This window comes from Neopsephotus bourkii, unplaced genomic scaffold (assembly GCF_033783945.1).
Source record: "Neopsephotus bourkii isolate Nb327-2 ecotype Australia unplaced genomic scaffold, CSIRO-AGI_Nbou_v1 NB_1036, whole genome shotgun sequence".
NCBI classification, from domain to species: Eukaryota; Metazoa; Chordata; class Aves; order Psittaciformes; family Psittacidae; genus Neopsephotus; species Neopsephotus bourkii.
In genome coordinates, this window is record NW_026901525.1 from 983,602 (window position 1) to 1,055,690 (window position 72,089).

Consider the following 72,089-nt stretch of genomic DNA (forward strand, 5'->3'; position numbering starts at 1 on the left):
TCAAATAGTTCTGCTCTGCAGCTACTGCTCTAGAAATACCTGTGCACTCGCACCCCTGGTAGCTTGTCTGCGTGCTCAGGTTTTACATGATAAAGCAATGCTCCCACATTTCAGGTGGAAAATCGGGATGGCAGTCAGCACACTCAGCTCAGTGGAGCGGATGTGTCCTGGATGCATCAGGCCCCCAGCACACAGCTGATGTGGGTATGAACAGTGATGCTTTGTGCAGGAGTCCTGGCACCAGACAGCCTGGTTTGGGATGCAGGAAATCTCAGACAAAGGTGTCATTTCTCTTTCCATCCAAATAGCTGGCTAAAAGGCTGACCATGTATTGCATTCAAATGTAGGCAGGAGTTTGTGAGATAATTTAATATCCTGATGTGCTAAAGGACCTTTAATAATTTACTCTTCAAGAAACCCGTTTCACTGATTGCAGAGCCGGCATCAATCTGACCTTTTCTTATTCTTCATCCAATAACTGCATCTACAGAGTCTATTCTGGCAGTGTTTAGTAGGTGTCTATTCTTATTTAATCTGTCTTCCAGATCAGAGCTCTTCAAAAGCTGCTTCGTGTTAGTTGGGAGATATTAAAAAATCAAATAAAACAAAACCCTAAAACCTCCAGCTGAAAGAATGTAGATTTTCCAGCCAAGCCTGAAAATCGGCTGCACTTGTGTGCATTTCCAAACTACATTGCTGCAGTGCCAATCATCTTAAAGAAGAGGGGGGAAATGTCAGCAAAATTCAGTAGATGCACAGAGTCACTGAACAGATTCATGGGCAGCCTCTGTAATGGCAAGTGTGCAGGGGCTATCAAAACTCTTTCCACATCAGGCTAAAAAATGACAAAGAAGCTGAAAAGAATGATTTGTGCTCTGCCCCAGAGGATGGGCTGGACCACTGCACCAAAGGCAGGCTGTAATCTTGAGACAGGATGTAGTTAACCCCAGAGTCTTTGTCAGATGGGTGTATCTATAGGAGAGGCACAAACCACCACAGAGATAAATGGATTGAGCTGTAGGATTTTGATAATGTAAATCTTTTTCATTTCAATCTACATTGGACCATTGGACCTGATGACACTCAGAAGAGTAACAAAACTGCCAAATTGAGCTGAAATAAACCCAAATGGCCAAACTCAGTTATGAATTGTCAGGTGGAGACAACCCCGTCCAAATGCATTCTAACTCATGACACATCTTGGTTATGGTCTTGGTTTGCATCAGGAAGCATGGACCTCTGTACAGGATACAGATGTGCTGTGTAACAGGGAGCTGCATGCTGAGTGCTGTGTATTTGCTATTAAGCAATGATAGTCCTTTTGCTTGTCCTGTTTCTGCTGAGAACTGACCTCTACAGTGCATTGGCTGGATTTCTCTAGTTTTGAGAATCTGTGGTTTCCTTTCCCACAGTAGCTAGGACTGGCCCCTCAGCTATAGCACCATGGTATGGAAATGATCTGAAACAGGTGTAGCTGTAACTCCCTCCCCTGGGAGCTTTATTTGTCAACATCTTACAGCTCCATAGTCCTGTTCTAAGCTACAGCCTTCATAGTAGGTGTTCTGTGATACCATGAAGAAAACAGTGTGGGGTCACTTCCCACCAACATCTATTTCCTTGTGAGCAGGTCCTTTAGTCCCTCTGCTTGGGGCTGGTGCACTGGTACATCTCCTCTGCAGGTGCCATTCTCCCTGTCTCACTGGGGTACCATAGCCTCATCTCACCCCAGCCTCCAGCAAATCCTGGTGGCTGTTAGGTTCTCCATACCGGTTAGCTAAGAAGAACAGCATTTTAAGCTGTCATTTTTTGACCCACTGGTTGTAAATACAAGTACAGCTTCATAGAGAGGAGATCTAAAGCTTTGGTAAGTTACGACCTGCTTCACAAAAGTACACTAAAGAGGTTAAAGTGAATAACCTGATAAGAAGAGAAAAATGGTCCTGAGTTTTAAATGGCTAAAGAGGTTTTAAGAACAGTGAAAAGGGAGCATTACTGAATAAAGTGACAAGTAAAGCATTACTGTTAAGGCTCCCTAGTTCACTAGACCACCTCAGCCCTTTGGAGTGACAGAGTCAGTTATTTGGAGAGACCCAAAGGGCTCACATTTACTACTGACACCAAGCAAACAAGAAAAACTAAGCTGGAACATCCTGGAAAGATGGTTTATCAGTGTTAGTGTTGCTGAAGGTAGGATGGAGACCAGACAAATGCAGGGCTTTCCATAAGTAATTATCCCTTCCTCTGGGCTGTTCACTTTAAACCATTTACTGTTAGTTCCGTGTGTGCATCAAACTGTTTTCATGAGTGCCAGGACAACAGAACTTAGTGATCACCTCACCTGTACCCTCAAACTCTTCATGTCTGGATCTGCAGACTGGGGGTATGGCAAGAGGAAGTGATGAGCCATTTACAGAGTTCAGGCCTCGTTCTCAGTACCCTTAACTCCTAAGGACAAGTGGATGACAGTTCTGTTGGCAGCAGCCTTCAAGATTCCCAGATGTGATTGTTTCTTACTAGGTAGGACCAAATCACACAAGTTCAGAATAGTCACAGAATAGGTATAAAAAGAATTAAACATTCAAACAAAATGTGGGTAGGATTATGAAAAGTGAGTAATTTTGAATGACAAAATACACATTTTCTTTTGGAGCTGCAGTGGTGATACCTCGTGAGAGCTGCTCCTTTCGGTACCTCATGTCCTCACTCTGCCTCTTTCACATGCTGCAGAAGCTATCAAAGTCTTGGAAGAGAGGAGATCATATACCTTTGTATATCAAAGGCATCACAGCAGAGCTTCATCAGATGTAGTATACAGTGACAGCAAGGAATGTCACTGACTACCACTGCTCACAGAATAAAAGGTTGGGTGGTACAAAAGACCAAAAGAGGCTGAGACCAGACCCCAGCCTGGCCTGGCTCACGTTAATCCAGGTTTTATGGACCTCAGGCTGTGTGTTTTGTCCTGAAACCAGGACAGTTTGTCATGCAGTCTTTGAAAGCAGCTTCAGATTTTTCCCTCCAGCACCTTGGTCCTTCCACTTGTTCCCATCCTTGGTGACTCAGAGCAGTAAAATGGCCAAGCTTATGTAAAAAATAATGAACAACAAATGCCTTTTGGCAGGGTTTTTCTGTTTTGGTGTCAGATTGGTCTTTTGACCATCAAGCCACCACTCGGAACTGCCACCCCTTGATTAAATCACACACTGCCTGTGATTCCACATGAAAGAATGTATGTCCTTGCTGTACTCCTGAAGCTATGAACTTGCCCTGGAAGGGCCTCTGTCTCAGTGTTCATCAATCCAGAACTGGCAGGATTAATATGAAGCCAAGGATTATCCACTCTGGGATCATGCCTAGACTTAAGTAAATGACTGCAAGTTTTGCTTGTCAGGTTTTGTGCTTGCAACCCCAGGGTGATCTGAAATAAATCATCAGGAATGAACTCATATAAGTCTCTCTCACTTTGCAAATCCATGTCACCCCAGTGAAAGAGGGGCACAACACTGGAGTTGGGTTTGAGAGATGTGCCAGTTCTGTGCCAAGGCTTTGATAGCCAACTTGAGTTCCTGTGTGCCACATAGCAGCTCCTTACCAAGGTAATGTCACTCTGGAATCATCTCATAGATGAGCAAATCTTGTGCCAGTTGTTGTCTGATCTGCTTTGGGTTTATCAGAACTGAAACAGTGATAGAATTGCTTTCATTTGCACCAAGAGGGGCTTGGGATGTAACTATTGCATGGTTTCAAGGAACCTCTTTTCCTTCTTCCCTGCAATTATGCCCAGGAGGGTGAAAGGCATTTGAATTGCTCAAGACATATGGTATTGTACATGCTAATTCATATTTTATAAAGCGTTTCATAACCCCTACAGGGAAATAGTGCTCACTCTGTATTTGTTTGGAAGTTAGTTAAAAGATTCTAAAGGGAGTGAAATACAGAGTTTTGTAGTGAAATGTGGAAAGGAAAAAGCCAGGATCTTCCTTCCCACTTCAAAACCTGGAGAGCTTCAGATTCAAAACTAGACCTGGAAAATTGACTGTGATACATGCAGTGTACAAGAGGGGAGATCCTGCCATGAGATGCCAGGGACACTTGATCCACCTCCAGACTTAACATCTGTGAGCACTTTCTCACCTCTTCATTCTCACAAGAGAGCTGTCTTTGCAGTTAAAAATTGGTGCTGGGGACAGGAGATTTCTAACTTCCTATGTATTCAGCAAGGTGGTTCTCTGGTGTGCCTTTGCTTTGGGTATTTGTTTTGTGGTGTGTTGATAGCTCAGGGAGATGAGGTTTACCTGGTTGCCTGTCACAGATTACTCTGCTGTTTGGGCTGGTCTGCTGGGAGAAAGGAGCTTATGCAGGAACTCAGCTTTGCTCTAACATCACCAGCTGTCTTCAGGCCCAAGTCCCTTTGATGACCTTGGCCTAGCTGTGAGGAAGATGTCTCCAGCCCATCCTCTGGCGGTCAGACCCAGCAGCACAGCACATCTTTCAGGCCCAATGCCTTTGTAAGTACTTTGCTGTAAGCAGCTCTCCCTCTGGGAAGAAGATAATAGATAACGGACAGTAAAAAGTCACTCAAGGAAGGCACAAGCTGAGAAGCTGAGTAGATTAGATCATTAGATGCTCTTCTGCACTGCCCCTTGCTCCTGGAACACCCTTTCTGTCCCTCTTGGTGTTGTCTGTTACATTAGCTCACACAAACCATGTGTGTCAGCAAGCAGCAAACAGCTCCACAAAACAAGTAGCTGCTTCAGGTCACATCTTTTAAAGGTGTTTCTTTAGGGCTGTATTCTTTTTGATTCTGGCTTTTAGTGTTGTCCCACAGGAGAGCAGAAAAATAACCTTCAGATTCAGAAGTCTTTCTCTTCCCTGCTCTTGGCATCGTGTGTTTTCATCTCTCTGGGCTGACTGAAGAGTTCCAGTGTTGAGTATGCAGAGCATTATAGGAGGAGAAAGTGTTTTATTGTTAGTCAGGTTAATACTGTGCAATTAGGGGTGGAACAACCATTGTGGCAGGACAGACGACCTAATAGCTCCTCTGTGATCTGTGCCCCATAATGTGTCAGCTCTTTTCCTTCCAGAAATCTGCTCTTTCAGAAATATTGAAGCAATGGAACTAGTCACAAGAAGGTTGTCAAAGTTTAAGGAATTCTCCCCTCTTTAATAGTGCAAAAGACCTTGGAAATGATGCAGAGACTGTTGAAGTGAAATTTCCTTAGTATTAAAGTACGCATCAAAGAACATATGCTCAACACAGTATCAAATGGTTAAAGTCTGCTCTAAATCACTGCCTATAGTTCTCTTTGTACCAAGGTGCTGTGTGTGCTTAGGGAGAAGGAGCTCCGTATTGTGCAATTTCTGAGTGAGGAAGGAATCCTTACCACCATTGGTGATGGCACTGTACAAAGCTGACGTTTGATCAGCTTCTGGGCAATGTGCTTTTAATATGTAATGGGGCACGATCCTGTTTTCAGAAGAATTAAGCTCCAAAAATGTGTAAGATTGGTTTTTAACACTTCTAAGTCTGTGGCGTAATCAGAGCCTGAGTTAAGTGTGTCTTTTAAAAGTTACATCAGGTAGAAGTTACCATTCTTTGCCCATGTTTCAGTAACTGGTAGTGCATTCCTAGTTCCTTACAAAGTAAACCAGAGTCATACAGACATCTTTATGGCTTCTCTTTGCTGTCGCAGGGAGTTGGAGCCACGTGCACGCGCCCAGGTAGAGGCTTTCTGCTGAGCAGTGGTGGAATCCTGAGTGTAATTTATGTCTAAACCAGGGATTAAACCCATTTTGTAACTTTTTGTGGCATTAAAGAAACACATAACAGGCCTGTGGTCTCTAGGGGGACTAATGAAATAAGATCAGTGTTATCTGCATGGTCAGCTTCTGAAAGATCCTTTGTAAATCTCATCTAACAAACTCAGGGCCGCATATGTTTGGTTCTGAGTGGGATGAGAAAGAAACACAGTTTAAAAGGCAGGTTGTCAGGGCCACTAAAAGGTATTGGGAAGGTCTAGGTTTAGAAGGAGAGGGAGCAATGAGGGGAAAAAAGCTTTTCCATATAAGTAGCGATGGCAAAAATGTTTCCTTTAAATGTCTTTTCTTTTACACTCTTGTGTTGAAAGATGAAATGCTGTAGGTGGAGAATGAAGACACACCCCATTAAAATTGCCCTGCTTATAAAACCTAAATGCTGATGTTAAGCATTAGCCACCCATTATAATTCCCTTGCTTCTAAACCCAAATGCTGATGTTAAGCATTAAAACTCCAAGTGTCTGGCGCAAGCAGGGGTTATCTGTTGTGCCTGGTTAATTGTCCCAGAAATTCTAGTGGCAAAAGGGACTGATGCAATTAGATTTAAGAGTTTAACTTGCACTCTAATCCAAATGATCCAGGTTTAAGCAGATGGATGACAATATGTGCAGGAGACAGGGAAGAATAAAGCAACTTGATGAAATGAAGATCAAATGTTGCAAAACCTATTTGACTGAAACTTAACATCTGCCACCAAAAACTGCCTAAGGAATCAAAGCACGCAATTGGAAACAGTTATGAGAATGCAGGACAAAAATCAGGCACTGGAGGTTATCACATAAGTCCTCACAGGTTTGAGAAGCTGCAGGATTATCTCCTGTGTAGACATGCACATTGAGGTTGTGGTGCTTGGAGCACTGTTGAGCCTGTGAAAGGGAGCGAAAAGGTGTACAGGAGGCTGATTATCACTAGTTCCACTGCAGGTTCAGCAGCAAGCACCTTAGCAGCCTAAAGCCCTCAGAAGGATGCACTTATAGATGCTATAGAGTCATAGAGTGTTTTGGGTTGGAAGGGACTTAAAGCTCATCCAGTTCTAACCCCTGTTGTGGGCAGAGCACCTTCCACTAGGTTGCTCCAAGCCCCATCCAACCTGGTCTTGAACATTCTCCCAGTGATGTTAGCTTCAGTGCTCCCAGCCAGCCCATCAGCTTTGCTCTTCTCTCACCTTTAAAATTCAGAGGACGTTCAGTTTATCTTCTCCACCATGTCTTCTCCTGTGCCCTTTTGATAGCCAGAGTAACCATTCTCTTTCCAAGCATTTTAAATCTCATCCTGAAGATAGAGGTGTGTCTGAGGGCTGTATCTGATGGATCTAATCTGATGGATCACGTGGAGAAGGAATTGCAATGGGTAACTGGAAGTTAATTAATGACACCTTCAGTTGAGTGACACTCACTTTCTAACCTTTCCTTTGTTCCTGCTATTCCCATCCGAGCTGTCTCGGTCTTGTTGTGTTGTTAAGGTTCTCACTTGGAATGGAATTGAAGCCGCTGAAGCCTGTTAAATCCTGCTTGCCAAGAGCTTTCTTATTTAAAGAGAAAAGAAAAAGGACAAGAAAAGGAGGAAGAAAATAACCTTATAAGCTTAAAGGAAGCTTAAGTAAAACAAAGCAGAGAACAAAGAGGGGTGGATAATTGGAATTGGGAGGTGTATGGAAGTCTCTTTTATCAGGGTTATCAGGACTCTGCTAAAGGTTTCACACGTGCCTATGATTTTTCCAGGGTGACAGAATCCCTCACCGTTGCAGATCTCTGTGTGTGTCTTTGGTATTAATGCTGCAGAGCCTGATGTTTTAGGAGCCACGTGTCTGTATCCTGTCACAGTCTTTCAGAGTTATCACTCAGTGCCATACTCACCTGGAACTTGAAAAAACGATCCAAACCCTTCAGCTTAGTAACATCCTGACTGCCAAGGGCATCACATTGTGTCTGACCTCCCAGTGAAGTGCTTCATTCCCAGTATAGGAGTAGGGACAGTGATCCGCGCTCAGCCTCTCTGGCCTGCTTTGATTGTGGACTCCTTGGTACAGGAATGTTAATTGTGAATGCTCAGCACCTCTTGCACTGTGGACCTGAGCTCTTGGATACACCAGCAAACAGCATGTGGGGCCTGACTCTGCATAGGACCTGCTTCTTCTCACATGAGTGATATGATAATGGCAGGGAGAGGATATCACCATTACCACAGTTGACTTTAACTCAGCTGTCCCTTTAATTGCTACTATTATTAGGGAAATCGACCCCTTCCCAGCTTCTTCTGTTCCCTGCCAAAAGAGAAGCTCAGTTTGTGTTGTTTGCCTCTGTCCCCGTTGATTTGACAGGTCTCAAAGGTGCAAAGTGTTTCTGGGAGCCACCTCCACTGCCCCAGAGCCAACTCACAGCTCAGCAGCACTGCGGTGTTGTACAAATTGTGTTTAGCTTTTAATGATTTGCTGTAACATGCTTGATTAAAAACCTGCCTAAATTCCAAACCTAATGAACCTTAAACTTTCACATTAGATACATTAATTATGGTGGTCCCAGCGGCACGTAGCAGAGGAGAGTTCTCCTGCCACATTAATATGAAAATGAAGGCTTGCTGGAAGAACTAAATTAAAAAAATAGACAAATAATAAGACTCTATTGCTGAAGCTCTTGTGCCTCTGAATGAAGTTACTGTCTTTTGTTTTTTCCCTTTAATTAATCAGATGGCTGCAGCAGTAGCAGCATTCCCAAAGGCATTGCTTAAAAAGCCAGGAGCTGATGGGAAGCAACAGGAATAAGCGATGACTTTGCCATTGGTGCTTAGGTGCCAAAGCAGTGGTGAACGTGAGGTGGAAGGATAGATGGATCAATTTGCTCTTCATTAATAGTGCAGTGTGATGTTCTATTTTGATTTGTGTCGTTTCGATTTCTGGGGAAACACTAATCGGTGCGTACAGTCAGCGTGATGCACAGAGAGAAACTCATCCATAGGTGTTGTCGGAGGGGGCTGGATGCTCACAGCTTCTCCAGCAGCAGAACACCTTGGAGAAGTGTCATTCCTGGGTGAACGTTGTCACTGGCAGGCCTTGATCTCTTGTGCCAATAGAATCACCTAGAGGACTGCTGGGAACCAGGCTGCTGAAATAGTGCAAGTTGGAAATGAAGTGTTCTTGTTCCCTCTAACTTTCAGTTTGAATTTCAACCAAAACACTTGTATTGGCACAACTGAAACACTGAGTAAGGGAACATGTGGGGTAGGAAAAGCACATTTAAAGAATATTAGCAGGAAAACCTTTAAATATCCTTTTAGCTGTATGTCACATGGGCTGCTCCTGCAGAGACTCCATCAAAGCAAATTCAGTCCTCACAGAATGAACCCCTGTTTGGACTAAGAGGCAGTTAATGTAGGTAGGGAGGTTTATACCTTCAATTCTGTGTCAACTGCTTCTGCAGCCTCCTTGCTTTCCACTAGTGTGTGCATAGTCTGAGAAGAGGTGTCCTCAGGGCTAAAGGAGATGATTACCCTCACTTGGAACTCAGAGCCTGGCCAGTCTGTGCTGCCTAAGAACCTGGCTCCTGCTGCTTAGAGCCCGTTGACTTCCACACGCACGCTTGTCTGTGCCTAACAAGTGATGGTGGGTGTTTAGAATCCCATTACAGGTTCATTACGGGACATTCCATGTGGCATTGATTACAGATTCCAGTGCAGCCGAGCAGAGGACTGTTAATTAGCTAATTGCAGCCCAGCAGACGTTCGCTCGGCTCGCGCACTCGCCTGAACTTTCACTTCATGTTTCATGCATTTTCTGCTTTCCAATTCAGCAGCATCATGGGGCACGCATTGATTCTGAGCTCTCCCTTTCATCAAGGCTGAGCAGGTGCCCAACTGCCAAGCTAATCTGCTGAAGACAAGGGGCTGGTGCCTCAGCCTTTGCTCTTAAGCCTCCTTCAGTCATCACCAACCTCTTTTCTTTCTTCACCAGTGACAAGTGAGGAACTGAAATTTACATTAGTTTTCCTCTTTCCATCTGTGGCTGCAGCCCTCTTTAGTAAGCAGTTGAATTCACACCAGCCAGTGGAGCTCCTCTTGACTTTTGCCTCCACTCCTCCAAGACCCCAATCCTCAATAGCATTGAATTCCTCCTCCAAGGGGAACACATGCTGCTCGTAAGCCACATTGAGCTGATGTAAATTTGCATTGCTATCAGGTATAGAACAATTTATCCCATCTGAAACCCCTGCCAGACAAGGAGATGCATCACTCAGAAGCCAACTTCAACCTCTAGCATGTCACATTTCCATGGGTTCTTCTTCTTTACATGTTCCTTCAGGTGCCTATGGCCAAGGCTTGGCACAGCTCAGCACTGGTGGCAGATGTGCTGATTCCCATCACCAGCACCTGGAGATTGTTGGGTGGCACCTCCACTTGCAGTCATGTAAGAATCTTCCCCCATCCCAGTGTCCTCAGGGCTTACAGCCTCTGACCCTCCATTTCTGGGTTACTTTCTTTACTGGTGAGGTGTCCTTTAGTTCTGCCACTGACTTGCTGCCAGGGGCCTTTCACAGTACTGCAGTAGCACTCAGGATCACATACACTGAGACCTTGAACTGGAAGATTCCCCCTGGAAGTTTCAATGTGCCAGTCCAAATCCATAAAAGCTCATGAAGTCACTGTGATGCTGTTGAGTTTTCCTGTGAAATATCTGCTGTTCTCTCATTCCTGCTTTGGGGATCCTGTACATAAGGATTCATTGATCAGATTGCTATTCTCTGGCCTAGATGCTGTAAATATTCTCCCATAGCCATGGTGAAGTCTTTTTATGCACAAAGGGTGATTTATTCATTAGATAAATGTGTAATCTTTTTGTTTCTTTGTTGAAAAATACTTCCCTGGTCCCGTCAGAACCCACAGCAATGGAGGAGGTGATTTATCACTCCCATCCCTCTAACTGGGGACAAGCTTATTTCAAAGATTCAGAGAATGAACCCATGCTTCTCCCATTCCCTCTCTAAATGAAACTGAAGCAGAAGCACAGAATTAGCTCGATGAGGCTCTTGAAAGCACAAAAAGAAAGGGGAAAAAAAGGGAAAACAACAAAGACAACATGAGGCAGGTACAGTGAGAGCTCCAGTGAGGGATGGATCCAGCTGGAAGGGGCATTTTCATCATGGTTTCTGCAATAGCTGACTAGTTGTTGAAAGCAGAGGAGTGTTGACCCTCTTGTCTCCTCCCGACCAGTTCAACCTGTGTTGTAGCAGGCAGCAGCCATTCCCACCCAGACATGGAGCACAGGCATGAGCCTGGCTGGGGCTGATCTCACTGAGCAAGTGGAAGTTCCCATTAGAAGCAGGGAGCTGGCAGCTTATTGGGAACAGACACCTCGTGCCCCATGGCCTGTTGAGGGCCAGTCCCTTACCCAGTGCTTGCTGCACAGGCTGTTCCCTCTGCAAAACCTGAGGCAGAAGCTGAGCTGCTCTTTCATTCATAGGGTCAGAGTGATCACTGTGGATAAAGATGGTGCAGAACATCAAAAGCAAGAAGTGTTGGTGATTCCCCATATTCATCCCTATTTAAAAGGACTGTCCTGTTATTGTTTCCTGGCCTTGAGCAGGAGACTGGGGTTTTTCTAACCAGAACCAGTGACCCAATTTGGCAAGAATACGACTGTCACTTCCACCAAATCCCATCTGGGTCCAAAGCACATTATGTCAAATAGGTAACAGTGTTCTTGTGAGGAAATACGGTTTTATCTGATACCTACATCATCTCTGCCACAAAATGAATTCTGTCCAATTCCCTTGAAGCCTTCTGTCAAATTAAAATCTATTTTCCCTACCTGAAGACAGATCTCTTCTTCTGATGGCAAAATTCATTTGATATGAGCCTGTAAGCTTTTCTGCTGGAAAATCATTGTGTTAAAATTCCAGCACCACTTTGCAGAGGAATGTAATTTCAGCCTCTCTCCATCCTCACTGCTATTGTGAAAGAGGTTTTCTTCCAAACAGAAAAAAAGAGAGCATTGAGGCATAATCACAACGATTTTGCTTCTCAGAACAATTTGAATAAAAAAAGACATGAAAAATTACAAGCCCTGTTTTTTTATAGTCTGTGTTCAGAGCAAAAGGGTTAAAGAAGAAGAAAATAGCTGGCAAATAACAGCAGCAATAAGAATGAAGTATAAAATGTATACATATAGAAGAGTGATGAATCGCATCTGCATTATTTAACAGGGGCAACATTTAGAAAGGTAACAAAGAAACAGTAAATTGTTGCAAGAACAGAGTTTGCTTCTTTTCCTACAAATGCAAATGCAATAATGGGCTTCCTACAGAGCCCGCTCCAGTCATTCCCTACCGGTACCTGGTTGGCATATGGATGTCACGGTCAATTATATTTCAAATAATCACTATAAATCCAACTCTGGATAGTGTTGCAGTTCAAATGCACCAGACTGTCAATATTTCGTCCCAATGGGAATCGGAATCCCTGGGGTAGGCAGCGGTTCATGAACTTGTTGGATAAAAATAGGAACTGTGCCACACTGAGAAGACAGGTTCTTCTCTGTGAGGGTGCTGAGGTGCTGGCACAGGGTGCCCAGAGAAGCTGTGGCTGCCCCATCCCTGGCAGTGCTCAAGGCCAGGTTGGACACAGGGGCTTGGAGCAAGCTGCTCCAGTGGAAGGGGTCCCTGCCTGTGGCAGGGTTGGAGCTGGAAAATGAAAATTGACCTATGGTAGATCTGATCTGAAGGAAAAAATCAATCTGCTATTTGTGTTCTCCACAAATGATAACTGATAACGTTCAGGGTCCTCTGAGTCACCCAGCAAGCTTGCAACAGAACTGTGGAAGCTAATCAGAGAATTGTTTGCTTTAGTATCAGGTTTTGGCCTTCCAACCAAACAAACCACTCCCTGCAGGACTGGACAAGAACTCTGCCCTTGACAGTCTGTGGCTGCATTGTGATTCTGTTCATCTTCAGTGCTCATACAGTGGCTTGAAATAGTCTCCCTGCTCTGGATTTAATGATGTCTTAAGCTCTGTCTGTGTGTGTATGCATGTTGGCTTTGCCACTTGCATAAACATCCTTTGGGTAATTGGTGGTGTGGAGCACACAGTTGTGAGTTGAGCAGCACTGGAGCTGTGCCATGAATAGGAAGCTCATGTTCTTCAGCAGGGGGGGGAACAACACACTCGCTCGGATAAGCACACAGTAATTGCAGGTAATGGGGCTCCAGATTTGTAGATGGATCAAAATACATTATTAAAAAAAAAAAATCCTCTCTGCAATTATACACCTACACATGTATCAGAGTTTAATAACTGCAGTGCAGGAGCTTTGCCAACACACACGTGGAGCAAAGCTTGTAGTAAAGTCAGCATACAAATTGCAAACTAAACACAAGTACAACCGTGGCTTTGATAGCAGGAGGGCTAAATACAGTGCTACCCTGGCAAGCACTGCTTTTCCTTCTCAGGGCACCATGGCATTTCATGGGATTCTGGCCCTACAGGCACAGCTTGCCTGGGGATGAAGGTCAGTTTGAGATGAGCCAAGGGCTCAGTTCTGTGATTAAAGACCAATTTCCTTAATTATAGAATTCTGAATCATAGATTCCCAGAGCGGTTTGGGTTGGAAAGGGCTTTAAAGCTCATCCAGTTCCACCTCATCTGAGGCATCTCAGTGGACACAGAAGAACCAGCCCATGTGAAGGGCTGCAGACCTGGAAGGGGTGTTTCTCTGCAGGCTCTGCTGGGTGGCCTGTCACCGTGCTGATGCTCAGACGTAACAGAGGGCTTCAGCACAGCTGGCTCAGCATGAGATTTATCCTGAATGGTTAATACTTTTGTTCCACTTTGTAGGACATGCTGCTACTAAACCATGTAAATCCTGAGAGCTGGATTTTGGGGGACTTAGAACTGAAAGAAAGGGCTTGTCAGATTAGCCATTTTTTTCTGTTTTTCTCCCTGCATCCCATTCTATTACAACAGTAATTAGAATGACAGGAGAAATGGCCTGAATCTGTTTGAATGACTCTATCCTAAGCAGCAGTCACCACCATCCCCATTTGATACTTCACAGACATTGTAAAAAGCATTCTTAATGCTTCAGGAGGGAGGACAAACCTCAAAGAACCTTGTCAGCTTTCCTTTTTCTTACACCATGCTTTCCTGTCAGCCTTGTACCTCTGATCAGCCAGTGTGTGAGCAGTGGGGTTAAGCTCTCTTGTGTGGAGTCTGGGGGCTACCCTGGCAAGTTGCATCTACTCCTTAAGCTCTGTAAGTGACATCAGTGCTTCTTAGATTGGTCCCCCTGTGACTCTGTTCTTGTAACCGTGCACTAACTGGACTAAACATCCACGAGAGTGTGGGGTCAGGTCTGGGCTCTGGCTTTTCCTGCAGGAATGGGGTTGTCAGGAACATGATACAAGAATCAAACACTAAAGAACTTGTATTTCTTCAGAGACACTTTATACCCCATTCATTAGCATCAACAACAAACAGGGGCCCCTTCCCAAGTCACTGCATTATGTGGCAATTACTTAGTGGGTGTTTCTCCTCCCTTTATATATAATCTCATTTTTAATGTGCATGTCATAGTTCTAATAAACCGGAGTTCAAAGGATGAGCAATTACACAAATCTCTCATTTCACACATGAAAAGCATGATTTTAAAGTTGTCAGCAAAAAAAAAGGGGGGCATTTCTTTGATTCACTTCTCAGTGCAATTACCTCGTGTCTGTTGTGGCCTTCAGCAAAGCACAACTTTGTAAATTCGCAGAGTGCCTTTGATGGCAGTGTCTTACACCAGTGGAAGGTTTGGCTTCCAAGGTGAATTGCTGCAACTTGCAAGATAAGAAAGGAGGTTGGAGTTTATCCGCAGCCAAAATGAAAGCAGAGATGGATGGAGGCATGGGTGGATGGATGGTGCCCTGGTTTGGTTCAGTCCTGTGGGATTTTTATCCTTTCTTGAGCATTCTGTTTACACTTAAATGAATGAAGTTCTTGGCAGAGATGCAGGGAAGAAGTCGTACCCCAAAAGATGAAGAGGTGAGAGATGCGATTCTCCAGGACTCTGTGATTTGGTTGTTTCCAAACTTGTAAAATGAGGAAAAAAATACTCTTAATGCAAAAATGAAAGGGAAGGACAGTGTGAGGCATTGAGCTGTATGTTCCAGGGTTCCCTTTACATGATGGAGAGAGAGGAAGACGCTTGTGTGACATTCCCATCCAGGCCTGGGGAAGACATCTCTCACGTTGGGACTGCAGTGCAGGGCATGGCTGACCCTGAGAGGCTGGGCTGCAACTGCAGTATCTTTAATTACAGCACTTCACTGTTGTTGAAATAGAGCACTTCCCTTGACATGAAGGGTGGCTGTTCTTAGAGGGCTTTACTTTAGCTGGGAAAAGTGGGTGGAAACCACCCCAGCAGCATCAGCTATGGGAGGGCAGGAAGGGAGGTACACCATGAGTTTCCCTCTGGGTGGCATCACGCTGAAACTACTCAGTGCAACCTTTAGTTACAAAGTAAATTGGCTGAATGGCTCCACTCACATTATCTCTCTTTAGTAAGCATTGGGGCTGATACTGTAATGGTTCTCTCCTCTTTTTTTTTTGTTTTGTTTAAGGATGCTATCGTAAAGGCATAATTTTCATAAAACCATTCTGGGAAAGGGAAAAAAAAAAAACCCAAGCACAAATACCTGCAGCACCTTTTGTATTGAGCCAAAGAAACAATATTTCAAATTATGTAAAATGATTAGAACCTTGTTCTGCATTAAGGGAAATTACAGCACAATGGAGAAAATTGCAGTCGGTAGCATTGAGATAGAATTAGAAAATAAGAGAACATTGCCTGATGTTCAGTGCTTTTCATTCTCATGTTGCTCTATTTCTTCTCTGTTTGTCTTTGCACTTTGTCCATGCGTAAGCATAGAGAGTATTAGTGTGCTGGAAAGTTCTCTCACAGAGGATGTGTATCCTACATGTTCCAGCCTGCACTTTCAGGATGGAGAGCTGCCAGGATGTGTGTGGTGCTCTTCTAGACTCTCCATCAGTCATGAGCACTAGCATGTAACTAGGGGACAGTCTTCAGCAGAGCCCCTCTGCAGCCTGGCTCTCAGCCTTGAAGCATAGGTTGTTCTTGGAGCATAGGACCCATTTTGTTCTGTCCATGCATCAGGGATGCAAAAGAAATGAACTGAACCCTCCACCTGCTTCTCCATTAGAATTTAGTCTCTTCATTTGAGCCATCAGGTTATCTGCAGGTTTTATTCTCCTGCACAGTAATGAAGACTAGAAATTCAGCAATACAGTAGAATCATGGAATGGTTTGGGTTGGAAGGAACTTTAGAGCTCCTCCAGCTCCAACCCCTAACACGGGCAGGGACCCCTTCCACTGGAGCAGCTTACTCCAAGTCCCTGTGTCCAACCTGGCCTTGAACACTGCCAGGGATGGGGCAGCCACAGCTTCTCTGGGCACCCTGTGCCAGTGCCTCAGCACCCTCACAGGGAAGAGCTTCTGCCTAAGAGCTCAGCTCAGTCTCCCCTCGGGCAGGTTCAAGCCATTCCCCTTGGCGTGTCCCTACAGGCCCTTGTCCCAAGCCCCTCTCCAGCTTTCCTGCAGCCCCTTTAGGCACTGGAGCTGCTCTAAGGTCTCCCCTTCAGGAGCCTTCTCTTCTCAGGCTGAACCAGCCCAGCTCTCTCAGCCTGGCCCTGGAGCAGAGCTGCTCCAGCCCTTGGCTGTCTTTGTGGCCTCTGGCAACAGTCACAGGGCTTCTGGATCTGCAGCCGCAGCTGAAGCCCCAAATGCTGCCTGAGCTGCCAACACATGGGACTACATCCTCTTTTTTGTCTTCTGCTCCTAAGTTTGGCCAGGCAGAAACTCACAAGCTGCTTCTTTAGAGCATTAGTTCCAGTTGTGTGCCCCCCTGTTGCCATGTGCAGGAACAGGTTGCTGACCAGTGTCTATGAGCACTTGGCACTGCCCATGCAGAGATAATCCTGTCTGTGCCTGCTGGGCCTCTGCCTCAGTGCGTTGGTCTGACACTCCATCTTCAGACTGAGGAGATACAGATGGAATGAACAAGTCTTTGAAGGACAGATGGGTTTGAGCAGCATCGTAAATCAGGGCAGACTGGACTGCATGCGTGTTTTCCTTTCCCTAGGCCAAAAGATAATGGATTTAAGTCTAACATTGTCAGCTCTTCTTTCTCCTCTCTTTCACACCATCTCCTTAACTCTTGTATTTATCGATGGCTGTGCTAACACAAGATACACTCTGGTTTTTGAACTGTGTGGATGGGTGGATGACACTTAAATCAATACCATGTGGCAGTTTTATTTTCCCAGGCCTAGACACAATCTGTCCATTGTGCTAACGCTGTTTGTGACTTAAATGAACACAAGAATTTATAGGTGCATCTTGAAAGTGCTGCTTCCTTTAATTATGACAGATAAAGGAATTCCTGCCCTATGCAAAGCAGGAGTGCCATCTGCTTAATGGGAAGATACTTAACAAACGCAGGCTGCATGAATCCTTCAGTTAAATGACTTCATTTACAGCCCTGATCGGACAGAGGAAACTGGACCAGCAAGAAATAAAGGCTGCCAGAAAGAAACAAGAGATATCCTCCACTGGGCCCATTCTGGCAGTGTGAGGGTAATTTTCATAGTCTGTAGTGTAACAGTGGGCTATTTCATTTGTCTCTTCTGCCACTGCTTCCTTTATTGCCACAGCCTGATGCCACGTGGTGGTCTGGCTGCATGGCCACATCATCAGGTGCTGCACAATCATGGTGCCACATCATCCTCTCAAGAAGAGATACCAGAGATGCTGTTTGGATTGCAGCGGGTGTGTGAACATCAGCAATGCAGCCAAGAGATTTGCAGATTAGTGTGTACAATGTGCAGCTCTCCCAGGCTCTGTCGGTGGGGAAGTGTCCTCAGTGCAGGCTGTGCTCACATAAACAGAGCAGTCTCCTGTGCTGAGGTAGTCAGCAGGAGCTGGGAGAGCAGCTTCCTCCCAGGAGAGTCTAACAAGTGCATCAGCAGGGAGGTACTGCGGTACTCAGCCTGTGGCTGTGTAAATAGTCACCCTCTCCTGCTGAAGAGCAATTACTCTTTTGACAGGCTTCCATATTCACTTCTACAAGCCAAGAGAAGGGCTGTTTACAAAACGTGAACAGTGTCAGAAGGAGCATCCAAATTCACAAGCTGCTTCTGTTTCAAAGCATTCCAAATGAACTTACAAAAGAAGCAACATGCTGAAATGTTCTGATGGTCTTTCTAGCCTTAAAGGGAAGGAATGAAGATACGTCAGGTGTGCCAAAACCTGTGTTCCACTTAGTAGAGCCATTCAGGTAATACTTCATTGTATCCAATGGTAGACCCACAGCTACAAAGGCTTTCTGAAATACCTGGGGATAAAAAGTGTTCAATCAGTGTAAACACTCATTAGGATATATTCACTGTTGTGCTGTCTGATCTCCAGATGAGCCACTTTAAAAACACTGAGCCTGTCATCTTCCAGGAAATCAAATCTCATTTAAATCCCAGGATCCACTGAGAGCAGTTCAAACAATACGCATCTCTTGGCAAAAAGAGGCTCACTCATCCAGGGCGAAAGAATGCGGCTTTCCCAACCTGCATGAGAATGAACTCCTCACTGCAGAGCTCATGGGCTCTGTTTGACAAGTGCTAATTAACTGCTGACAATATCATTCCAGTTTTGATGCAAACTTGTTTTTCATTAAAAACTAATCAGGGAACATTTGCATGGGGTGGGACAGCCTCCTGCAAGGCAGGAACGTTCATAGTTCAGTGGCTCTGCTGAGGCATTTGCCTCATGCTGAACATGTATCCTGTGGGGAAATCAAAGGGTCACATCTTCCCAGCAAAGCTGGAGGGTTTTTATCGTCTCCAAGGGCTCTTGATCTGTTGGATGCAGTGCCCCAGGCAATGCCCTGGATGAGGAGGTGCTTCATTAACTATACTGATTTAAAGTATGCAGAATGGGGGACTCAAGATGACCTCCTGGGAGGCAGCGTTTTGCTTCGGATGGGGAGGCTCAGCTCTTTCCAAGAATGATCATGAGTATCTTGCTCTAGGGTGTCTAGGGTAGAGTATTACTGTGCTTGTTTCAGAAAACTCTTCCTGCAGAGTAATGGGGGCAAGATAAGAAGGAAATGAGCTGAGTTTCTTTTGAGAGAGTAGGTTTCCTCTTGTCATGACCAGGTTAACATCTGATGCATAGCTCAGAGCTCCAGCTTCCAGAGGGGGAAGCAGACATCTCAAAGACCACTCTGAACCTTCAAATGACCACAGAGGTCATTATCTTGTGGCTCAGCTTTAACGATGTAACTTCTCATGGGATGGACTCCTCTAATTCTCTGCCTCAGGTAGGGAGCACTGGGTGTAGAGCTGTCCCTCCCTCCCTCCTGAACCCGTTCTTGCTGTTCACAGGGTGTCCTCTGCATCAGGAAGAACTGCTCTGCTCTTCCGAAGGACCAGAACAGACTCATAGCATATAACTCCATTCTACTCATAGCTGCTGGTGCTCATTCAGAAATGCAAATGGTAATGTGGAAAGTTGAATTACCCAGATCAGTTGAATTACCCAGAGAGAGGCTGTGGCAGAGCCCTGAAAAGAATCAAAGACTCATTAACTTGCAGGTTCCACCATTAGACACTGCTCCCACCTTCTGGGTTTCCACACGCAAACGTGTTGCTGTAGTAGATTGTGATTCTCAAAGGTTAATTTTTAATAAGGCAGTTAATGTATGTTATTTAAACAATGGTTATTAAGAACATGTTTGAGGTTTACAATATAATGGGTAATTACCTTCTCCATCACAGTTACATAATGCAGCACATTGTCTTCTTCAGTGATGCTCTGGTATTTGTTTAACCTATACTAACATTCTTATTAAAGTTAAATTAAATAGATGTGAGGAAGGTATCACAGCAGATTTCAAGGAAAACAGCTCTGGCTGAGCTCTCTTTCTTTCCATGGTAAATACAGCTGCCTTTTAGGTTAACATGACTTGACCCAAACCTCTTGAGGTCCACTAGAGACTACTCATCAGCTGCCAAGAGCAGTACTGAGGTTCAATACCTGTTTAGTTTAAAGCTTGGGCCCAAGCCAATGTAAGCACCCAGTGTCTGCTCAGATAACCAGTTCTCTGCAGGAGCCAAGCTGATACTGTCCAGCAGTGCAGGATTTGTCACCAGCTGCAGGTCTGTATGGATCTCTAAAAGATGAAGCCAGGATGGTGCATCATCAGCCCATTGAGAGGCACTTGGAGGGTGCAGTGCTGATGCAGTGAAGCAGTGACAAAACCCTTCTCTCATTGCGTGGTGCAGAGCATCCACCGAACAAGTGGTTCCTAGTGAGGAGAAGTGGTAATTCTTTTTCCTGTCCCACTGTTTGCCCTGTGGTGACTCCCATCTAAAGCTGCCAGTGAACCACATCAGTTTAAACTACCTGATGCTGTGTTGCTTTCTTAGTCTGAAGTCTTTCTAAGGCTTTTTTCCCCCCACAGTAGTATCTCTTTCATGGATGGTTTGTAATAGAAGTTCCATTATAAGATCACAAAACACTGGGGAATATGTTAATATGGTTCAGTGTGTAATCCAGTATAATATCATTGGAAAGAATTGCATTTTTGTCTACTATTGAGGCAGCAAATAGGAGCTTCTTCTTTTTCTGTATGAATAGCCATAGCTGAATTAATACTTCCCTTGCTATAATACTGTGTACATTTACCCAGATGTGCATGCTGATTAATGGAGATACAGTCGCATGTTCTGCAGTCAATGTGCATAGCTTGGTTGTTTCTGTTCCTTAATATATATATTTGGAAGAACTGGGGCTACTGGTGAAGCCCTGGCACAGATCACAGCTCCCTTCTGACCTTGCTGTACATAGGGGTTACTTTAGTGCAGCCCTGGCTCTTTGCAGTTTGGATGCACCCCAGCAACAAGCCTGGACCAGGCAGTTACACCAGTGTCACACAAGGAGACATGATAAAGATGAAGTCGTATGGTGTCCTTCCTGTGTGTGTTAAGTTTAAGATACACACCCACTCCTGTGGCTGTTGGGAGCCTGAGGGGGGTAAATCAGCCCACACTGAGCTCTGACAGAGAGCTAGAACACTATTGATTCGTTAGGCTCTGTGACTGGAGATTGGACATATCCTTTGTCTAGAAATGATGAAACACTTGGAGATTCTCAGCTGGAAAACATCCAAGAAAGACTAAAAGGTTTCTTGGGCATCTTTTGTTGGTACCAGAATTTCCTCCTTCCTAACCTGCTTCTTGTCTCTCTAATGCAAATCCCATCAATCCACAAACTGTCCAAACCAACGCTCATGCAGTTCTTTCTATTGATTCCTCCTGTAAGAAGTCCAGCAATAAATCAGGCAATCAGGAAGACTTTATTCTGCCCTTGCTCTAAAAAAAGCAGAAACATGTTTTTAATTTCTGATACTCTATGGCAAAACCAGTTTGAATTGAAAGGCAGAGATGCTCACTTGACAGATGGATTCCTGGCGACGCTGCAATGTTTGAAATGCTTTCAAACTCACCAGATTGTATCCTGTTGACTATCAGGTTCCCACTTAGATGCCTTGGGACCAAAAGATACGGAACTCGATATTTAAGGATTGCTGAGCAGAAGCAAACCTGCATAAATCTGATTAGCAACAGGCAGGTAATGCTGATGGAAGTGTCTGGCGCTCACAGGGAGCTTGTTTATTGACAGTTGCACTGCAAGGTAGGAAAGACAAGGCTTCTACTGAGGTAGGTCAGGGGAACACAGGAGCTTGGTGAGTGCCAGAGGATAAATTAGTTTGAACAAAGATGAGTGAGACAGGCAGCCGTGGATTGCAGGGAAGGGTGTGTTATCAGAGCATGTGAGTCACAAATTAAAGCCTATCCTCATGCCAGGATCTCCATCAGACTGCAGCTTTGAGCAGAGGGAAAGTTTCATGTCAAGTTTCAGGTTCCCCATGCATGATTCACCCTGTTTCTGAGCCAGGAGTCAGGCCAGCTTCACTGAAGGGATCTGTGGTTAATACTGAATTCCAGGAGAGCATTCCTGTGTTCAGGAAGCTGTTGGTAGAACTGCTCTGTCAGACCTTGCGTTCTCCAAGAGCCACTGTAAAAACACAATGTCGAAGCACACTCATTGCATCCCAACTAGTGGATCTCTGTTCTTAGCAAAGGTCAGCAGTCTTACTCCATATTTCAGTTCCAAGCAGAAGTCCAGAGGAATTCAGAGGGAATCAGGATGCCACAGAACAGGTTGATGGCATTTCTACAGACAGGGAGTTGATGTTGATGCAGACGTGGCAGTGTCAGCCTGTGCGTTGGGCAGCGGGAGGTGTCTCTAGCTTGTGACCCCTCAGTGTGACTATCTTCAAAGGATCTTTGTTTCAGTATGATAATAAAAATAGCATTTATCCCTGGCAGATTAACTGCAATGATTTCTGTATTTGGCAAATTCTATTGGATTCATTTTCAGAACTATGTTTTCTGTATCTGTGTCATATAACTGTATTAATATTGATGCTGCTCACCCCCAGAAGCCTTCGGTTCCATTCTGCAGTTAGTTTTACAGAAGCAGCCTCACTGCTTGTTTCCCTCCAAATAACCTGACATTTTCAGGGAAGAAAACTCACAGACTTAACAATGCAATGCACTGGAAACCAAAATACCTAATTAGAAGATATCCTAAGGGAGAGGGGGTTTGCACCTTATGTCCTCAGTGCTACCCACAAAAACCTCCTTCCTTTGCAGCAAGTCCTCTGGGATCTCTTTGGAGTTTTGGTCCCTTTTAAAGATTCTTGGCAGGACTTCTGCAGACATCTGGACTTTGCAAAGGCAGCAGCAGGAGATGTATGGGTTGGACATTCAGTCTGAGCTGTCTCTACTTCATCCGTACGTTTGTTTCTCAGTTCCCTTTTCATATATTAAAGGAAACTCCTTGCAGGCCTGAGGAGTTACCTCATTTGGGCTACGACATTACAGAAAATACCTGAAATTCATCAAAAATCACTGCACATTATGAATGAGAAGGTTTTGAACAGAAGAAAGATAAATCCTTGCAAGTATTAATATAAAAGTGGTAACTGCTGAGTTGCTGCTGTAGCGAGGGGGCATTCCTAGGGGTTCATAGTCTGGTCAAGAAGTGGAGGGAGGTTAAATCCAATACAGTCATGTCTCTTGAGGCTGAGACGTCAGCTAGTGCAGCAGGCTGATCCAGGGCACTTCCCCCCATTGCATTGTCATGGTAGCAGATCTAGGGCTTGCTTATCAGTGGCATTGGTATAAATCCTAAACCCCACCTCTGAGTTAAGTAATTTAGTAGAGCACAAAGACCTGAGGATCAGATTCCCCTGTTTGAGATGTGTTTAACTGAGATTAAGCCCATCTGAGGTCCAGCTTTGGCTGCCTATTAGTAACACAGCTACAGCTAAACTGGTATTCCAGGTTTTAATGGGAATGAGAGACAACAGATGCTTTTCATGGGGGATCAGTCTTACCAGACAGGAGATATAAATACTTGGTGAAGCCCAGAGCCAGTCTCTGTCCCTGTACATGGGTCCTTGAGCAATACAATATTCCAGACCAAGCACTGAAGTAAGTATATGATGTCAGCTGAAATTTAGAGCCCCTGCAACATCTGCATCCCACTGAATGCTGTTCAGATTTACAGTCAGAGCACGGTGGGAGGAAGGTGTGTGCTTACTGTGGGTGCTGTGCAGATACCACAGCCTGCAACATCTGAAAGTGGGGCTGAGCCGTGGGTTGTAAGACATCAGAAACGTCTTCCTATCAGCTCCTGTGCTGCAGGAGAGGCTGCAGGAGCCACACAAGCAGCACCACACTCCTGGCTGTTAACTTTCCAGGGTATTCCTTTGGCCAAGGTGGAGGATTCCTGCCAATGGAGCTGGGATGGGACACCTTAAACATGCCCTGTTAACCCACCAGGTTTTATAGTCTAATCCCTTTGTAATGTTAAGAATTAGTCTGAAGGGAACGCCTCTTTCTATCTGTTGCCTATACTGAAAATCAGAGGGAGCTAGTGCAGAGTTTGAAACCTCTGATTTAGGGCCAAGATCAGGGGAGATGCATTGGTCTGTGTTGTCCATGTGCAGATCATGTGCATTGCATCCAGCCAGGGAGGAGAGCGAATACAGTGCGAAGCCCTCTCCTGTATGGGAAGATACTCAGGTATATTCTTGTACATTAGTGATATCCCACTTTATTCCTTTGGATAAGGGTTGGGAAAATCCTTCTGTTGCTCATACATAGGTCTGGATCCACTCCGTGTATCCTCTAAATCCCTCAGGCTCCTGAGAAATCATGTAGTGTTGCTTTACTGAAGTCAGACATTTCATGGGGTTGGGAGAGAAGCGTGAGAGGAAGAAGATAGCCACTGACAGGAAGAAGTGAGATGTGCAGGCAAGGAGAATGGGGTTTATGTTTCTCCATACCGTCAGAAATGATTGCCTTTACTTGGATCAATCCAAGCATACTCCATAACCTGCACAGAGGAGTATGTTAGATTTATTCCCTTAGCTTGCTTCTTCAAGCCTGTTATTAATCCCCTCGTCACTTCAGCTCACTGGGAGGAAACGTACATTCTTCATGAGTTCCTAGGCTGAAAATTAATGCTTCATTAAGTTAAACGTATGAACCTGAAACCAGTATTTATGTCAAGTAGACTAATGGATGCTGTACTGTGAGTCACACAGGAACCCGCAGGAGCTGGGGTGATGGTTTGTACCCTTTGTAACACCCCCAGACTCACACACACACTGGGAGAGGTTATGAAGGGCAGAGCCAGGCTCTGAGTGGTGCCTTCTTCACACACAGCTTATTCCATTGGCGTGGCAGAGCTTTGCTGGAAGCAGATTTAGGCAACACAGGTACTTTGCATGCAAGAGGAGCTTCCTCCAGAGCCTGGTATTGACACCGGTTTGCCTGGTCTCTTTTAGGTGGTGGGAGGAAATCACCTCGTCATTTGTAAAAGCAGTTTTGCTGCTTTTGCCCTTCCTGGAGCACATAAGCATTCATGGAAAGGGATGCTTCTCCCTAGCACATAGATAGCCTTGCATACCTCTTCCAAGCCCACCTCCACCCCACATGCATTCAGACATCCAGGTGCAGATGCTGTTACCCCTGCTCCAGAAGTAGGGTCCTGTGATCTTTGTAGTCACACAGGGAATGCACAGGCTGCATTTAAGCTGCCTTTATGCAAGGAAATACAGGAGAGAAACCCAGAGCTCAGCCAGAGAAACTCTGCAGTGCCCATGCAGTCATGAGCACAGCAGTGAGGTGCAGAGCCCTGTCTTCAAGCTACTGGCAGTACAGAGCAGGCAAGCACAGCAGGGTTTCTGCTGGGGACACTGCTCTTCAAAGACCTTGTCCCTGCCTCAGTGTCCCACATTGTTTGGTTAAGGTGCTCAGAATGGGACTAAACCTGTGCCATACCCATGGAGGGACTGGGATCTCACTGCAGCACCTCACATTGACCAGACTGAAAGGCTTCCTCTTGTCTGGCTGTTGCCCTGCTTCTGTGCAGCTGCGGCTCTCTCCCTTGCCATGGATTTGCTCCCACAAGTGGGAAGAGCCAAGCACCTCACATCAAGCGAGTGGTATTTTTCACAGCTTGAGGAGTGAAGACAAATTCACTTGTGTTTTCCAGAGGTCAGGGACATCTCATGTGTCCTTGGCTATGGTCCTGAGCAAGCTGCTGGGTGACGTTAGGAAGCCAGTTTCAGAGCAGGGAGAAGAGCCAGAACACAAGCCCCAGGTCAGAAGCGCACACACGAGTAGCCTTGTCTTCTCTGGAGCTGATGGAACACATTAATATTCCAAGCCACAGCTCCTCTGGCCCATCTTCCCTCCCTAACACTGAGTGCTTCTCTTAACCCAAGATCTGATTTGAATGCAGCTCAGAAAAGTCTCCTGTAATTCACCAAAATCAAGATGGAAGTAGCCAGGAGGGGATGAAGAGAGTGACAGCAACAATCTCATACTAATGAGCTATTGTCCTTAGAGGTATTTAATTGAGGGCTTCTGCAAAACAGGCTTGAAACTTAATGCATTAATAGACTTGTTATAGGAAAAATGCAGTGGTAAAAGGATATGTAACATTTGAATGGGGAGCCAGGCTGGCTGTGATCCTTCCCTTGAAAACCATGAATGACAATCTTCCCTTTTCCTTCCTGTCAGGGGTACAACCCTATAAATGAATAGTGGAGTGGGTTCTGACGTGATGTTATCGAGGTCTCTAAAAATAAGCAAGTAGCCACATGGCACTTTGTGCTCCCTCCAAGTGGTTCAGTCTCTGATCATTCCTCTGCCACTGCAGAGCTCTTCTTGTAAAGAGGAATCATTAATATGCTTTGCTCTTCCAAGGCCCCTCGGAAGCAAATCAACAGAACCACTTGTCTGAGCAAGCTCCCATTGCCTGGCTTGTGGTGCAGGGACCTGGGTAATGGGCTGGTGGGGGTGCCATACAGGCACAGCTCAGCCCAGCATCACGCCTCCCATCTCTTCTGCCCCCTTGGCACTTCCCCATCTTTACTTCTGTGTCATTCAGTCAGCAGGAGCTATAAGCCACAGAGCTGTGAAAAGCTGGCCTGAAGTCAAGGACAAGTTGCTGTTGATTTTATTAGATGAATCTCTGATCACAGTGCCAGAATCCCAGCCTGCTTCTTCCATGGTGTCTTCTCTCTGGACCATGTGGGATGAGATGACCGTAAAGGCTGTGAGGGACTGGAGCAGACAGTGGGGCTCAGGCTGACCCATCTCTAGGGACAGTGGCAAAGTTAACTGGCCTATACCAACAGGAATGCCAAATTCGGGCACTCTCGCAGCACAGAGCAGGTATAACCCATGTATGTCTCCATATGTCACCATATAGATGTCTGTGTTTCTGCTCATTACCCAGAAAGGGCCAGGGGCTGTCTGCTGGCCTTGACCCAACTGAAATGCCCATGAGGTTAAACTCTCTTAGTCTCCACACTTGGGGCTGTATCTAATGCTGTCAGGGGCCTGACCTGAGTCAATCCTTCACTGTGCCAGGCTGCAGGAGACAAAACCATTCTGGGACTGACCCTCACAGCTCCGTTTCAGTGGTCTGGCCCCATTGCTGCTCTTTGGCTGACTGGTGGTAAGGTGCCATCTGATGCCAACATTTCATTTCACCTTCCTAGGGAGCGGAGCCAGAAGAACCAAACATTCACACTCCAGCTCCTTTGGGTACCCGTGAATCTCCACATGGGTGACAGAAGCCCTGTTGGCCTCAGGGTCCAGATGAGTGAACAGGTATCCATCCCACTTGAGGCATCTCCTGAGAACAGCCAGTCCCTCGGGCAGAGGTGCTGGCAGAAGGAAGAGCAGGAGAGGTTTTTGCTGTCTCTCTGCCACTTTGCTGCAGTGTTTCCTTGGTTTACCTGAGCTGCTAAGCTGATAGAGGGCCCCAGGGGAGCTGCCTGCAGTAGCAGAACATGACTTCATCACACACTGAGTTACACAACTCGCTGTAGTTTGGCAGAGTATTGCTTTTATCCCACCATGGTTTAATTTACCCCTCACTCTCTGTGATTAGCCAGTTAGGACTTGCTAATGTAGCTAATTCCCACAGGCTCGAGGTGATGGTTTTTATATTAAGGAAAAAGAAAAAAAAATATAAATTGATCCTTCCATGCAAAATATCCTTTTGAGAACTGAAATAACTATCTCCAAGGCCTAACTGAATTACAGCCTTATCAACTGAAGGGAAATAATCCACTTGAAACATGAAATACAAGCGGAATGAAAAGCCTTTGCTGTTGCCGTGGAAGAAGAACACAGTATGAGTCTCAAATAGCCCTGCTTTATCCATATGGAAAAATACATTTTTCTTGGAATCATTCCCTCTTTCAATACATAATGAAGTTTCTCAACTGATCACCCTTTCACCCCGCCTTCTAATGTAATAAAAGGGAACTAATCTGTCTATTTGCAGAAGTCCTGAGAAGAGGGTTCAGGTTGGTTGGAGCTCAGCAGGATCGCCTCCTACCCATGCTGATGAGATTTCCTCTTTGTTTTGTGGGAGAACAGTTGTATTCGCTGGGATATGCTTTGGGGTTTCAATTAATTCTTATTACTTGGACTCCCCAGCACAGCTACGTAGATGCTGTCAGCCAAAAATCCTGCCTCTCACCATGAGTTTGCTTCTCCTCGTACATAAAAAAAGCCTGAAGGAAGAAATAGGTTTATAAATAAAAGCCACAGTCCACATGGATTCCCTTCTGGGAAGGTTAATTCAGGTTTCTGATTAAAGACTCTAGTTCCTGTCTCTTCCTCTCTCTTTCTTGCTAAAGACAATCTTTTATCCTTTGTAATGGAGCTGTTGAGCACCGTCAGGTTCAATCAGTGAAACAGCTCTCCTTAAAGCAAATAGAGGGTGAAAGTTAGGCTTGCTAAGGAAGGATTCAGTGCTCAGGGATCCGCCTTGCCCAGCTCCAAAATGAGGGCTTGTATCCCACTCTGAGACTGGTATCCTGGTGCTCCCAGCGGGAGCTCACTGGCTGCTCCCTGCCCATGCACTGAAGCTGTAGGTGCGAGACATCCACAGGGAAGCAGCACCCAAAAGTAGAGGACATCAGCAGCATCAGTGCAGCACAGTGCAGGTGAGGCACTCGTACCCTGCTCCATGCATCCCAGAGCATCTCCAGAACTCCATCCTCCTTCTCCCTAAGTCTGCACATGCTGCTTTTCTTGCCACTCGTGTTCCTTTTATCCATTTATCTTTGGGTTTTTATTACTGTTACTTACTATCCAAAGGAGAACTGCAAAGGGCTTTGTGAGCCAGAACAGACGGTATAAACCATCCCCTAGCTGAGTTTCCAGGATGCCCAGATCAGAGCACAAATCAGGCAGGTTTTGTGATCCAGGCAGGAAAGAAGAGGGATAGAAGGCAGGAAGCCCACCCAAGCATCACTGCCAACAGGTGGTGGATCTGGAATGAACTCGAACTCCCAGTATTTATCATGTCTTGAACAAGCAAACTGAATCCACAGATAAATGAATGTTGTTAAACACGGTGTCGTAGCAGTGAAAGCTTTCCTTGGTACTTTAGTTTGGTGTTTTTTTTTCACTGAGTGGGTTATTTTGTAGCTTTGTCTTTGTTCTGGTGGTTTCTTTCTGTTCCTTTTCAGTACTGCAGCAAATCTGCAAACAGATTTACAAACTGCTGTGTCTGAAACCAGTGCTGAAAACTACAGTCTTTTAGCTCCGTATGTAGCAAGTGGAACAGGTTGCCCAAAGAAGTGGTAAATGCCCCATCCCTGGCAGTGTTCAAGGCCAGGTTGGACACAGGGGCTTGGAGCAAGCTGCTCCAGTGGAAGGGGTCCCTGTCTGTGGATGAGCTTTAGGGCCCCTTCCAACCTCGTTGCTCCAGGCCCCTGTGTCCAACCTGGCCTTGAACACTGCCAGGGATGGGGCAGCCACAGCTTCTCTGGGCACCCTGTGCCAGCGCCTCAGCACCCTCACAGGGAAGAGCTTCTGCCTAAGAGCTCAGCTCAGTCTCCCCTCGGGCAGGTTCAAGCCATTCCCCTTGTCCTTTCCCTACAGGCCCTTGTCCCAAGCCCCTCTCCAGGTTTCCTGCAGCCCCTTTAGGGGGCAGATTCCAGGATGCACCAAACAGAACATGAATGCATCGTGACTCAGGGTGAGATCTAATTCCTCATTGCTTTACTGTTACAATAAAAACGTGGCACCTTGGATTGCTCATGGAACCTCTCAACACAAGACCCATTAGACTCACTCGCACCAAGGTGAGGAGTTTGCAGACAAACCCAGCACACAAACGTGAGGATGGATTCTGTGTGCGACTGCAATGCAAATCCACTGAATAGAGCTGCTCTAAGGAAAAGCCATGGGATACGGGATGCCACAGGGACTGCTGTGCAGGGAAATTGCATGTCAGGGAAAGCAGAACAGATCTCCCAGAAGCTGCCTCATCTTTACTCAAATACACAGTGACTCCAGGGGAGCACAGGAGGGGGTTTAAACAGCTGTAAAGCCATTATCATCTAATGTTATTAATAGTGTTCCTGACAGATGCCCTTAGGCAGCAAGGAGGCATTGCTGAGGGCATTCAGCACTTCAGGAGCTGGACATATTTAGGCCATTTAAAGCAATCTATTTTGGCACATCTGCTGCAGATGGTCCAGTAGAGAAGGCATTAGTCTGGCAGACTTGAGTGGTGGTGGTTTGTTCTCTCTTAGTTTTGTGATACATGACCTTGGGTTGGTCCTCAGGGTGGTACCTCAGATCTGCACTGGGGAGAAAGATGTTTACCAGCATTTATTAACTCTTCCAGATCTAAGTGTCACCGAGATGTTGTTAACGAATGTCACTGTGATAAATGTGACCCAGTCCCTACGTCTCATTTTTGCAATCATGCCTTTAGAGACTGGAGCTGACAAGAAATTGCACATTGAAGATGTTAAGGCTGACACAGGGCTCTTTGCACCATGCTCTATTCTGTAATTAGGCTCATGCCTGCAGGCATGAATAGAATTCTCAAACACTAACAGGCAGATCCAGCCATGCTTGAGAGCAGAGACCTGGCTCAGCATCACTCTGAAAAGGCTGATGGGCTTCCAACAGCATGTCCTGTCTGCCTCAGGTTTAGGGCACTGCTGCAGTGGAAAGGCCAGTGTCTGCAGCTGCCTGGTGCTTGTCAGCTCTTCAGGTGATCGCAGCTCCCATCTCTGTCCTCAGGGAGGTGGGGAGGAGCATGTACAGGTACCTTCTGTGCCCCTTGGCCTGCCTACAGTCAGACACCAGCACAGGCACTGGCCTGACCAAGGTGCTCACTGGCCCTTCTCTGTTGTGATTGCTGCGAGGAGGGGAGAGGGTTATGGACACATCGAGGCTGGCAGTGCACCCATCAACACCCTTTGGTGCCTCTGAAGGTAATACCCTTCCCTTTCAGAAGTGTGTAATGAGAACTGCACAGGCAGAATACGCTGGCCCTCAGGTTTGGAGGAGAGTTCATGTTTCAATTAACAGTAGAGGAATGTGAGCATGGTGGGGTTTGATGCTTGACTCCTGATAGGCGTTTGTGGTTTGCTGTCCTATTTCATTTCTTTTTGTACTTCGTGAAGCAATTCTCTCTCATTTTCAGTTTTCAGTCCAAAGATCTGGAAGAGCTGAGAATGACATCACTGCTGCAAGTAGAAAGTGTAATTCTGTGGCAAAAGGTGGTCAGAATATTTCTTGTCTATGGTGTCAGGTACAGCCATTACAGCGTGAGCTGAAATGGGTTGCTCAGCCATTATATATATGAATTGCCCCATAGGTCTTCGTAGGAAGTTCTGCTTGGATACATCCTACATTGCAAACAACCCATGCACTTCCCAGTGAGCAGTCTTTTCACTCTCAGGGGGTTCCAAAGATTGGGACAGCTTATTGCATTTGTTGGGAGTAATGGATGCATGATACAGGAATGGACACCAGGAATTGCCCAAATCAATTCCATGCTGCTGTGATATCCCAGATACTGCTTTGTGCTGCAGCCACACAACTGGTGGCAACTGGAGTGCTGAGTTCTGCCTGAACCAGCCCCTTCTCATCCCCCTTCTGCAGGCAGTAAATTGTACCCAGCTGCTCAGCAGCGTAACTGGTGCCTTTCCGTTGTGCTGCGTGTCCCTTATTGCTTTGCATAATGTGTTTCTCACTCATTTCCATATTCCTCTCCATTGTAGTGATAAACTAATAAATCTGGGAAATCTGGGAGATGGTTTTTAAAAGCCATTTGCTGACTCCAGCATTAGTCAGAAGGCAAATAATAGAACAAACAGTTTCCAGGTTCTTTTATTTGGCTTCTTCTGAAGTGGGGGCATTTTTTCACTTCTTTCAAAAGGTTGGTGCACATTTTCATTGACGATTACACAAAGACACCAAAATCATCCCTGAATTTTGTACATTAATAAAAAGTTATGAGTCAACGAAAAATGTTCTCAGAATTCTAAAGAACTCCAAGAAAATACAAAAATTTAACAGCCATTAAAAACAAATCAATATTTCCCCCATATTTTTTGGAATCAGAGGCAGGACTTGTTAAAAAGGAGAAAATCAATAAGCACCGGGAGGATTTAGCTCTGATTATCTCATTATGAACCATTTCTGCAAGTGCAGAGCTGCAAAGTGCCTCCAGTTCATCATGAGAAAACCCCCGAAGACTTTGAAAAGCTCTGGGTCTAAATGAAGTCACTGTGGTTGTGGACAGAGCTCATCACTGCCTCATTTGTTACTTGGGGCCATGTGCAGGGTGTGCAGATGTGGCAGCCCATGTGCCTGCATGTGTGCTGCTGCCTGCGGGCTCGGGGTCCCTGTGACCAGAGGGACCAGCAGAGCTGTGGGCACTTGGGACTGAACCTTGAGCAGAGAGTCCATCCTCACCATGCTCTTGTGTACAGATCACCAACGGGCAAAGGAAAAGCTGGGATTTTATTGTCAAAGACATACTCCTGTACTTGTTCCTCACTGCTTTTAAGCTCTGGCTTGAACCTGCCCGAGGGGAGACTGAGCTGAGCTCTTAGGCAGAAGCTCTTCCCTGTGAGGGTGCTGAGGCACTGGCACAGGATGCCCAGCAAGCTGTGGCTGCCCCATCCCTGGCAGTGCTCAAGGCCAGGTTGGACACAGGGGCTTGGAGCAAGCTGCTCCAGTGGAAGGGGTCCCTGCCTGTGGCAGGGGTTGGAGCTGGAGGAGCTTTAAGGTCCCTTCAACACAAACTAGGCTGGGATTCTGTGAGTCCATGCTACCTATTCAGTCTTTTAAGACCGGTGCTCTCCAAGTCCCATTCTTTCTCCAGCAGTCTCTCTAAGGATGGCAATCCTCCACCCTATGCCTAGCAGGCTTGTTTTAACTTCTGCTGTGTGGAAGGAATTAGCTCTGGTCTCTGTTGTTCCTGTGGTTTGAATTCAGCCACCTAAACAGGGAGTTTCTCCTGTCTGACACACTGTAAAATGCTGCTGGCTTCAAGCTGGGGGTCTCAGTTCTCTCAGGTCTTTTACAGACTCCCCTGTGAGCTCTGCCAGATCCTTGCAGTGTCCAACCAAAACTGAGTGCACTGTGAGGGTGGTGAGGCACTGGAATGGGTTGCCCAGGGAGGTTGTGAATGTTCCATCCCTGGCAGTGTTCAAGGCCAGGTTGGACAGAGCCTTGGGTGAGATGGTTTAGTGTGAGGTGTCCCTGCTCATGGCAGGGGGTTGGAACTTGATGATCTTAAGGTCCTTTCCAACCCAAACCACTCTTATGATCCTATGATTTATGGATATGAATCAAGCCCCATTTTTCTCTATTCCTTGCTGCTTCTTGATGTAGTAATGACTTGGGAGTTGGTGTCATCCCTGACACCACCTCTCTCAGTCATCTTCTAGAGCCCAGGCTTCAGATTACCTTTCTGAAGCCCCGTCTGCGGCTGCTCCTCTGAATGACTTCAGAGCATTGTACTTAAAGGAACGCCAGAGATTGCAGAAAGGGCTGCAGAGGTTCTGAGGCACCCACTGGGAACCTGGCCCATGTTCTTACTCGCTCCGAGGTGCCAGACAGGCTGAGTTACTGCTCAAAATGCATTAAGCTTTTTACGTTCCAAACCATTGTGCAGTGGGAGCCACTGGTGATGCTGATTGAAATTCCTGTAACCATATTCAGGGAGGAAGCGGGTGCCAGACACATGATCATCCATATGCCCAGCTAAATCTACTCAGCATTGATTCAGTTACGCTGAAGGAGACCTAGAAATCAATCTGTTCAGGTTTGCTTGTAGGAAAGTGACACACTGGAGGTGACACGGTTCTGTTTGCATCGCTTTCTCATGCGAGCTTGATGGGCATATTGCACCTCACGTGTCTTCTCCATGGGTAATGAGATTTGCCAAGATAAGAAGCTGTCATAGTAATAACAGCAAAATACTTGTCACCAACCACAGGCCTTTCTGGGATATTGCAGGCAACTTCAGCTGTTCAGCCAAATGCATGCCGAATTGATCCAGGGAAGGGAATGTGCATTCCTGTTGTAGAGATGGTTTACCCATCAGCAGTTTGTCCATAGCAGGGTTTAAAGTGTTCTTGTGGTTTGCTGTGATTTTTACAGTGCTGAGCACAAAAGGATCTGGGCTTAGGACTGCATTGCTGGGATTTGCTGGAGTAACACAGTTACTGAAGGCTAGATTGATGCAACACTTTTAGCTCAACTGCATTATCCAGCATCATGTCTTAAACTGGTCGCACTGAAGCCTAAATGTTATTCTGTTGTATCTCAGCTGCACTGAAAACGTGTTTGTCATCATATGGGAGTTGTTTTGTTCCAAAAGTGGCATTTTAAGTCCTTCTCCAGGTTAAAACCTGCATAGACAAGAAGCTGACTCTTGATAAAACAGTTCTACTGTGTGTGACTTAATTCATTTTCCAAGAGGTTATTCCTGTTGTAGGAGAAAAGGGAGACTCAATCCTTTACAGACCAGGTCCAAGAAAATCAGTGATGGTTCATCTGGAAATAGGAGCTCAGGGACCAATCTTCATCAGCAGCAATCCAGCTCCCAGCTCACTCCAGCTGAGGACCTGGCAGTGTCAAGTCTTGTCAAGTACCCTGCTTGTCTCCTGCCTTGTGTTACCAGCATTTGTGTTGGGAGAGCAGCTCTGTAAAGAATGGATTTCTCCTGAAGGCTGTTCAGGAGAGAATCATAGAAACTCACTGTCAGTTGTGTCCCCTCCTTTGTCTCCAAGCATGTGGTTATCCCTTCCAAGCAGTAGCTGAGGTGAACTCTGTAGAGTGTCATCTTTCTTCTCTCTCCTCTCTCAGTACAGTTTCCTCCATCTGGAGTTGAATTAAGTTGTGGTTTTACTTCCATTATGGATTCTCTGTATTTGCAGTCCATGAGGATCTCTCTGTCTTTGCTCATCCCCATTTCCATTTAAAACACGAACAAAGCAGTTGACATGATTTTCCCACAGATGTTTGGGTCGGTTTTTAAACTAATTCTGTAAAGATGGGGATCTCAGGTTGACTTTAGCCTCTCACTGTTCCAGGACTCCCGTGAACCTTTGGCAGGCATTTACCTGCACGCAAGTTTGGGAGCCATCCAGTGTTGGATGATTGACGTGGTAACATGGTATAGCTGTGGTTTGCTGCCCTAACAGACGCTTCCAAGGTGGCAGAGAGTTGTCCTCCATGTGTTTTCCAGCTGTCCTGACTTCATTTGTTGAATTAGGCAGTAATTCATTACAAATACATTTCATTGGGCTTTTTGCCAATATTTCCCATCAAAAATGACACAAAGACAAATATTGTCATTATTTGTCCAGCTGTGCGGCTCCATTTATATTCTCTGCAGCACTGAACCCATTATCAGCACCAAGTGACACTGATAATGAAAGGGATATCTCTCCATTACAGTGCACCCAGTGTCAACACAGGCACCTAAGCAATACCAACCGCCCTCTGTGCTGATTGAATAACCCTCCACACCCCCTTTGCTCAGAGGCAGACCTGCTCTATAATCTTCCAATTGAACGTTTTCCAACAAAAGCCAGGCAGTTTCCTTAAAGCAGAATGTTTCCCAACAGCCTTGCTGAATTGGCTGAATTCATATTGCAGGAAGGGAAAAGAAACGCTCAGGCTGTTTCAATAATACATCAATATCCTGTTCCCAGGTTGTCAAAACAAAACATTTGCGTTTGTATTTCAAGTGACTTTTTTGTTTATAAGTGTCCTTGTTTTACAGTATAAATATTCCCTTAAAGATATGTAACCAGCTTGGAACAGTTCTCTTTCATAAAGCAAAATATCCTCATTATCCCCAAACACCTCTTTGTAACACTCGCAGGACTGACATGTGCAGTTTTACTTTTACAATGTTCTGTAGCAGAAAACAGACTTGCTAGGAAATGGGATGCACGATTCCTGCCCATTCCTCCAGCTCTTCCTGCAGAAGAAGCTGCAGCAAACACAGGCTGGGTGTTAACACAGCAACTTGTGCTTTTCCTCCTTGGACTGAGGAGTGAAAAGCTGAAGTTGCTGCCTTGTAGCAGAGTGGTATGGGGAGGAGGAGGGGGGCTGACCTCCAGCTTGTCAGTACACTGCAAACCCCACCTTGATGGCTCTGGTCCTGCACTGAGAGAGAGGAGAAAGGCCTGAGACACCGCAACATCCTTTGAGGTTGCCTGTACCATGTACTGTGCAAGAACATCTCCAGCTTCCACTATAATTTACCTCTCTAATTTACAGCTCTGTTTCCTCTGCTCCTTCTCAGCCCTGGCAAGCAGAGAAGAGCTGCAAATCAGGCAGAGACTGCCCTTGCACCCTTACTTGGGTAACTGTTAAGTTCCCTGTGGGTATCTCTTTAGGTAGGGAGTTTTATGAGGCTCGTGAGATAATGGGAGATCTTAATGCATATAATCCTCTAAAAATAATCACCTTCATTCTAAACTTTAATGGATCTGTTCCCTTACCCCTCTCCCATCCCTGTCCACCTCCCTGGATTTGTGTGACTCCAAGGATAAGGCATCTCCTGCCTGTTTCCATGTGTGACCAAAGCCGCTTTCTTCAGCTTTTGTTCAGTCAGCCTCTGAGATTAGACTGAGATTAAATATTTTGTGTGTGTTTTAAGGGGAAGGATTAATTGAACTTTATTATAGGTTTAATGCCTCAGGCTCAATTTGCATTTTAAAAGGTGTGATCTCATCCACTTCCAGATTAACTGCTTTTCGTGTTTACCGCTTAGAATTGATTCCATGTTTGATAGGTTATAATTAAAGTAGGCACATTAAGGATTTAATAGGGCTTCTTATTGTTAAGAAGGATTAAAGGGATGTTAGAATTCATACTTTAAATTAATGACTTTGATTAAATGAGGGCACCAGGGGATCCTTTAGTACTGACTCCTGTCCTGACCTTGGGAAAGTCACCTGCGCCCAGGACCTGTTCTGAGTCAGCTAAAGCTGAGTGTGTTTGGCAGATTTGGGCTTAACTCCTTTGCATCTGGGTCAGTTCTCTTTGTAAAAGCTGATGATAGGAGGTTCCCAGTTTGTAAAGGGGAGCTTTCTCCATCCCCATTAGATCAGTAGTTTGGTCTCTACATCGCATCAGTTTGGCAGGGAAGATTTCAGCTTTGCTCCTTTAGAAGAGAGTTCTGTGACTTAAGAAACATGAAGTGCTTCTTCATTCAGTCATTTCTGGCACTTGCTATATTTTCTGCGGGATTCATCCAGAAATGGTGGCAAATCTGCAGCTGCGATGTGGCACTTACAGCACAAAGGGGAAAATCCAGCCTAACGCTGAGATCGCTGGAGATGGAGTGGTTTAGATGAGTTCAACAAAAAGCAGTGAAATCTTTCAGCTTGGAATATGTCAACCTGTTTCTCTCCATTTAAAACATGTCTCATTGAAATGCTTCTGGAGTTGAAGTTAAGTAACAAACATTCCCTTTCCATCACAGTTTTTGTTGGAAACAAAGTACTGAAAGATGGGATTTGCCACAGAATAGCAATCCCATATTTTGCTCAGCTTTAACCATATGGCTTCTGCTTCCAGCTCAGAGAATTTGAAATGTGAAATGAGAAAGTAATGAATTAAGGACAGCTACTCCATAGATTGAATAGTAAGTGCTCTTCTTTCCCTCTGCAAATCTAGGGGTGAAGGGTAAGCACTGTTCTAACCATGACAAGTAGGACTATGTGGTATGGAGCCATGGGCTGGATTTCTGTGCATCAGTTCCTATGGCAAGATGAAAATCCAGCCTGGTAGAAACATTGACTCAGAGAGCTTTTGGGATATCAGACAAACATCTGTAGCTCTGAGTCACCTCTAATTTTGGCTGGGGGAAATCAGGAATCATTTTTGGAAGCTCATCTTACATCATTGGTGCAATCAGAGGTGTCCCCTGGCAACATACCACGGTCTTGCTCAGGCAACAGGAAACTTAGCTGGGGGCAAAGGTACATGGGATGGAGAGGTTTTCTCTGGTGCTGGTCAAACTGCCCCTGTTCACAGGCTGCTAGATGCACATCTTGCAGGCAGTTCCCTGAGAAAGACAGGTCTTTGCTGATGGGTAAGTGGTCTCTACGCCGCATCTAAGATGTGTTTTGGGTCAAAAATCCCCATCTGCTGATCCCCAGGTAACTAATGGTCAGATCATCATGGTCAGCTCTGGGGTCCCCAGTATAAGAGGAACATGGAGCTGCTGGAGTGAGTCCAGAGGAGGCCATAGGGGTGCTGCAAGTTCTGGAGCAGCTTTGCTCTGGAGCCGGGCTGAGAGAGCTGGGCTTGGGGCAGCCTGGAGAAGAGAAGGCTCCTGAAGGGGAGACCTTAGAGCAGCTCCAGTGCCTAAAGGGGCTGCAGGAAACCTGGAGAGGGGCTTGGGACAAGGGCCTGCAGGGACAGGCCAAGGGGAATGGCTTGAACCTGCCCGAGGGGAGACTGAGCTGAGCTCTTAGGCAGAAGCTCTTCCCTGTGAGGGTGCTGAGGCGCTGGCACAGGGTGCCCAGAGAAGCTGTGGCTGCCCCATCCCTGGCAGTGCTCAAGGCCAGGTTGGACACAGGGGCTTGGAGCAAGCTGCTCCAGTGGAAGGGGTCCCTGCCTGTGGCAGGGGTTGGAGCTGGAGGAGCTTTGAGGTCCCTTCCAACCCAAACCAGGCTGGGATTGTATGATTATCTCACTTGTAAAACACCAGTTGTCGGTGCTCTTGTCCCTAGACCGATCTCTTTCTTGCACTTGCAGGCTGGTCTGTCAGGTGCAGTGCATTGGTGCAGACACACAGGAGCTGATGGAATGGTGCTGATTTTCCACAGCTGTGGACTGTCATGGGCTGACATCCTGTTTTCCTTTGAGGGCCATAGGCTGGATGTCCGTCTGTTACTGCCTGTCATTAAATTATTCATCTCCAATAAGAGTTGAATTAAAATTTCATAAGACAGTTGTATAATAGTGGGACACAAGCTGATAGCAGAGAATGCATTTATAAAGGCTGGAATGTGACCCTTTATCTGTAACCAGTCCTGTTAACTCCACTTTTACCCTGTTCATCTGCTTTGTGGAACTAATCATTTCTGAACAAAGCACTTGCTTGGTATTGGAGGCTTTGTCTATGTCACTCATCACAACTGTTCAAGTGGCCATAGAGGGTTATTAAAGTTTGGGGTAAAACATGCACCATACCACATACATGTTAAAAGCAGGCTGCCAAGCGTGGTTATTGATCAGCTGCTTCTTTTATGGTAAAGTTAAGTTTTAAACTAGATTTGACCAGTTTTAACACTGCTCAGTGTGAATCTGTCTCTTCTGTAGAGCTGCTTAACTTTAATTTTATCCCTAATCTACCTTCAGCATTTATGGACTGATTTGGATTGAAGGGACCTTAAAGCTCCTCCAGTTCCAGCCCCCTGCCACGGGCAGGGACACCTTCCACTAGAGCAGCTTGCTCAGGTGGACTTGTGGTTCAAAATGCAGTCATTATTAACTGAAATGAAGTGTGCTTCTGGGCTTGAAAGGAGAGAAACCCTCCTCAGCTGCCCGTCCAAGCCTCCCAAGGTGCCTTCATGGCATCCTGGAGGCAGGTATCGCAAGGTGGCTTTTTGTCTCCCGGAGACAAAGTGTCTCTGATCCGTTTTACACCCTAAGTCATGCCAGAGCACCTCCAGCTTTTAATGAATTGCACCATTTTCTTCCCAGGTACTCCAGGTAGTTGCCAGCAAGAGAGTCCTGCAGCAGCATGATCCATTTCTAGCGCTGCCTTTATAGCCTTGCAGATGGAATTGGCAATGAAAGCAAGTACCTGTCAGTGGCATAAACCTGCTGACTTTGCAGTTCTCTTGCACTGATGTTCGGGAAGAGAGGAGAAAGAGTAGTTTAGGCACTATTTCACAGCCCTGTAGATTCATGAGTTTAGGTTTAGCAGATGGAGTTGTAGTAGACGGCTTGGAAAGATGTGCAAGAATGGGAGGAGTTGTAGCCTTGTCCTCTAATAGCACAGAAAAGGATGCTCAGCACTAGGACCCCTGCTGTGAAGGTCTGCTCCTTTGCTTCATAAATCAAGGTGGTTCCAATGTCCATAAAGCAGGTTTAGTTCAAATTCAGCCTTTGCTGTGATTTTCCTTTTTGCCAGCTCTTCTTTTGATCTTACCATTTCCCCCAACCTCTGTGTTTGACTGTGTCTCAAATCCAACCGATTCCTGTTCAGTGAAGGGACCATTTCTCCGGCACAAAGCCGGAGCTGCCTTAATCCCAGTGAAGCCAGTGATGAGATGCTCAAAGGAGCCAACAGAGCTTTGTCTGCAGTGAGAGTAAAGAACAGGCTTAGTCATCCTCTTTAGTTGTTTACCCTCCCCCTTGGCAGCAGTAGCTGCACTTTGGGCTCAGAGGATGAGATTTCTCTAATGGGATTTTAGATATCCAAGAGCTGGTGCCTGATTCGGAGCTGGGCACTTCTGCATTGCTGCCAGTGGGGAGACACAGCCACGTCCAGGGGTAATTAAACTGTCCTGCCTTAGATACCTCTCATAGGATGATTGTCCCACTGGCTATGTCCATGTCCCTCCACTGGCTGCAGGGGGAAGTGAGGGACACCAGCTCTGATACAACCACCTTCATTTTAGCCAGCTTTGTTAGGTCAGGCTGTTCAAACTGAACTGCTCAAGGTACCTGTCATTGAGAGGGGCTGAGCCTTCATCCCTTCCAACCCAAACCAGGCTGGGATGCTATGATTCTGTGATATGGTAACAGCCATGTTCTCCTCCTCCTGTTAAAAATGGCTTCGGAGCTTGTGCAGAGCCAATTCATCCGCACCTGAGAGTCTGTCTTACAGTGATGTGCAGATGAATTTCAGAGCAGAGCTGAATCTAAACTTGAGAGAGTGTAAACCCACAGAGCAGACAAGGCACATGTAAAAGGTACATTAGCCTCACACTGTGCTATACGCAAGAGTTTAGTTGGGAGAACAAGCACACATGAGCAAAAAAGAGCTGAGAGGTGCATGGAGCTGGGAAGTACACACAGCATTGGGTTGTTTCATGGTGATGTTTTTGTTCATTAACTCTCTGATCTTTCCACATGCTGCCATCTGTAGAAAGCACGCATTGTACATATGGGTTTTTTATTCATGCTGTCAGGGGGAGCTGGATTATTTCCAGTTATATCATCTCCTTCTCTCCAGTATTCAGCAAAAAAAATAAAGGATTTCTTTAGTGCATTCTTGCTGGAGTTTCAAAATAATGTTCCTTTCCCTGTTGTTTTTCTGCATTTCTGTTTCATAAACATTGGGTTTAATCTCTCTTATGTCCCCTGTTGCTTCTATCTTGATTTGCACCATTTACATCCTTGCTGGGGCTGGCATTGTCAATAGAGCTGGTCAAATACAGATAAAACCACTCTAACTCAGAGATGAGCCAGTCTGGGGGTGCCAGTGGAGAGCCTGGGCAGACACTCAGGCTTTGCTTGATTTATCTTACCCATTGCTCTAAGGAATTCTAAAGACCTCAGAGACTCTATCCAGATGTGAAAATGAAGGAGTGGTTCATTCAGGAGTCCATTGATTGGGAAGTTTTTGGTTCAGTGGTGACTGTACTCCAAGCTTAGACAGTCTCAGGCATTTAGGAAAAGTGCTGTGGAAATACCAGGCAATCCAAGGGTGAATGTTTGACTAGCCTACAAGAAGGTCCCCATCTTCATTAGAACAATACAGGAGTGGATTCCTCCGGGCACCTTTGAGCCAGGGCAAGCAGCAAGGCTCTCAAAGCTTGAATTCGGTCCTCTTGCAATTAGTATTCAGGTGTGTTGCTGGGAGGAGGCCAGAGCACTTTTCCACCTAGCAGTGACACACAGGGAAGCAGTAATCTTGACAAAATCTAAATAGAGGTATTTCTAGTAAACTGGAGGAGAAAACAGCGACCAGGACAGCTTCTGCGGAGTCCATAAATCTGTGGGCTGATAAATCACCCCAGAAAGTGCATTGCACAGACACAGAATCCTAATTCACAAGAGGCAGCTGATGATAATGACTTCACAGGTTGTTGCTACCGGGCCATAGCCAGTCTATTCTTCTCTTTTATGGCTATTTGTTCTCAGGAATACATCCAGCAGGAAAAGAATCCTTTCTGAAAGTTGAATTTATTTGATGGCAGCCAAGTGCCACTGAATTGGCTGAAGCATGTGGCTCAGTTGCTAATACATAGATTAACAAAAGCTTCCTGCTCTGTTTCTCCTCCTTTGCTGGAGATGATGGGTGAGCTCTGGACATTCAGTCACAGCATCCTCTTGGCTCACAGGGGGATGAATTCCCGTCTGCTCTCTGTCATCCTGGCTTTTCCAAGCCTTAGTAGAGAAACTTGCTCGTGCTTGACTGTGGTCCTCTTCAGGGTAATTTTAGGTGATTACATGGTAGATGAGCAGTTGTTTGTGATTATTCCAACCTTCTGGCACTGCTCTGGATGGTATTCTTCAAACAGCATCCTTGGGGATTAGGAAGAATGGTAGCATCACTGTAGCATTCGCTGCTGGCTTTGCTTAGTTGATAGTTCTGCTTTTGGACTTCAGCTTGAGCAGAATGGTGTTTAAAGCTCAAGCTATTTGTTCATCAGCAGGATATAATGTCCAGAAGTGCTGAGAAACAGCACCACGAGCTGTTAATCCAACTGCTCTGCTAAGCTGCTCTTTTGGATTCAACCCCCAGCAGCACATAGCCACAGCATCACTCTGGGTGAGGGTAGTGCAGGAGCATGGGGGAACCCCTTCAGCCCAGGCCTGCAGTGCCCTCCCCACCCGTTACTGGGCAGAGCTGTGATAAGCTTGACCTGCAGCTCTGCCAGCTGAATGCCTCCAACATTCAGGACTCAGAAGTCCTAAAATTGGCTTTAAATAATGAATGTAGGTTTTGTGTTCTTTGGTTTTTCAATGGTAGTTTTGACATTTTTCATCTTCACCTTCTCCTTCCCGTGTCTGGTCACCTGGATCAAATTCTTTGCTGATCTAGGTGGGCTGTGAGCAGCTTATCTCTTCTAAAGGAAAGCTGAGGTTTCCATGTACACAGAGAAATGAGGAGCTGAGGAATGATGGTATGTATCATTATCAGGAGGCTTGTAAGAGAATAGTGGTAGCTGACAGAGGTAGATTGAAGAAGATGTTTACAAGATAAATAACAGCAACAATTTTATTAGATCCACTGACTTAGAAATAAGAACAGATATATTTTCCCACCCAGGAGAAGACACACTGTATGTCAGCTTCCAGTTTCATGTACACATGGCTGCTTGTCAGCACTGGGGTGAGGCTCATCTCTGCCCTCAACCTCTTGGAGGGGGGCTGTTTGGTTTCATGCATTTGCAAGCCAAGGAGGAGCATTGCAATTAGCCTCCTGCTCCTCTTGCTGATTCTCCAGGCTGGGTTAGGAACAGGCGAGGAGCGCAGCCAGGAGTGTTGAGCCACATGCCCAGTTCTGCTGCTGAAGTGGTGACCAGGTAATGCATGAAGGGGACCGTGGTGCTCTGCTATCGTACTCTGCACTGTGTGCTTGTGAACCAAACAGCTACCAGGTGAGGTAAGTCCTGGCTGTGTGCTCCAGCCGGTGGTTTATTCACTCACAGTTGCATGACAGAATAAAATCCCAGCTCAGCACGAGCCAGAATTGAATTCTCTGTTTCAGAAGGATCAGAACCTCAGGCTGTTACCGTCCTTGTTGCTGCTGCTTCTAAAACCTTTGAAGCAGAAGTCAGTGACCCGTCATCCTCCTCACACAAGTTCCATTCCTTGCTTCTCTTCAATGCTGACATAAGATGCAAGGCCTCAGCGTTTCTGAATCATCCTTATTTTGCCTGCAACCCATTCTTCTCCTTCCCCAAAACCTGTCAGGTAGAAGAAATCCTCTCCATAGTGTGGATAGGCAAAGGAGCTGAAGATTGTTCAAGTGTAGAAATTGCTGGTTTATTTATTGCTACTACATTTTGATGAAGCCAGGTCTATGCTTGCTACGTGTGCTTAAATATGCAATATTTTATGTTTTCTAAGCAATAGATGTGCTTCAGTATGTGGTTTTAATGTAGCAAATATGTTATGTGTGTACTGCGTCTACTTGACGGGGCATTGTTTTGAGCTGGTCCCTCAGGCGCTGATCATTCTGCTCCATCCCATTCTCTGCTTCAGCTCCTTGACCACCACAGGACTAAAAAAACCTGTGAGATTTCATGCTCACACGTCTCAGCCTCACAGGGGTGGCGTGAGCAAGAAACTGCTCATGGGAGGAGCAGCACCTCAGGCTTGTTTTGCTGGTTTAGCTAAGAAGCCTTGACAGGCAGGGAAGGGTCAGCAGTGCCTGCTGGCCTTGGGCTTCAAAGAGAGCTTCTCTGCAGGGCCCTTCCAGAGGGCACAGAGAGGGGCATAGCAGGACTTCCCAGTTTGTGGTGCTGCTCTCAGCGCTCACTGTAGGCCTGCAGTGAAGAATGTGTGAAATGAATCAAAGTAAACCCATCATCAATAATTTCTGGCAACTCCTTTCAGGTTCTCCATGTTCATGGGGTATCCTCAGACTCCTCCAGCTTCTTTAGCTCTGCCTTGAGTTGAGGTTTGTGCTCCATGGCTCTAAAGCTGACCCCTGGAGTTGGATAGGAAAGAGAATAACGTAAAACACAGGTTGATCTTGTGCCCACTTAGCTGGAATGTCTGCACCAGTTCTGCCTTCTGACATGTTACAAACCCTCACCTCAGCACTAGGGGGTAAAATGCCATTGGCCTCAGTGCTCAGGTGGGAAACAGAGGAAGGTTTAAACTCACATGGAACTGCCCAGCATGACTGGCTTCCTCCAGGGATTTCCAGCTGGCCCCAGGAGCTGAAGACCTCTCTCATCTCTGGCATCACTTTCTGTGCTGGTGGATATCCTGAAAGGGGGATGCAGGTATCCCACTTCCACGGTAGAGAAGAGAGGTGTGAGAGGGACAAGAGAATCAAACTGTCCAGGTCTTTAGAAACCAAAATCACTCTCTAGAGGAATCACAGGCAATTTCCTTACACTTCCAGACTTTGCCACAGCAGCCGTGCTCTGCTCTCCGTATGCATCTGATGCAATCACTTGCTAATATCCTGCAGGGGACAGAGGCTTCTTAGCTCCGAGGCTCTCTAAGAGCCACATGAACATCTTTCAGCAATATTTAAGCAGGGAAAAGGGGGAAAGGAAGCCAAGGCATTTCGAGAAAACTGGAGCAGCAGTGCCTGGCAGCCTATGGCCTCAGAGCCATTCATCTACCTGATTTTATAGCCTTGCTTAATGATGGGTTGTGATGTTTGATGAAGCCGTGAATCGATCTGAGATGACAGACTGATAGGGACGGATCAGGTGGAAGATCAATCTCCCTGACTGGCAGTGCTCAGAGCGGAAGGAGCTCTTCCCTTTCCCCACACTCGGTGCCCTTGCCAGCTGGAATTCAGGCTTTGATCTTTTGGAGGTAAAACTAGAAAGCCCTGATAAAGATCTGAAGGGGAAGCTTCTGAGCAATGCCTGGGCTTGGTGGGAAGTAGCAGGGCTGACTTGGGGAGTGACTGGCCGCCTCGTGCATCAGCGCAGAGACCGCATCCGACAAAGGTCCAGGTGGTAGGGAAATGATGTATCCAGCAATACAGCCTTACAGAGGCTTTGGATGAATCATTATGGAAGCAGTTTGTTTCAGTAAGATCAGTGTGCTTTCATGTTAATAAAATAACATTGCCATGAGCCTAGAATTCAGAGCAGTCAAGCCACATTCCCCAGCCTTATCTGTTTGCTGTCAGAGACTTAATCACAGCGTGTGTTATTGTGTTTTATTGCATGGCTCCTCAAAGTAGAATGCACCACTGCTGAAACCCAGGATGTCAGAATGTCAGGAATCAGAATTCTGACTCAGGATGTCAGAATAAGACAGAATTTCTGAGTTACAGGGAAAGATGGTATGAAAGGGAAAGCAAAGGGAATGTATTGACAAAATGAGGGGGAATGGCTTGAACCTGCCCGAGGGGAGACTGAGCTGAGCTCTTAGGCAGAAGCTCTTCCCTGTGAGGGTGCTGAGGCGCTGGCACAGGGTGCCCAGAGAAGCTGTGGCTGCCCCATCCCTGGCAGTGCTCAAGGCCAGGCTGGACACAGGGGCTTGGAGCAAGCTGCTCCAGTGGAAGGGGTCCCTGCCCTTGCAAGGTGTTAGAACTGGATGAGCTTTAAGGTCCCTTCAGTCCAAACCAGGCTGGGATTCTGTGTTTGATTTAGAAGAGAGAACAGAACAACAAATGGAGTTCTGGTTATCAATGGGTTAAAAAGTCTGAAGTTACAGCTTGCTTTTTTAGCTGGGGGAGGGTGGTGTTGGACCATTTCGCTTGGAGTCCTATGTGAATTATTTAGGTCCTGGTTATGGTGAGCTGAGCCTGGAACACCGCAGAGCCAGACAGCACGGAATGACCTCTCTGAGAGCTGTGTTACTCCAGCCTGGTGTGAGCTGAACACTTAGATTAGTCCCAGGCCCTTTTGCAGGTCAGTATTTAACTGCTGGTCTGAAATGTCTCTGTTTGGCAGCCTCTGTAGATATATAGTGCTACTCTGAGACACCGTTGTGATGCCATAGAGTGCCCTGCGTCATCTGCTGATAAATAAATGTGAGGCAGTGCTGTATCATCTAAACTCGTGTTTATGGAGATGGTGAGGGAGAGATTGCTGTGCAAAGTAAAGGGAAATACCTCTTGCTAATAACAATCCAAATGTCTCTCTAACACAGAGTTTTAGGACCGGCGTGTTACTAGCTGCTTCAGAGGATCTGCAGTCAGCATTACATGGGAGACAGTCACACCCCCTGTTGCTGAGGAGCCACGCAGTCCAAATGAATTAGCTCCTTAGAAGGAAGGAAGCAGAGAAGGAAGGAGAGGAGAATGTGTGGAGTGCAGGTTAACTCACAGCACTGGTGAAACAGGGGCAGTTGGCAACGGAAAAGGGAGGACCCAAGTAGTGTCTGTCTCAATGCACCTATCTGGAAGTGTGCTTTCAAAGGGTTTCCTATCCAATTTTCTTGGAGTATTTTATAATTTAATTTAGAGCATCATCACAATAATAACAGCCACAAGATGGGGGTTTCCAGCTGACTTGGTACTAACTCTCCCCTCAGCCAATAAACTTCAGTGCTGTTCCACCACTGCCTTTTAGAATTTATTTTGTCTATGATGTGATTATTGCATCCCATAAACAAGAAGCATCCTCAAGTTACTGTTATAATAAAACTGTTACAATGCCCTGCTTTTTATATAGGAATTAGGGAATGTGCTTTTACACGACTGACAATTTATGTATTTATTGATTTATGTGAAGGTTTTTTACTGGCACTTTCAAGTACGAAACTGGTGTTTTTCAGGTATGTGAACACATGGTGGTGTGCCATGCTGGTCCTTGGGAGTTCTTTAGGGAGAAAGCCTTGGTTTAGAGATAATAATAGAACCTCAGCCTGGTTTATGTTGGAAGGGACCTTAAAGCTCCTCCAGCTCCAACCCCTGCCACAGGCAGGGGACCCCTTCCACTGGAGCAGCTTGCTCCAAGCCCCTGTGTCCAACCTGGCCTTGAGCACTTCCAGGGATGGGGCAGCCACAGCTTCTCTGGGCATTCTGTGCCAGTGTTTCAAATGAGAGAGTCTTTCCACTTGCATTGGTGTGAATGGCAAAACCCAAGGCTGTGGAAACTCATGTCCTGGGAGAATATCCCATATGCCATCAGCACGCTCTCAGAGCCAGGGAACATGGCACAGACGCTCCTAGCAGTGTCAGTGGGGAACCCCAGGGAGCTCTCATCAGCTCTGATCCTGGCATGGAGCACCAGAGCATCAGTGATTTCTGTGTCATCCACTGATGAAACCTTGGAATAACTCTGTCTCAGCGTGTTTCATCTGCATGGGGTAATTACTTTGCAGAGAAGTGCTCCAGAGGGAGAGGAAATCTCTGTCTGCTGGTGAAGGAGGAGTGTGGAGGAGCAGCGAGAGCCTTATTTGCATTCACCTTTCCACCCAGGATTGCCTGAGTGACGGTTTATGAGTAACCACAGCTCACTGTGAGCTTAGAAGTGGTTAGAGGGTAAAACTGAACAGAGCACACAGGGAATCAGAGGGTCAGAGAGACTTGCAAATAGGAAAGGCTTGTCAGTAAGGGCACCCCAGGGAAGTAATTAGATCAAAAAGCCAGGGTGGGATAAAGCTGATGGCATTATTTCTCCATGTGAGCATCCTCAATAATTTGATCCCAGCCCTTGTGCTGCACTGTTACATACAGGTGCTTACAGGTGAGGGAGCCCACTGGTATTCAAATTGTCCTCCAAAATACCACAGTATTGTAAAGCTGCTTTGAAGTTTCACACAGTGCTTTTTTTGTGGTCTAAAATTACCTTTTCTTAAAAGAACTCCAAGGTGATGAAAACCAGAATTCCTTGGGTATTCATCCCTGCAGTAATCATGAGACTCATCCAAGTAGCATCATAGCAGCCTTCCAGTATCTGAAGGGGGCCTATAGGGATGCTGGGGAGGGACTCTTCATTAGGGACTGTAGTGATAGGACAAGAGGTAATGGGTTAAAACTGAAACAGGGGAAGTTTAGATTGGATATAAGGAGGAAATTCTTTACTGTAAGGGTGGTGAGGCACTGGAATGGGTTGTCCAGGGAGGTTGTGAATGCTCCATCCCTGGCAGTGTCCAAGGCGAGGTTGGACGAGGCCTTGGGTGAGATGGTTTAGTGTGAGGTGTCCCTGCCTATGGCAGGGGGTTGGAACTGGATGATCTTAAGGTCCTTTCTAACCCAAACTATGATTCTAAGTGGCTGCTGGGTACCTAAAGAGGATTTACCTTTCTGTAAGGAAAAGGCTTGGTCTCTTCTGCCAAGAGTGTGTAACGTAGTGGCCTGTCACCACCCTGCTCTGCAGTGCTCTTCTGGTGTGCTTTACCAGGCAGTAAGGAGGCCATACAGGAGAGCAACCAGAGGTGTGAATGGCAGTGCAGCAGAGTACCGAACAGGCAAAGGCAGATGTGGGACTTCCAACAGGTCAGTAACATCCAGGATGTGCCATGACTTGGTTTTAAGTTCACTGTGTAGAAGAGTTGTGGTCCAGCGGGGAAAGGCCGGGATGGAGAGTTCAGAGCCATGATTCCTGTCAGCATCACAGGGTGCTCTGCAGCTCCAGCAGTTCCTGTCACATTTCTGTCCTTTGTTTTCTTATGCATGGAGGTGGTTTTGTGCTGCTTAGTCTCCTCTGAGGGTGAGCAGTGAAAACCACAGTCCAATTTAGGGCTGGGTGGAAATACTTCAATCAGTATTTCACAACAAAGTGCCAGTTTTCCTTTAGTTGAGACTTCAAATGTCATTTTGCACTTTTTTCTTTGCTCCATAAAACAAGAGAGAAACTGACTTGAGCTGAAGCTTCCTCAGAGCTCATTTGCCATCATTTCAGAAGGCAGGTAATTTGGTTTTTTAAATCTTATTTAGTAAAAAAAAAAAAACAACGAAAGGGGGTGAATTTAACAAAATGAATTCAATTTGGAGCTGGTAATTTCATCCTATAATTTCAGAATTATAGTGAAACTACGTATCTTGGGTCTAGCATTACCTGAAAGGAATGAGATGCTTCATTAGAAATGATCCCTTCCCATCCCAGCAGATTGAAGCAGTGCATTAATACACACCTTTCCCTGACACCAGAGCTTTCTGGGGGAGCCTTTGCTCTTGGAAACCCCACTCTGCACCAGTCTCACTGCTTCATTTCAGCAGTAACCAATGGCTTGGGGCTGTGAGGATGCTCCTACACACAAACCTGCTTCAGGGAGGACTCTTCCACACCCTCCATCCATAACAGAGCACAGAGTGAGCAGGCTCAGTACCTACACAGCTGCACACATGGGCTGGGGGCATCACCTCTGATTTGGGGGCTGCATTCAGACATCCAGCCTTGTCCTTCAGCAGTCCCTGGCCCAGCAGGTAATTGAGCTGTTGCTGCAGAGGCTCCTGAATTTTTCAAGGTCCATGGAAGTGTTGTGCTGTCAGCAACCGCATCCATCCCAGTGGTTACAGCACAGTGGGATGCGATTCAGATCAGTTGCCCTTAATCTGAAAAGCGTTACGCTTTGGAAACGTTAGGGAAAAATGTTAATCAAAGAATCATTTAAAAATGGGCTGCAGAGTAAATCCAGAGTGTTTTTCTGACTCAAGTTATTTGAGTGATCAGCCTCCAGTCTGAAGGTCCTCATGATTATTAACTGCAGGAGCAAACAGTGAGGATAATCAATATAGCTGAGGGGACAGGAGCAGTCATGAAGGGCTGTGTTTCTCCTGTGCCTTTTGTTTGAGGATCTCACAGCACACACAGTGAGTGCTTGCATGGCACCAACTGCTGGGACACAAGGCACAGACCTGTAAAGGTGAACACAGAGATGGGGAAATACCAATCTGTTTACCCAAGGTGTGACAAATCAATGCAAAGCAGGCTGGAATCACCCTGTGCCAGGTCAGGTTTGCCCAGGCACCCTTCATTCCTTGCTCTCTCTTCTGCCCCTCTCAATCAGCCTGTCTGGCTTGGGAACAACACCAAATAATAGGGTTTTTTCCTGGACAAACTCAAACACAAAAGGGAGCCTGCAGAGGGTGAAAGCAGGGGCTGGTAACCCTGGAGGAACACAGAGAAATTGTCTGAGCAGCCAGGGATCAGGTTAGGAAGGCTAAAGCCCTGATGGGATTAAATCTGGCCAGGGATGTCAGGGGCAGCAAGAAAGCCCTCATAGAATGGTTTGGGTTGGAATGGGCCCCCAAAGATCATCTAGTCCAACCCCCCTGCAATGAGCAGGGACTTCAACTAGATCAGTTTGTTTCTATAGGTACGTTGGTGATCTGAGGAGGACTGAGGGGAATGTGGGCCCTTTGCAGAAGGAGGTGGGCGACCAGGTTACCCAGGATGTGGAGAAGGCTGAGATACCAAGTCTTTGCCTTGGTCTTCATAGGCACACCACCCAAGCCATGGAAGGCCAAGGTGGACCCTGGGAGCAATGGTGGAGACATTTGGGATGGGGGAACAATTGCCTGTCATTCAACCCTTCCCAAGGAATTGCTTCTTGTTGAGGTTAACCGGCACTCCGGAACAGCGCAGTGGCAGCAGCAGTGGGATGTGTTGTGTCAAAGTGAGACACCTTCCTTTATTAACTCTGAGATAATCTCTGACTTCACCCTTCACAGACATGTATTAATATTCTGCTTGGAAAGACAGAAAGGAAATCAATAGACCGGAAAGCTCCGGGTGTTGTTGTGCAGCCAGGAAGGATTCATTTGCCTTCTGATGCTCTGTTGTGACAGATGGGTACTTTGTGCTCCTCGGAGGAGGCCCATCCACCAGAATGAAGATCTTTACTGGGAGGAGTCGTGACAGGTTTCATGAGGGCAGCAGTTTTAGGAGATGCAGCATTCACAGCACCTTCTTGCTGTTACAAGCTGGGGCAGGTTGTGGTTGTTCACCTGCTCAGGGCTCTTTTGTGCTCCAAGTCCCTGTAAGCAGTGGTTGTGTTGGCAATAGCTGTAGTCAATCAAATGCAATTCAGTTACTGGAGCTTGATGTGTTACTGCTTCTCCAGAGCCTGGTGAGGGGCTGCATTCGTACTGTAGTCAGTGCAGCTCCAAAATCAAATCCATCGATTTCACCCATTGCTCATTAAACCCTTTTGACTTGATTGCCTGCCACAGGCCGCACTCTCCAAGTACAGAGGAATGGTTTTGGTTTAATGAATGGCCTGAGCTGTCCTCTCTTTAATGAAACCAAGGCCCAGCATCTTTCTCTAGGCCCTCCATCAGTTGTTTCACTGCTCTGTACAAAGCACTACCTATGAACATTGCAAAGCCACAGGAGTGAGGGGCAAAGCATTTCTGCTTTTAATATGAGTTTGAAAGCAACACACTGGCCTGTGCATTTCCAGCATCAGTGCACAGCATCTTTCTAACCCACTTGCACCTTCTGCAGCCCCTCCTGTATTATTTCCTATTATTCATTGAGAAAATTCATGAGTCATGCCTTAATACCTACCAGTGTAATTGGGTTTTGCCTCCTTGCAGGGAATGAAGCAGCCTTCTTGGTTCTTAATCTGAATTCTAATGTGAGGTTTTGCTGAGGTGTTTATAAGAATCTGGTTTTCTTTGCTAAGGCAGCTCAGTTTGAATGTTGAAGAGATGATTTGCATCAGTCAAATCTAATCTAATCTAACCTAACAATATCTGCCTACATTTCTTTCTTTAGTCCTGTTTTTCTTGTCAGTTTGCCTGTGAAGATCAGTGATCCTCCCTAACTGAAACAATGCAGAAACCACTAAGGAATTATTTCTATTTTAGAGGAACAAACTACACGAAGCACCAGACCATCCTGGCCTTCAGCTTCCTCTACGCCCACCCTTTGGCAGGGCAGGTAATTCTCAAGTCAAAAGCAAACCACATTCCATTTGAGAAATGCAGTTGCTTAACAACTGGAGTTACCGTCCCATCCTCCCACCCTCAATATCCATGCTGAGTCCTTGGCAAAGCGCTGCAGGCTCCAGTGATATCCTGCACAACACAGTGCCTTTATTGACCAAAACAGAAGACCATGTCCAAGAATACGAAGTTTTATTGATTTGTTTCCTTGTAGGTGGTATTTTCCCCTGAAAGCTGCAGCATGATCATGATTTGTTTTCATCTCTAACTTTTATATATCTATTGATTTAGGATAGGGGAAACAAAAAAGGAGAATTGAAGTTTGGTCTCCACATCTGCCTTTGTTGTGTTTGCCAACAGCCTGAGAGCTTTGAGAAAGCATATAAATTCAGAACCACAGTTATTTGAGTATCATACCTAATGTAAAGTGGAAATGCTCCCAAGCAATTCATTAAAGATGTTTTGTCTATCCCAAGGAAGGGAACACATCATATCCCTTTGCCAAGTAGACATTTAGTTAAGGTCACCTTACACACTTGTGGATCTAGAGGGCAGCGAGGCCTCCCCAGCCTGCTGCTTTAACGTTCTCAGTCAGAAACACACAAGAAAATGAGCTTGCAATATATCTATATTACTAATAGACATGTTATTGCATAGGGTCATAGAATCCCAGACTGGTTTGGGTTGGTAGGACTTGAAGCTCATCCAGTTCTAACCCCTGCCACAGGCAGGGACCCCTTCCACTGGAGCAGCTTGCTCCAAGCCCCTGTGTCCAACCTGGCCTTGAGCACTGCCAGGGATGGGGCAGCCACAGCTTCTCTGGGCACCCTGTGCCAGTTTTAGTTTGAACCCATCACCCCTTGTCCTGTCCCTGATGAAGAGTCCCCCTACATACTACATACATACATATTATATACTACATGTGTGTATATATATTACCTATTACTCTATATGTGTATATATATTACCAAAGTCTAAAATTAGATCCTACTCGAGGTCATGATGCTCCTGGGAAAGCAGTTTTATCTGTTCAGATCAATGCCAGTGTATTTGTTGATCCAGTATAGGAAACTCCCCTTGCTCTGTGATTTCTGCTGTAGCTGCTGGAACAAGAAAGCTGTGTCTGGGCAAGAAGGGACTGAAACATCCAACTGGCAGCTGCCTTTGCTGGGCTCAGATTGGCCGGGCAGGTTCCTCCAGAAGAAAGGAATTAAGCCTGATTTTGTTTCACAGACACCTCTGAGCTTTCCCATTCTCTTTTCTTTCCAGTGAAGAGTAAATGCAGAGTATTTTCCTGACGCACGATTTTGCACATTTTTCTTGCTGCCATCTCTCTTTGTAGCACGTTCCCTCTCTTTGTTGCGAAATGTCAAGCTTCAGAAAGCTTCCCATCCAAACCCATCCTCAGAACCAATCTAATTTTATAAGGAGAAGTTGGCTGGAGCAGCACAGTGCATTTTGACTACACAGCAGCAGAAATGGTCTGACCTGCAGGCTTCTTCCTGCATCTTCAAAATGATGTAGACAGCCTCAGGGAAATCAAATGTAGAAGTTTTGCCAGCTAGTGCCCAGGGAAGTGAAACACTTCGTTCTGAGACTAAATAGTGAACTAAAGTTACCAGTCATCAGCTGGAAAATTAAGTCTAATAGAAGGAATGTATTCATGGAACAGAACACCTAGCGTGTCCTGCAGAGATGGGTGATTCAAAGCCCCGAGGAGACAATTACAGCGATCACATCTGGCCTGCTGGAAACCCAGAGCACATCCTCTGTGACCGCCTGCACCAGCCCAGCAGCTCCTCATTCAACCAGTGTGAAGCTGAGCTCTGGTGCTGTCAGAAGCAACAGTAGTGAGGACCGGTAGTGGGGGAAAGCTGCATCCTTGCACATTGGAAGCCTGGAGATGAGAAGTAGGTGTGTGGGGTTGGCTCAGGGCGTTGCAGAGGCATGGGCTGTCCTGTATCTCGTCACTTCAACAAGGGCAGCACAGGTTTCCAGCCAATGTGAAATTGTCATCCTGCTGAAGCAAACAGGGCTTGTACTGTCAGCAGCAGCACGTTTCCTCTGTTCACAGGGCTTCTGTCCTTAGTTGAGGTCTGTAGGTCTCAGGTTAGGACTGAGCAAAACTGAAAAGGGACTGCTCATGTTTTTACATGTGCCTCAGGGAGATGGATGTGCAGCTCCTGTTAAACCAGATAAGACAGTGATGTCCAGAACTCAGAGGCAGCTTGGAAAACCTCACCCTATCTCTTCCCCTACAAGGCTTTGTGACTGGAAATGTCAGCTGGTGTTTCTGAGACTGGTGCAGCCAAAGGAATGTCTGGGTGCAGTGACTGTGTGACCTGCTCAGTGACCCACAGTGCTTTGGTCCGTGCCAGTATCTGTGGCAAAACACCCTCTTACATGGGCATGATAAAGAGCTGGGGACTGGCACCGCTCACTGTGCTTGACTGGTGACCTTCTGGTGTTGGCTCAGTTGTAAAGAGATGCTGAGCACATTGCTCCAGCTGGGAGCAGGGGGAACACTTGCATTTCTTTACTGAAAGGTCCCAGCTTTGAACCCAGCTGCCAAAAGGCTGCTGAGGGACAGAATGTACCATTTTCAGAGAGCTCCCAGATGCTCTGAGGGAAGGTGTTATTTGAGGTGAAAGCTGCCTTTTTATCCTGGGCACGGTTGAGATGCAGGTGCACGAACCTCCATCCAAAACCTGTTTGCATGTAATTGGCATTACCTGTGGAGACAAGGCAATCATTTTGGAGGTGGGAACAAAGGGAATAGAAAGTGCCTCTGCTCACAGAGGTGCATCTCTGCAAGAAAAGATCATCCTAAGCTATCTAAATGGCTACTTTTGATAAGGCCTCTTTGCTAATACACCGACACAGTTCAGCAGTCAGTGCAGACCATGGCTTTCATCATTATGCTAGATGCAAAAAAGAGAATGATAAAATTAAGTGAGACAGTATTATATTTCAATTAAAACGCCATGAAAATTTTGGCTGTGCTTTTTAATGTGATAATGTTAATTAAACTGTGCTCTCATGTTCTGAAGTCTTATAAAATGTCTTGGAAAAGGATAAAAAACTAAGAGTAGAAATAAAATTGGGCTATTTATCTACCAGGAGACTAAAAGGCTTCTTGTTTTCTTTGTGAATTTAGATTTCCAGAATTAAATGAGTGTGAAGTAATGATATTTTTCAGCTGAATCATTATCATTTTGATTGCAATGGGAAGTGTGCAGCGTTTCATTGTTATTGTACTTAACTCACCTAATTGTACCTCTCCGCTCACCAAGCACATCCACGCCTACAGTGATGGACTCTCCTCTTGTGTGCTGAACAGGTCATAAACTCCTTCAGGTTCTTGCCAACATGTATTTTGCTGAAACCTGTTATCTCATGGAGTGCTTCAGGTAGAGGTGCAAAGCTATCAGCTACTGAAATACCCATCAGACTGGCCCACACATGCTGAGCTTGAAGCTATACAAGACCTGTTTTATGGTATCACAGACTGGGTTGGGTTGAAAGGGACCTTAAAGCTCCTCCAGCTCCAACCCCTGCCACTGTCAGGGACTCTTCCACTAGAGCAGCTTGCTCCTGTGTCCAACCTGGCCTTGAACACTGCGAGGGATGGGGCAGCCACAGCTTCTCTGGGCACCCTGTGCCAGGGAAAAAGTGGAAAGTAATAGGATTCCTTTCATAGTCTTCTTCCTCTTCTTATACATCTGTAAAGCAGGCATTTGAATAGGGATGCATGAATGTGATGAGAAGTCAGATTGAAGCTCTGTCCTGCTGAGTGGCCCCATTAGCTGAAACAGGGCTGCCTTGAATCATTCTCTGCTCTCCACAAATGTATGGGAAAGTAGCCTTAAAATGTATAGAAATTGGCTGGAAAATACTCCCTCTTTGTCCTTATTAGGGAGCTTTCACTGTCAGTGTATCAGGAGCTGTCACACAGGCTCTACAGACACTCTGGCTTTGGCTCACAAGCACGAGCAGTGCCCACACCAGTGCCTGGGCTCAAAGATACCTGCATGTGCCCAACAGGACCACATGTCCAGTCTCAGGTGGACCTTGGGCTGTGGTTGTTGTTATCCAGTGAACCATTAGCTCTGATGAGTTGGGATCTGGATGGTAAAGTCTTTTCTTCTTCCAATGCTTTGTCAGCAGTGTCACCATGCCCAGTTACACAGCGAGGGATGGGGTTCAGTGGATGTGTCTTTGTATAGACTCCTAGAAACACCTGAAATTTGGGGTGGTTCTAGCAAATCTGGATGTGTTTTGCTGGAGGAGATCAGTGGATGACCTTCAAGGTGTCTTCCAACCCAAGCTGTTCTGTGATTCTGTGTTCATTTGTCATGTTACAGGATGCAGTCATTGTAGAACTCCCCACATGGAGGTCATTTTAAGGCAGAATTTGGAGTTCAGTGTCCAGTGTACCCCTGTTAGCCTGAGTCAATGTGGTCATCTCTATTTTCCTTCCTTCTTAGCCATCTGCTTTGATTTTGCCAGTCATTGACCTTTGAAGATTTGGCCATTAAAATGTATTATCCTGGAGTGACAGTTGCTCTGGGACAAACCTCATATGAAGCTGTTTTGTGCTCATCCCAGAGCAGGAGCAGAAAAATAACAGCACCGGTGAGGTGCAATAAAACTGTGGAATCATCTCATAACGTGAAGAAGAAATCTCTTCTGATAACATAGATTTGTCAGCCTGACATTCTTTATTGCTCTTCCAAGCCCAGACTCTAATGGGGACTTTGGGGCCAGACGACTTTATGATGACAAGTCAGGGATGGGTCAGAAGTTCCATGCCCTCAAGGCTTTTGATGCTTCTGTTCCTGCTTCCACACAGAAAAGAGAGGAAATGAAACTGAAGAGAGGTTATATTATAAAGAATATGCTTCTTGGGTTTCTCCTGATAAACATGCTTCTGACTCTCCCTCCTTTAATTGTATTGGAAGATATCTGTTTAGAGGAGCAGAGACTGGCCCAGAAATGATGATTCAGGATCCCAGTTTTACCAGTGGGCTTTAATTGGTTTGGCAGGATGCATGCGATGAGTTTAGTGACAGAGGCAGTGAACCAGGGTGGATTTTCCTGTTAGGCTGAGATTTTAAAATGGTTTTGCAATTCATGAAGCTGTAAATGCTGCTCAACAGGAAACACATTTTATAAAACTAGGAGGTTTCTTTCCCCTCTTTCTCTCAGGGAAAGTGTCAGAGGCTCCTGAAGCTGAGCATGCACAGGGTAGGGAAGGGCTGGCACTGATCTCAGGGGTCCAGATGTAAATCAGCAGTGACAGCAGTGCAGTTGGTGGAGGGCCACGAGGATGATCAGGGGAGTGGAGCACCTCCTGTATGGAGACAGGCTGAGAAAGTTGGGGCTGTTCAGCCTGGAGAAGAGAAGCTGCGTGGAGACCTCAGAGCAGCTTCCAGTGTCTGAAGGGGGCCTATAGGGATGCTGGGGAGGGACTCTTCATTAGGGACTGTAGTGATAGGACAAGGGGTGATGGGTTAAAACTGAAACAGGGGAAGTTTAGATTGGATGTAAGGAGGAAATTCTTTCCTGTGAGGGTGCTGAGACACTGGAATGGGTTGCCCAGGGAGGTTGTGAATGCTCCATCCCTGGTGGTGTTCAAGACCAGGTCAGACAGAGCCTTGGGTGAGATGGTTTAGTGTGAGGTGTCCCTGCCTATGGCAGGGGGGTTGGAACTGGATGTTCTTCAGGTCCTTTCCAACCCAAACTATTCTATGATTCTATGGTTACAGTCAGTGGAAGTGGCACTGGGTGATGTGGGTGTGTGGGGAGGTATGTGGGGCTGTTACCCCCCATGCAGGACCCAGCTCCAGCAGCAGCGTGGCTGTACCACAGGAGTTCTCTGTGCCACCAACTGTGTGAGGTGTGGAGGTGGAAACCAGAGTCCTGCTAAGAAGTGCTTCTCCCACTGCTGGCAGAGAGAAGCAGGGCGCTCCATCCATGCTATGGGGTAGTGGTGGCTGGGAATGGGAGTACTGTGAGACTGCCTCCAAGCTGGGGTATATGAGGAGATGGATTAGAGCCTGAGGAGAGCACAGAATCAGAGAGCGTGTCTCCAGGGGGGCAGGAATCCTATATTCCTATCCTTCATTCCCAGAGATGAAGGAGTCTTCCTCTCGTCACCAGCTCATTTAACCCAGAGGATGGCATCTACCCTTTGCTCATTCTACCTTAAAGTGCTATTAGTGTTTTTGGAAACCTGATTTCCAGTGTTTTCTCTGGTGATATCTGAGCACCAAGCAATGAACAGCTAAAACCTTATATCCACATTTAATCACACTAAATCAATGCACCATAAGGGGGTGGTTTAAAACCAATTTTTTATGCACTGCTGCTTACATTGAAAAGACTCATTACAACCCAAATGGATCAATAGAGCCTGTAAGTTTAAAGTAACTCCTGGATTGAATCAATGATGCTGATGAAGATGGGGGTTGGAAGGATGGAACAATGAGAGGGAGTGGGGAGGTCTTAAACAAAACAAAGCCCTTTTGAAATATTTTGCCTTTTTTCTGTGTTAGGCTGTAATTTAGGAGGAATTTCCCGGTTCTGTAGGGGTCTCTGTGGATGAGCTGTTGCTGAAGGACCACAAGAGGGCAATGGAGATTGGAGACAGAGGGATGTGGAGCTGCTGTTGCCTCCTTCCTATGCCCACCTTCGTTCCGGCACCCCCAACATGCCGTTCTCCACCACGCAGGGAAGAAGATGAAGTGTAACAATAAGAGTGCTTAGGTTTCCAGGACAGCTTTTTGGGAATCAATGAGACATTATTACAAATAAAACATATGTCTGCTTGTAGCTAGCGCTGTCTAAATCGCATTAAGCCCCCAGCAGCCTCTATGCTGTTTTCAGAAAGGTGCGTGGAAGTGGTATTGATCTTTTGACTAAGTGTCCTAATGAAATACAAATCTGCTATCATTTAGAGAGCCATCTGTCATGATGAGACATAAAAAATGCTCCAAGCAGAACAATCACTGTAATTCAATTTGAGAATCCAGCCTCCCCGCAGCAGGCGCAGGGCGGCCCCAGCCCCTGGCCCCTGGGATCGATGCTGTTTACTGTGTTAAACTTGGTCAACGGGTACCAAAGAAATCAATCCATCAGGTATTAAAGGAATTTCCAGTTATGGGTAAGGGACTTGTTGCAGGAGACCTCTTTAGCCCAGTGTGGTGATTTAAAATCCATCTACAGGCGTTCTGTGGCAAGCGGCAGAGTAATTTAATGCTCGTGGCGTTAGATTGGCCAACATAATGGTAAACTGCTACAAAAGAAGTGCACAACTGCTGAGAAGGAAACTGGTGACAGCAGGTTAATGGAGAGGTCGTTTTCCTAATACTCTCCAGGCCACTGGTGATGCAGGGCTCCCCTGCTCATAAGGTTTGAGGAAAATTAATCCACATTAACTTCTCCAGTGAGTTGGTTAAACCGCATTAGGCACCTATGTGGACATGCTCATTCAGAGTTAAACTGGGCTGTATTCAATTTAGCTTTGTTCTGTTTAAGCTCCAGTTCATCAGAGCACTCGAGGGTTTGCCTGTCCCTGGAGTGTGGCCGAGGCACAGTCTGCAGAGCTGTTCTGATGAGGGCGGACAGGAATCACCCCATGGTGCTGAGGCAATAGGTAAAGCTCCAGCGATGGCTCTGGGCCTTATTTTTCAGGCTTTTCTATTTTAGTTGCATGTCTTTGGGGCATGGTTTGGCTTTAGTCCAGGGCTGACAGTGCAGCCCAGTGATGCTGCTCTCAACCAAGCTGAGATATGGCTGTAATGCAGTTTTGAATGCACACTCTGGAGGTACTTTCGTGGCCTTTCCTACCTGTATATTTCAGTATCTCATAACCATCGTCATCTCTTGTTTCAAAGCAGACTTGTGAAGGCCAGACCAGATTTAGGACAGGAATAGAGGGAGACAGGCTGCTGGCCCTGGCCTTGGTGCCCCTGTAATGGAGTGCTGGTGGTATCTGGTTGCTCCAGAGAGGGAGAGGGCAGTGCAGGAACGGGACAAGCTCTCCAATATAGAAGGAGAGGTTGGACAAGGCTTGGAGCAAGCTGCTCTAGTGGAAGGTGTCCCTGCTCATGGTGGGGGATTGGAACTAGATGAGCTTTAAGGTCCCTTCAATCCAAACCAGGCTAGGATTCTATGGTATCTAATACCCTTTCCTCAATTGCTCCATCACTGCTTTCTCCTTTAAGCCTACTGCCAACACCATCCCACCTCTCATCGTAGAGAGGCTCTAAAACCTCATTTGGGCCAGTTTTTCTGGAAGGGCTTTTGCCATCTGTATGTGAGTGTCAGGAAACAGGAATCTGTGTCCTCAGAGCTGAGCAGCATCAGGCACGTACCAAAATGCATTGAGAGAGCATGGAGTGACTTGAGCAGAGTCTCCAGGGATGGGACTGGAGCTGCCTTCTGCAGTACCCCAACCCAGCACAGCTCAAGAGGGCCCATGGGCCAACCTGGGAGATGCTTGTGCACATTGTGCGTAGCGTGTGGGACTGATGTGACAGCCTCTGGACCATGCTCAGCTTTATTTTCAGAAGCAAAACAAAACCCAAGTTGTTTCTTTTTGCAGAGGAGCCAGATGAGGGCTCACACGTCTGTAGCATTGATAAACAGGGGAGCAGCAACACGGTGCAGAGGAACAGGGGAGAACAAGTTGGATTGTGTCACACACTGGAAGCAAACACTCTGTACCTACAGACTGATTCTCCTCCATTCTTACTTTGCTTCCTTTCTTCCCTAGCCACGTATCTTTGGTTTGCAGTGGTGCTGCTTAGGCCGTGAACCCTCTCTGAAACAGGGGGGCTGGGGTCTAGTGCAAAGCCATGGCTGCGTGTGCTGCTGCACTGTCTGAGATAATATATGTCCAAATGATTTCTTTGGAAGCTTTTCCTAAAGCCTTTATCTGCCAGGCTCCAGGCTGTGGGATCGATGTGCCACTGTGCGCTCATCCGCTTCCGAGAGGGGCTGTGCTGGAGCTTGGCTGGTGCCAGTCCCTGATAACCACGTTGCTGTGGTCTTTGACAATTGTTTCTTCAGAGTCTCCTGGGTGATTTTTGTGGATATCAAAGTTTAGACTCCCTCATTGGAAAAAAAGGAAAAGGCTATTCTAATATTAGTTGAGGATCTTCTTCATCCAGGTGATGATAATAATGACCCCACATCTGGTACAGTCTAAGCTGTTATTTGGGAATGAACAGCTTACTAAAGGTGGATTTGATTAATCTTCCTCTAACAGAGGAGAACCAGGTGTCTGAGCACTGGATTCTCGTGGATTTGTGTGATTTGAGCCATGGGGATTGATGGGGCTCCAGTGTAGTGGAACTTGCGGTGAAGTGTGGGAGGTTGACAGCACAGATAGAGGAAGTGTAGAAAGGAATGGAGCAAAGTGGAGAAAAAATAACTAGAAAGACTCTTTGTAGAGAGAGACCGGATGAGCTTCAAGGTCCCTTCCAACCCAAACCAGGCTGAGATTCTCCAATTGATGTGTGGAGCACGAGGGCTGGATATCACCACCATACTCTAGCTCCTTACCCCCTTATAAGCTCCACCAGAGGCAGAGCTGTAGGTGCAGTTACACCAGGGCTGCAAACTTCATTTAATTCCCTGTGTTGTTTGTCAATATTTTACTGCCTGGTATTAAGTGAAGGTAATTACTGCAGCTTAAAGACGAGGGAAGCTGTTTAATGGGGATGCTGTCAAAGTATTTTCCTCTGCATTTCAAAAGCTGTTATTTCGTTTTTTCTCTCCTGTCATTGGTAATAATCCCTTGAAAGCTTGAAAGCAAAATGCGCTGCCTTCCCTTACAATTGTTTGTCTTTGTTATGGTTCTCAGACAAAGAGTAAAACACGCACTTGCAGTCTCAATGACTTTTAGTTTAGATTAAGAGAAGTAAGCAAAGAAGGAGCAAATCTGAAACTCCCTGGGAGAGGGAGCAATCCCATCTCCTTGAGCCGTGCTCTCCTGCTATGGGAAGAGCAGTGTGTGGTGCCAGCCAAGAGCTCCTACAACAGCAGCAAGTGCTGATCATGTTCACATCCAACCTCATTGAATGCACGCAAATGAAACACATCCTACTGTAATTCCTGTGGGCTGCACTGGGTGATCCATGAGATAGATTATGGTCAAGCAGGGGGGGATCTGCAGCATCCAGGTCTGTGGAGTGAGAGGCAGCAGGAGGCAGGATTGTAGATGGATGGGGCACAGGACAGTGATGCAACCCATCTGTGGGGTCTCGCTCAGGAGAGAAGAGGAACTTGTATGTTGTACACCAGTGAAGTGTCTCCTGTTCTTGCAGTGCTGTAGGAAGGGCCTGGAGCATCTCTCTCGTGAGCAGAGATTGCAGGAGCTGGGCCTGGTTGGTCAGAGAAGAGCAGCCTGAGAGGGGATCCCATCAATGCAGATCAGTAGCTCAAAGGTGGCGCCAGGAGGATGGGGCCAGACTATCTCCAGTGGTGGCCAGCGACAGGACAAGGAGCAATGGCCATGAACTAACACACAGCAAGTTTCACCTCAACATGAGGAAGGGCTTCTTTATATTGAGGGTGGCAGAGCCCCAGGAAAGGATGCTCAGGGGGTTGTGGAGTCTCTCTGGAGACATTCACACCCCACCATGGTTCCTGTGTGCCCTGCTCCGGGCGGCCCTGCCATGGCAGGGGTTGGACACGATGATCTCCAGAGCTCCCTTCCAAGCCTGCTGGTTCTGGGATTGTGGGATGCAGGACAGGAAGGTGTTTCCATCTGTGTCATCGTTAGTGGGTTGCATCATTAGTGGGTCTGCCTCTGCCTCTGCTTGGCTGGTTAAAGTGATGTTCTAGGCAGTTCACAGCAGAGCTACTGGCAACGCTCTGGAAGTCATCTCCCTCCTTCTGCTTTGTAATGACACTTCCTTCTGCAAAGTGCTTCTGTATGATACAGCTCACACTGGGCTTGGGTTCCTGGAGATGGTGCTTGAGAAGGAGCGAATGCCACTCGCTCATCAAATCTCAGGGTGGTGTTCACAGAAGCAGCAATTAAAGTGCATAATTCAGTGGAGGAGAAATCCTCCTGCAATACAAACATTTCTTTATTCCTATCAGGGAGAAAAATAGACCTGGTTATTCAGAGTCTGCTGAGACTCAAACAGAGCTCATTTGCTGTCAGTCCATTTCTCTGTTCCTCCTTGCCCAGCATCCTCCTCCCAAATGATGAGCACCACCAGCATCTCCCCTGGTGCTGGCCAGGATTTCACAGGGTGGTCCAGATATGCAGCAGACCAGAGGGCCTTCTTCTAGAAGTCATGGCAAGCCATTTTCAGATGAGTCTTAGGCAGGACTTTAGCTGTCAGGTTCTGTGCAGTGAGGAGCAAACAGGATACAGATCCAGAGGCACCTGCTGTTTCCCTCGGTGGGTTTTCCAGGTAGGACACAATAACCAGCAGCCAGCCCTGCAGTAACCTCTGGCAGGGAGAGCAGTAACTGCAGCAGGATCACAGGTGCCTTTCTGATCCTGCCTGGAAGATCTTGTTGAGGACCAAGCTTGATGTTTCTGACTGTGGTTTCCTCTCCCGACTCTGTCCTACAAGGAGGGCATTGAGATGCCCATCTGATACCTTTGACTAACAATAATCCAACTCAGATCAAAACTGCTAATGGTAGGAGTTTAGTTCGTCAGCATTAAGTGTGCACTAACCATCCCTCACTGGAGGGTGAAAAGTCTGTCTCTGCCTCCCAGTCTTCTGACAGCTTAGGCTGAAATCCTCACAAGTAGTCCAGGGCTCTTCTTTCTGGTACTTGGTTTTCTATAAAGAATGTTATTCCCATTATCCTGCTGCTAATAAGCAGTTGCTTTGCTTTCTGAGTGCCAGTTCCTCCTAACTTTTTGTTTCCCTCTGATTCCCTCCATCTTTGTAACCTAGAATCTAAGGCAGTGATTGACAGCCCAATTTAAACTTAACATTTAATATTGCAATCAAGAGTGATATTTGGTGTTTCCTCTTTGAAGTGAGGAGAAAGGGGTAGCAGAATTTGCCTTCTTGCAATCATTTCACCCACAAAAGTGAATGTCTCCAGTAAAGTGAAATTCTGCTAGCGAAGAAGAAAAAGAAAAGGAGAAGAGGGGATAAGAAAGAGACGAGATTAACATCCTTTAAAATGGGCCTGTTTACTCTTATCGTCTCAGAGCTAACTTTAAATAGGATAAAATGATCCTTTAATCCCCTTTATCTTCTTAAGAGCTGCTGTAAAAGATCTACTTGACATTTGAGAAATGAAAAAAGAAAGAAGAAAGTCTCGCAATATTCATCAGAAATGTGGATGGAACGAACTGCATTTAACAAAACAGGAGGTGGTGGATCCTCAGCTGGGCATGAATTCCATGCGTGGCCGCAGTTCGCAGCACTGCTGGATCAGCCCTTTCTTGCACACAAAGCCAGAATGGAATGCCAGGCCCAGTGCAGTGGGCTCCCAGTGCCAGGGTGATGCTGGAAATCAACTGACCCTTTGCTGTCCCCTGCGAGGAGACTGGGACTCTTCACATGCTATTGGCAGTGAAGCCTCTGTCTGTGAGTTACTGTTTTGCCTTTAAAACTCTGGCATCTCGTGCTGACTTGTTATCTTGCAGCCTCAATTCCACAACATCTGTTTAGTCTTGAATAAATATGCATTGCAGTTACTTAATGGCCTTCCCTCAATTTTCAACCCAGAAAGAGTAATGAATCATGAATAACTCATAAGGAGCTACAGCACAGAGACCTCTAAGTTAAGCAATGTATCCTGCAGTGTATTGCCTTGGCTATCTGTGCTTGTCTGTGGAAACAGTGCAAGAGAAGGAAGAGCTTTTCGCTTGTTGTTCTCCCATTTGCAGTGAGTAATGAAAGAATGACAACCACTAAAAGCCGAAGGATGTTTGCTCCAGAATGGTGAACTTCCAGTGATGGACTGTCCTACTCAGCCATGCTGTGAGTGATGCTTGGAGTGATGTATCTGGACTTCCGTGGGCTCATAACTCACAGCCATATGAGAGCAATGGGGGAGTTGTTTCAAGGAAAATAGACTTACCTGAACGTAGTGTGAAGAGATGAGATTACTTTGCTTGCACACCAACACTGCGTTTTTGTGCTGTGGAATGGAGCAGGAAGTTTTGGGCAGCTATGACAGATAATGCAGTGTCACTGAAGGTAGATGACTGAACCCCATGGCTAAGGGCAGTTCTCCCCACAGCTCTTGATGCAGAGCAAGCAACTGGGACTTGCCAGCACTTTGGTGGTGCAGGTCAGTGCTTTGATGCATCCCATGTCTAACCCCTCCACAAGTAACTCTGGTTTTCTCTCATGGGACTCCTGCTCTTGGGTACTCTTGAAGGTGCTGAGGCACTGGCACAGGTTGCCCAGGGAAGCTGTGGCTGCTCCATCCCTGGCAGAAACCTGGAGAGGGGCTTTGGACAAGGGCCTGTAGGGACAGGACAAGAGGGAATGGCTTTAACCTGCCAGAGGGGAGGTTTAGATTAGATACTCTATGCTAATGTGATCTAGAAGATGTAGCTGGAATCTCTCAGTGCTGATGATTGGTCGTGGCAATACAAGAGTCATAGAATCCTGGAATGGTTTGGGTTGGAAGGGACCTTAAAGCTCATCCAGTTCCGACCCCCTGCCATGGGCAGGAACACCTTCCAGTAGAGCAGCTTGCTCCAAGCCCTATCCAACTGACCCTGTCCCAGACCAGTCCCTTCTACCCAGCCTTGACATCATCGTGATGCTGTTACCATGGTGACTGTATTTTTGGTACCTCCACATTATTCATGCCAGGGGCCATAATGTGATACATACTGTATTTGTAATAAGCAGCAGACAGATGTCTGAGAGCACCCCACCGAGCCAGGACTGACATGTTCTGCCACTTCAAGGTCCAGACGGGATCTGATAACCCAGATGCCACCTTGAATGGATTTAAATGCAGGATCTTACCAGGACGTAATGACGCCAAATGGGAGAAATGCATTTATTTTAGATATATTTTCCCTTGAGAAAAGCTGAAAAGTCTCACTAAGCATCAGTTGATATCCAAGAATAGCTTGTTCTGGCACTTCAATACGTATGTATTATTTTCACAGGCAACTGTAGAGGAGCTCTATTACCATTTGCATCCTGCCTGAAAAATAATCATTATAATTATAATAAAAACATCTTGATTCCATTCTGCAGGGGAAAAAGAAAGCAGAGAGTCCCTTTCAAACCCAGTCTCCCTGCCTGTGGGTGCTTCTTCAACCCTGTGTTTGAGCTGCCTGCCTGAGCTGCCTGCTCAGCACCAGCACTCCTCTGGCTTTCCTGGTTTTTCCTTTCTCACACAGCATCATGAGTTGCAGAAATCTCATCATTTTGCTTTCACTGGGGTCTCAGGTCAGGAAGCAGAGTTGTTAAAGCCTGAATCTTGTTGGTGCACAGCATGTTTGCTGTCAGCTTGGTGTTTCTCTGCCCTGTTACTGCTCTGTCTCCAGTTCCCCGATGTTTCAGGGCTTCCTGTGTCTTCCAGCTGAGCTTGTGCTTTGGTGGAAGCCCCACGAGTACTGAAGCTTCCAGCTGAGGATCTGAACGCCCTGCCTGCCTTGCTTGCTTTTCTCAGTGTGGTTGGTGGGTGCATGCTCTCTCCTCTTCCCTGCCCAGCCACCCCAAAGAGCACCAGTTCAGCAGATGGGGATGACAGATGAGGTAGTGAGGTCTGTGCCTGCCACAGAACAGCACTGTCAGGCCCGCAGGGATGGGATTTTGTCAGGAACTCAGCTGACACATTCCCAAGTGCCCTGTTAGCCTGAGAAAGCTCCGTGCCTACCACACAGGCCATGCCTATGGGTCTTCATCCAGCTTTGCTTTATCACTGCTTCCTATGGTGCCTTCCCAACTCAGTCCTGCTGAATTAAGGATGCTGGTGCTGATGTCAGGCAAAGGCAGATGCTACAGTGCAGTGAGCTAAATTCCATCTCAGTTCAAGAACCAAGCAGAGAAGAGAAATACTAATACTGCAAGGCCCCCATGCTGAAGCCAGGATGCTTAGAGTTGGGAAGCTGCTGCCTCTCTTACAGTCCTGCTATTTCAGTCGCTTCGTGGAGGCAGCAGGGGAGAGATGAAATAATCCTCTTATTCAGGAGACATCAAGCTAAAAAGAATGAGCCATCAGGTTCTTCCGTTCAGTTCTGTGCTGCAGCATGTCAGCTACCTGTGACAGCCTTGTCTCACGTAGGCACTGGGCTGTGCAGCCTTGGGGTGACAGCAGAAGCAGACAAGCACAGGCAGGGGTAAGAGCTGGGGATGCCAGTGCCATTGGCGATAAAAGAAGATCCAGATCTGCAAATATTGAGGCTCATGAGCAATTTCTGTATTTATCTTGTCTCCCAGGGAGAAAGTTACTCACGTGCCTGAGCATCTGCAGGTCTAAATCCATAGGGCGTGTTAGAGACTGCTATTCATTATTATTTCACACCCAGTTTTACACAGTCCCTTGAAACAGCAAAACATAGAATCATAGAATAGTTCGGGTTGGAAAGGACCTTAAGATCATCCAGTTCCAACCCTCCTGCCATGGGCAGGGACACCTCACCATGGCACCCAAGGCCTCGTCCAACCTGGCCTTGAACACTGCCAGGGATGGAGCATTCACAACTTCCCTGGGCAACCCATTCCAGTGCCTCACCACCATAACAGGAAAGAACTTCTTCCTTATATGCAATCTAAACTTCCCCTGTTTCAGTTTTAACCCATTACCCCTTGTCCTGTCACTACAGTCCCTAATGAAGAGTCCATCCCCAGCATCCCTATAGGCCCCCTTCAGACACTGGAAGCTGCTCTGAGGTCTCCACGCAGCTTCTCTTCTCCAGGCTGAACAGCCCCAACTTTCTCAGCCTGGCTCCATACAGGAGCTGCTTCAGCCCCTGAGCGTCCTCGTGGCCTCCTCTGGACTTGTTCCAACAGCTCCATGTCCTGTTTATGTTGAGGACACCAGAACTGCACACAGTGCTCCAGGTGAGGTCTCACAAGAGCAGAATAAAGGGGCAGGATCACCTCCTTCGACCTGCTGGTCACACTCCTTTTGATGCAGCCCAGGATACGGTTGGTTTCTGGGCTGCAAGCGCACACTGAAGCCGGCTCATGTTCAGTTTCTCATTGACCAGCACCCCCAAGTCCTTCTCCGCAGGGCTGCAAAAAACATCCATGATGAAGACGGGTTTTCAGTTCTCCAGGAGGATGCTACAGTGCTTTCCCACGTGGGGATGCAAAGGGCCATGGATCACATTCTAGGGAAGGGCTGTGGTTAAGAGCAAAGCTCTCTATGGACTTCTTCAGAGGGGTGTCCCCATCTGTCTGGAAGTGCAGGGGTGGCTCTGGGCATAAAGGTGCTGTGTTGGGAGCCTCCAGACCTTATTAAAAGTTGGAGTCCTAGTGGAACCCCTCCCCAGAGTGAGTCAGATACTTCAAGTCAATCCCGGTTAGTCTGGACCTATCCTAATTTCCTGTAGATTTTCCAAGCATGCTTAATTCAATGAAAGTGTGATTATAAAAATAGAATCATGGTGCTATTTTCTGCTCTTTCCCCATGTGTCTCTGGAGCTAACCCTACTTAATTTATAGCCATAAATAGAGCTTTCTGTCTGGGTTTGGGTTTTGCTTCTTTCCTTTCCCCCAAACAATCCATCATCTGTTCTTCTTCATTCCCTGCAAACAAACCAGCTGATTGAGCGCTGATTCCAAGGTCTTTAGCATGGCAACGACATCTTCAAGCACAACACTGACAGCTGGAATATGAGATCCCTGAACTGGGGCTTCAGTGCTGCTGGGTGCCATTTGGAGAAGCCTTTATTCCTGTAAATGGGGATTTGATAGTTGAGCTGTTGAGAGGTGAAATCAAATGGAAACTTGGATCATTTTCTTTTCAAGGCCATGAGCCTGAGTTTGTAGCTTCTGGGTGAGCTTTTTGACTGCAGCAGTTGGAACTCAGCACAGTGACAACACCCCACTTGGCCGTATTGTGCAATACAAGCAAAGAAAGGCAGAACCAAACACAAACCTCCATGGGAGGCAGATGGTGGGAAGCATTCCTCTGCTCTGTCACTTATGGGTTTATTTGGCTGCACCACCTTCTCCAGGTGAATCATTTTCATCTCATGTCCATAGAACCGGGCTTAAAATGTTTGCAGATAGTTGCTCCTCCTTACACATGATGCAGGTGCTCAGCTCCAGTCTGGAGTTCAGTTCATGGTGTGCTGCGTGGCTTTCATTTGACTCCTGTTGATGCCAGCATTAAGTTTTCTGTTGAATTACTGAGAGCTTTCAAGAGTGTCACCCATTAGAGACATGTTGATGTCCTGGAAGCTGATGGCTAAAAGCCTCTTGATCCAGCAGTCGGGAGTCAATGCCAAGTATGGAAGCTCACCCCCCTCATACCCTTTTAGTTTCCCCTTTCCTCTAAGAACCTGAAATCCACACACAAAAAGGCATCTAAAGAGGTGTGAGCAAGGGGGAATGGCTTTAACCTGCCCGAGGGGAGACTGAGCTGAGCTCTTAGGCAGAAGCTCTTCCCTGTGAGGGTGCTGAGGCGCTGGCACAGGGTGCCCAGAGAAGCTGTGGCTGCCCCATCCCTGGCAGTGCTCAAGGCCAGGGTGGACACAGGGGCTTGGAGCAAGCTGCTCCAGTGGAAGGGGTCCCTGCCCGTGGCAGGGGTTGGAGCTGGATGAGCTCTAAGGTCCCTTCCAACCTAAACTAGGCTGGGGTTCCATGATTGTATGAATCACTGTAAAGGAGGTACTGGTGTTTGAGAGAAGGTCTTTGCAGGTAGGAAGTGAAGTAGAATCAGCAAACTTCCTTCCCAACCTTTAAGCTTGTGACATTCTCACTAGAATAAAAAGGTGACCCAAATGGACACACAGAGTTGTGGACACATAGAGCATGAAGGATAAGCAAGGTGATGCAAAGATACTCTCTGGATGAAAACTTACTATTCCAGGGCAATCAAATTAATAACTCAGTGAAGCTGGGAGATGAAGGCAAACCGTGCAGTGGGGCATGGACATGAATGCCTAAGTCAGAGGCAGAAATGTCATTGGATTCTTCCCTGATTCCACTTCTCCCTGCTCCAGAGCACACGTTCCCTGCACACGTGTGAGGGAAGCCCAGTAAACTTGTCAGTGCCGAGGGGTTTCTGTCTGAAAATGCAAGAAAGTTGTTTTCATTGAGGCCCTTCTCTTACCAGTGTGCAGTGGTGTGGAAACAAGCACAGAGAGGGGGGCAAAGAACAAGTTGCATCACCTCTGACAGCTTGATCACATAGTCTCCAATGGCTGCTCTTAATTACAGAGGATGATTATTTCACTTCAAGAGCTGTCTGTGTTTGAACACTCGGTGTGGAGCGTTTCCCAGGCAATTTGAATGCTTCCATTCTATGATTCATTTTAGGAAAGGCTTTGGTGGTGCTGCTCAATTATTCATGATACAGGTTTCTTCCATCAGCAATAGCGACGTGATTCCTCAACGCTTCATTAAGTGAAGGTTGCACGGTGCACTGCTCGCTGTGGGGGCACACGGGGAGGTGCAGCAGCTCCTGCATTGTGTGCAAGGGAACAGAGTTTCTGGGTTGCAGCTTGTTGGAGAAGCAGAGGTGGAATGGGAAGTGTTGTGAAGATGATAGAACCCCAGCCTGGTTTGGGTTGGAAGGGAGCTTAAAGCTCCTCCAGCTCCAACCCCTGCCACAGGCAGGGACCCCTTCCACTGGAGCAGCTTGCTCCAAGCCCCTGTGTCCAACCTGGCTTTGAACACTGCCAGGGATGGGGCAGCCACAGCTTCTCTGGGCCCTTACATCCCCTGAGAGGAGGAGAAGCCAGGAAAGGACCTTTCCCAGCTGTACCACTTGCACCTCATTTACCTTGGTGGTGTTAAAAACGGCACTGTCAAAATGATTAGAGTAATAGCGACATAACAAGACAGATACAAATTAGGAAGAAAATGTGAATGGAGTTAATTTCGTATCAAAAGAGGTTTTCAAATGCTAATAAATGTAAAGAAACATCATCTAGGCAGGGCCATAATAGAGAGGAGACATTTCAGGTATAAATATTCTCATGAAGTAAGTGACTATTGCGAGAGCAGACCAAAAGGAGGATACAAAAATGAGGGGAAGAAAAGTATGGGTACAGCAAATAGAAGAAATTGTGTTGCATACAAGGAGGATGAAGAATATTAAGATGCAGATGTGCTGGTGCTTTGAACAGTGAGAGGAGCATGGTGAGACTGGAAGCAAATGGCTTTGGGAAGAGGAACTGCAGCGGCAGGACCCATACAGCCACTTGTTCCCTGGGCACACACAGGAACCAGCACGGGCAGATGAGTGGAGTCCAGTAAGGCACAGTTCCCAGTGGATGTGTGTGAGTTCCCCTGCCCACTGTGTTCAGTGCAGCCCATCCACAGGGCAGAACCTCATTTTCCATGTCACAGGCACTCCTTTCCTGTGCTTCCCAATCTTGTATTGAAGGAGTGAACAACTGAAATCCATCTAGCTCATCAGGGGGACTTATGAATTATAGATGAATCCAACCCCGTGCTTCCAATTGAGGTACTTGGGACCTCAGAAATCATATGGATGCTCCCATATGCCAGGGAAATGCTTTGCTTTCAACAAATTGACATTTTGGAAAGAAAAAATATTTGATCATAGGAGTTGGAGGATGCAGATAAGTGCTTGGGGGGGGTTGGAAAGCATTGAAGCAAGCTGAGAACTAACTTCTCCTTTTAAAAGTCTCCTCTGGTTCCCAGCTGCATCTTTCATTGCCTTGCAGAATT